At 46.5% G+C, this 72,089-nt stretch overlaps 2 protein-coding genes across 2 annotated transcripts; one reads left to right on the top strand and one right to left on the bottom strand.

Annotated features, from left to right (window-relative positions):
• Nucleotides 1–23,364: 23,364 nt before the first annotated feature.
• LOC130338371 (gastrula zinc finger protein XlCGF17.1-like) lies at nucleotides 23,365–43,440 on the bottom strand (the record flags this gene model as incomplete). Its single annotated transcript, XM_056553995.1, has 2 exons — nucleotides 43,401–43,440; nucleotides 23,365–24,353 (listed from the first exon to the last, which is right to left on the bottom strand). Coding segments are annotated over exons 1-2 (1,029 nt in total), but the record flags the coding sequence as incomplete, so codon positions are not given.
• Nucleotides 43,441–47,356: 3,916 nt separating this feature from the next.
• Nucleotides 47,357–63,814, top strand: LOC130338374 (oocyte zinc finger protein XlCOF7.1-like). The gene is made up of 4 exons (XM_056553997.1): nucleotides 47,357–47,507; nucleotides 48,925–49,051; nucleotides 49,135–49,320; nucleotides 62,414–63,814. The coding sequence occupies exons 1-4, from the start codon at nucleotides 47,448–47,450 to the stop codon at nucleotides 63,262–63,264; spliced, it is 1,224 nt and encodes a 407-aa protein (XP_056409972.1). The 5' UTR covers nucleotides 47,357–47,447; the 3' UTR covers nucleotides 63,265–63,814.
• Nucleotides 63,815–72,089: the final 8,275 nt, after the last annotated feature.

The raw sequence follows: 72,089 nt of genomic DNA, 5'->3' as shown, positions 1-72,089 counted from the left end.
AAACATGAAAAACCCTGAGTCGCCAAGGGGTTAAAGTTGTATTCAAGTAAAAACTATTTTTTCACATCAACTGGCTACAGAAAGTTAAACAGATTTGTAATTTACTTCTATTAAAAAAAAAATCTTAATCCTTCCAGTACTTATCAGCTGCTGAAGTTGAGTTGTTCTTTTCTGTCTGACCACAGTGCTCTCTGCTGACACCTCTGTCTGTCTCAGGAACTGTGCAGAGTAGAAGCAAATCCCCATAGCAAACCTCTCCTACTTTGGACAGTTCCTCACATGGACAGAGGTGTCAGCAGAGAGCACTGTGGTCCGACTGGAAAGGACAACTCAACTTTAGCAGCTGATAAGTACTGGAAGGATAAAGATTTTTTTTATAGAAGTAATTTACAAATCTGTTTAACTTTCTGGAGCCAGTTGATATGAAAAAAATAGTTTTTAACTGGAATGCCCCTTTAAGCTTGTAATAAGAGATCCTGCTGAAATCCTTCAGTGATAGAAACTTAGGCAATGACTCTTGTTGTCGGGTGAATATTATGTCATCTGCATAGAGGGAGATTGTCTGGTTCCTTCTCCTATTGAGACCCCAGAAATACCAGGATCTTGTGGAACTGCTTGAGCTATAGGATCTATGCAGAGGATAAAAGGGGACGGGGGGGGGGGGGGGAGGGGGACCTTGTCGGGTCCTGTTACTAATCATAAATTCTTGTGATAATTCTCTGTATGTAAAGACCCCAGCATATGGGGCTGTATATAGAGCTTTTACTGCATCCGAAAAGTCCCCCCCCATCCCCCTCTGCTGGATGGTGAGAAGGTAAACCACCGGTTTATACGGTCCAATCCCTTCTCAGCATCCAGCGACCGAAACAGAGTAGACTCCTCCTCCAGCGCCACATCATGGAATAGGTTCAAGATTCTCCCGGTGTTGTCACATGTTTGGCGACCTTTAATAAACCAACTGAGGCATCCACATGGAAAGACGGCCTGCTAGAATTTTAGTGTGTATTTTTAAATCCATATTTAACCCCTTAATGACCACGGACGTAAATGTACGTCCTGGAGCAGAGTACTTCACACACCAGGACGTACATTTACAACCATTTACATGACCGCAACAGCATCATACACTGCAGGACCCGCCTGCTATCAGCAGCCAGGGACCCTGCCAGTAATGGTGGACATCAGCGATCGCACTGATGCTGCCATTAACCCCTCAGATGTCATGATCAATACAGATCACGGCATCTGCAGCAATGCGCATGTTTAACTGGATGATTGGATTGCCCGCGGCGCTGCCATAATGGCGGACGGAGGTCCCCTAAACTTCTGCTTTGGTCTGAGATTGAGCAGACCAGAGCAGAAGATGACCGATAATACTGATTAGTGCTATGTCCTATGCATAGCACTGAACAGTAGTAGCAATCTAATCTATAAAATAGTCCCCTCTGGGTACATAAAAAGTGTATAAAAAAAAGTGAAAAATCTACTCCCCCCAATTAAATGTAAATCCCTTTTTCCCATTTTACACCCAAAAAAGCGTAAAAAAAATAAATCAACAAACATATTTGGTATTGTCGCATGCCTAAATGTCCGAACTATCAAATTATAACGTTAATGACCCCCTACAGTGAACGTCTTAAACATAAAAAAAAAAGTCAAAAATTGCAGCTTTTTTGTCAAAAGCAGTACAATAATAGAAAAGTATGTAATCATGGGGATCATTTTAATTGTATTGATCCACAGGATAAAGAAAACGTCATTTTACCGTAAAGTGTACAGTGTGAAAACCAAACCCTCCAAAATTTGCTAAATTGTTGTTTTCGTTTAAATTTTATCACAAATTATTATTTTTTTAGGTTAGACGTACATTTTATGGTAAAATGAGTGATGTCATTAAAATAAGACTGAGAGATCTTATTCTGGTTTTCTAATTCTTGTTGCTTATTTATTAAAGGGATACTCCGCTCCCCAGCATCCGGAACATTTAGTTCCAAACACTAGGTGCGGGCTTCCGTGGTCGCCCCGCCCCCTTGTGACATCATGCCCCCGTGATGTCACGCCCCACCCCCTCAATGCACGTCTATGGGAAGGGGCGCCTAATATACGCCAGTGATCCAGAGGAGCGCAGGACGTGTATCTGGGGACATATTTGTGTTGAAAAAGAAATCCAGGTCTTTCTCCAGTACTCCACTGTATGTAGTATGGTGCATAAAAAATATGTTGTTGCGCCATATTTATATTAGAACCTTTTCATTAAATAATTATTTATTTATTTTTCTATCTATTTCTTTCTTTCTTTTCTACAAAGAGTTTATGTTTGTAATTTCTGTATTATTGCGGCAATATGAAAATAATTGTGGTGGAACGATGATTTGTTACATTTTTTTTTAATCTTTTGATAACAATAAAGGAGACATTGGGGAAAAAATGTTTTTCTTTTATAACTTAGTCACCGATCCAGCGATGTCATCATCTTGGACCCCACGATCAGACATCTTATCCATCGGGACCCCGCGATCAGACATCTTATCCATCGGGACCCCGCGATCAGACATCTTATCCTCTATCCTTTCGATAGGGGATAAGATGCCTAGGGGCGGAGTGCCCCTTTAAAGCTCAAGGCACCTGAATAACATGGCTGAAATGTGAGAGAATATGTCTTATTCAGCCATGTTGTTCCAGGCGCCAGGAGCTTTAAATTAACAAATGACGTCTAACAAGTCCTTTCCTTGAACTGAGAGCGCACAGCTGGCTTCAGCCCCTCAGAGATCTGGGAACCAACCATAGAGCCACCTGGTTAATTCTTCTCCGCACTTCGGCTGAATACAACTTGTTCTTCCCTTGAAAACCTAAGGAAGGACCCTGTGTAGAGTAGGAGACCCAACTAATCTAACACCTATTAGATCAGAATGTCCTAGAAGAACCATTTCCAGAGTCTTTGTTGTAACCAAGAAAATACCGTATATACTTGAGTATAAGCCGAAGCGCCTAATTTGACCACATAAACCTGGGAATAACCTATTGACTCAAGAATTAGCCTATAATCAACTGCCACAAACACCCTTCCCCCGTCATCATCCCCCCTCCCCCCCCCCCTCCTGTCATCATCCATCCCCCCTGTCATCATCCACCCCCCCTCCTGTCATCATCCATCCCCCCGTCATAATCCATCCCCCCTCCCGTCATCATCCATCCTGGACGGTGGTGGGTATTTTCCTGTTGCCTGGTAGCCGGGAAAGGGAAGCGTCTGTGATGTCAGGGGCGTCCCTTCATGGTGGTGTCAATGTGCAGCAGCGACCCTACCCCATCGCCACTAGTTCGGGGCCAGCCCGGAGTGGAGAAGGTGGATGGACCACCAGACCGGGTCGCTTTCCCAACCTGCATGCGGACAGACCCTGCAGCGTCCCTACCCTGGAGGAGTCTGGGTCAATCCCGGTAAAAATGGACGCCTTTCTGCATGAAAAAATGTGCTTATATTCGAGTAATACGGTAATTGAAATATCTTCCCACCAGAAAGATTGAATTTTCAAGCAAGAACCCTGTATATGTAAAAGAGTCCACGACTCAATCCCACACCTCCAACATTGAGAAGATTCTGGAATACCATGTGACAAAAGGAGAGGAGGAGTCCCATACCCCCGACAATATAACTTATATGAACTCTCCTGTATACGAATACAGGGGGAGGAGCCACGTGAGCGCTAGAGATAAATCCGCACTGTTCTTCAGAGAGTTGGATATTCAGCTCCTCTTCTCATATAAGATGCATTTTGGTTACTATTAGTGTTGAGCGGCATAGGCCATATTCGAATTCGCGAATATTCGCGAATATATGGACGAATATTCGTCATATATTCGAGAATATTCGCATATTCGTTATATTCTCGTTTTATTTTCGCATATGCGAACATGCGCATATGTGAAAATTAACATATGTGAATATTAGCATATACAAAATTAGCACACGCGCAAATTCGCATATGCGAACATTAGCATATGCTAATTTTCGCATATGCGAATTTTCGCGCGCCAGTCTCACACAGTAGTATTAGAGCCTTCTTTACACCACACAAGCTGGAAGCAGAGAGGGGTGATCACTGTGATGTGTGCTGTGAAAAAAAAAACTATAAATAAACGAATATTCGTAATTACGAATATATAGCGCTATATTCGCGAAATTCGCGAATTCGCGAATATGCGATATTCGCAAATAATATTCGAATTGCGAATATTCGCGAGCAACACTAGTTACTATTAGGAGCAGAAGAAATCAGATAAGAATAAAGCTTAGATAGTACAGAAAATATACACTACAAGCGCTACCTAGGGTGGACACCATCAGGGTAAGTTGCCGATTAAAATAATATGGTTCCCTATATACCATATACAAAGGTTAAAAGTGTGAATAAATGTGCAATAATCAGCGCTAATAATTAAGGTGCAATAGTCTGCAGTGGTGATTAAAGTGCAATAATTTGCAGTTACCTGTCTATACTGGTAAATATAGAAGAATCGGTGAACTGCAAATGCTGGATGGTTGAAAAGGTGCACTATGCTGTAAATACAAAGGATGTGATTAAATAGGTGCAACATTCTGCTGAAAATTAGTATAAAATGATATATATATATATATATATATATATATATATATATATATATATATACACACCTTACTTCTCAGGATATAGTATTTTTCTCTTGAAGGTATGACTTGTTTAGTGGAGGTGAATTGCACTGTGCTGAGAAAGAGGAAATATTCTATAAGCCGGACATATAAGTGCAAGGTTGATTTGTACTTTTCTTGGGGGCAATGCTCTGCATCCGTAGCAAGAAAAGAATACCTGTGAATCCTTTATGTATTGTTCCGGTAGGCTTACTGTTGTGTCAGGTATCCACGATGTCAGCAGTAGATATGCAGCTGTGTAGGTTATGGGACACGGACGGGAGACAGCCCCAGCCGGTGGCGTCTCTACCGTTCCGTAATCCTCCAGTGTCCAGGTAGTTCGCGGTCTCTGCTAGTGACGTCACTACAGGTAGCAGAAGAGGACAAAAATCCGATGTGTTTCGGAAGTAATACGACTTCCTTCGTCTGGGATGGTGTATTCTGTCTCTTCTTGCTTTTACAGTGGTCCCTCAACATACGATGGTACTTCGTTCCAAACGAGCCATCGTTTGTCGAACCCATCGTATGTTGAGGGATTCCTGCAATGTAAAAAAGTAAAGTCATACTCACCTGTCCCCGCCGCTCCGGACCGCGTCCCGCCGCTCCTGATGGTGTCCCCGCCGCTCCCGATGGTGTCCCCGCTGCTCCCGATGGTGTCCCCGGGCCTCCGCTGGGCTCTCCTGGTCTTCTCCAGTCCTCCGCTGACTTCCGCAAGGCCTTACTGGGCCTACGTAGCGATGTCATTACGTCGCTGCGTATGCCGTTCCTATTGGATGACGGGACGGCGTGCGCAGCTTCGTATTGACGTCACCGGAGAGGGCCGAAAAGACACCGGAGGACCAGCGCTGGACCCGAAGGGCACCCCGGAGTATCGTGGAGGGGTAAGTAATACTTACCGCACCACACAGGGAACATTAAGCTGCTATCCGGCAGAAGCTTAAGCATTTTGTGCTGCAGGATAGCACTTAATGCGATTGCCCCAACATAAAAAAGCATTGTAGGGGGGGCGTGGCTCGACGCGCGGGCCATGAGCAGCGTTCTGTGAGAGCTCCGGCCGGGATCCCATCTATAAGGGCTTCTTTACCCTGCTATGGGAAGGAAACACAGGGGCAAAAAGAGTAAACCCTCCCTACAGCACTCGAAGGATCACCCGAAATCGATCGCGGCGTACTTCAGCCTGCAGCCAACCCAGGATCCAGCAGCGCGGCCTCCAACCTCATTGCCGCGGGCCTGCTCCGAGTTCTCCCCACCTCCGCTGCCTCGTGAACCAGCGCAGGACGTGGCATCAGATAAGGAGATGTCTGCGCCACAACCAACATGCTTACCGGCACCTCAGTCGTCATTACCCGCAAATCCCTCTTCGCAGCGCCTGGACCGAAGCGGATCGTCATCTAAGGAGGGCCGAAATGTCGCCGCACACGTGAGTGTTCCAGTAGAACAAAGGGGAGCGTCCTCCTCCCTGCCCCCGCCATCTATGGAGGGAAGTGTAGGCCTCTCTACTCCCAAGCCTCAACAAGCCCTGCAATCTCCACAGCTCCCACAACCAGCTCAGCCCCTGCACGGCCTGGAGCTAACCATAGTGTCCTCAGCTGCAGCTTTCCCTGCCATGAGGGAGATGCCGACATACGTGCCTGCTATAACAGAGGGATCCCCTCCTGCCATTCGGGGTTCAGCTCCTCTTCAAGGGGACATGTCTCCCCTAAACCACAGTACACAGACAGCAAGTACTTCTACTGTTACTGCTAGTCATACAGCAATCGATGCTTTACCCTCTCAGGAGAAAAGACACAGGGAGAACTCACAGCGTACCCGCGCAAACACCACTTCTCCTCTCTTGAAGGAAAAGGTTATTAGTACTTCAACTCCTGAACAGCACTTGAAAAAGGCCCCTGGACCGCCGCCGCAAGATGTCACGAACTGGGCGGATATTATGGACTCAGGATCTGATGAGGGTCCTAGGGACTCTGCTGCTGACAGTGACTCCCCCGACTATTGGGGTGCCAGTCCTCCTGCGAAAAAATCCTTGTTCAAGACACCCAAAAAGAGCACTAAGCGCTTTCCTCCACACTCGGGACACTCTTCCTCTGATGATACCCCTACTGAAGATAGACGACCAAGTAGACGCATGTCTACTCCAGATCATTCCCAAATACATCATGGACCATCACAAGTTACCAATCTGCCTTCACCTGAAGCAGCGGCTAACACCTTAAAACTATTTCCGGAATTACAAGCACTGCTCGCCTTATTGCCGACTAAAGCGGATATGCAAGCACTTGCTACCGACCTCAAGGTAGCCTGGAAACAGGACCTCAAACCTGTGAAAGCAGAGGTCTCTCAACTCCGCAACCGAGTAACTGAATTGGAAACGTTCCGCGCCTCCATGGACACTCAGATCCAATCTCTTAGAGGAATAACTGCTGCATTGACCATACAACAAGCTGCGGAAATAGAACACCTGGACGACTTAGATAACAGGAACAGAAGAAATAACATCAGAATCAAGGGTCTCCCTGAAACAATTCCTCCGCAAGAAATAGCTAGCACTCTTCATAGACTGTTCAATGAAGTATTACAGCGCCCACTTGACTCTCCCCTCGAACTCGACTGAGCCCATAGGGCGCTCAAAGCCAAAGATCCGGACCCTAAAAAACCAAGGGACGTCATATGCAGAGTACATCACTTCCTCATAAAAGACGAAATCATGAGAAGGGCAAGGGGCCTGAAGTCTCTCCGTTACAATGGTGTAACAATCCAGTTGTTCCCAGATCTCTCCTTGCGTACTCTTAAACTGAGGGCAACGCTCAAGCCTCTCTTGCAACTTCTGCAGAATGCCCATATTATCTACAGATGGGGATTCCCCTTCTCCCTGACAGCGAAATACGGGACTACCACTGCTACCCTTAAAAGGCCGGATGACCTCCCAGCTTTCTTGGCTACATTCAAGCTCCCGACACCCTCTCTACCAAAATGGGAACGCATGTTTCTGCCGGTCCCGGCATCAGCCCCGGTGAACTCTGATAGCTGTTTCAAATCCCCAGGGAGAAGAGCCACAACAGACCCATCATCGAGATTTGATCTTCAGAAACGCAAGGCCTGACTTGAACCAAGCAGACTCCGTTACTTACCTTCCGTACTTGACTGGGGATGACCTTATTGACATATGTCCCTCTGTTCTCCTCCTCCCCCCTTCCCTCCGCCCCCCCATGAATACTGGCTCTTGCGCCCTATATACTCACACTATTGTTTGAACAACCCACCTACTATGTCCCATTCAGGTCACCACAATTGCACATTATGTTACATAATGTTAAAGTACTTAGATCTCAGATACCTACTTATTGCCCCTGCCATTCGTTACCTGCTCATTTGTTTCTACCTTCCCATGTTACAGACTCAGTCTCATTATAATGCAAATGCCCTACATTCTTTGCTATTTAACTTCATAGATGGATCCACGCTCGACGAGCACTGCATACTTCACATATTCTCCAAATTTTCAGTGTATTTGACATCTGCTTAACGAGTAACATCATTGCCTCATGGTTAGCGCCTCTTCCATTTTGTCCCCCATTAGCGTACTGATCAGGCTGGTCCTGTTACTGATTTCGGCCCTTATCGCCTTTCTCCCTAGTCCCCTTGTGCCCATTCTCTTATGGCCGCTACATCATCCTTCTACTCTCTCTCCTCCCCTTGCTTGTCTCAGCCTCACTCTCTTCCCTCCCTTTTCTTACAGGTACAACTACATCTCACTCCCGAACTATCGGACATCGATGAGACCAATCACCGACGATGCCCGGGGTAAGTTGTTTACATACACAACACATCACCATGGCGGCTGACATTAAGATTGCCTCTCTAAACGTAAAGGGATTTAATACCCCTGAAAAACGGGCACAGATCCTCTACTCATTTCATAAACAAAGGGTACAAATTCTCTCCCTTCAAGAGACCCACTTTAAAGAGGGTCACATCCCTAAACTCTCCACCAAATATTACAACAATTGGCTACACAGTGTTAATGCGGAGAGCAGGATGAAAGGTGTATCTTTGGCCTTTCATAGGTCCCTTCCTATTGATATCACCTCTTCACTCATTGACTCAAACGCACGATATGTTTTCACTAATTGCATAATTGCAGGACAGCCCCTCACGATAGCAGCCTTATATGCTCCCAACCAGGGGCAAATCCCCTTTCTTCTCAAAACGCTAGATGTGCTCTCTGAATACGCTACGGGCCCCATACTCCTTAGCGGAGATTTCAACACCCCCCTCTTCCCACAAATAGACACATCTGCGGGTCACTCCAGTTTATCCCACGCTAAGCTTAGAGCATTGAGAAGGAGACTTCACGCCTTACAACTTAGCGACACATGGAGATCACTCAGGCCACAAGATAGGGACTATACGTTCTACTCCTTCCCTAGACAGGTTTATAGTAGAATCGACTAGATTTTCTGTCCACACCATTTATTATCCTCCATCACCTACACGCACATTGGCACAAGGACGCATTCAGATCACGCCCCAGTTTTTTGCTCCCTGTCACTCCCCTCAGTGTCTAAGCCACACTCGATATGGAAGTTGAACGACACTCTCCTGGCTGATCCTCTCTGTCTTCAGGAACTCAAAGAATCCATCACTCACTTTCATAGTGACCACACTTCTGACACCTCGGCCCCCCTCACGAAATGGGAAGCATTGAAATGTGTCCTTAGAGGTGTTCTGATTAAACACGGCTCGAGACTGAAGAGGGAGAGGATGGCCAAACAGACAGCTCTCCACCTTGAACTTGAAGGACTGGAGACGGCCCATAAACAGTCTCAACTGGATAGCGTTTTTAGGGAGATTGTCAGAGTAAGGAGTGAGCTTCTAGCGTTACTTGCCTCCCAACATAGGTACTACACCCAACTGACTGGCCGACGATTTTATGAATGGGGGAATAAACCGGGTAGACTTCTCGCTAGAGCACTTAAGGAAAAGAGGTCTAACTTGTTTATTTCCTCCATTAAACCTAACTCAGGAACCCCTTGTTCGTTGACATCTGATATTCTGGAAGCCTTTCGTCAGTACTATTCTGATTTATATAATCTACCCGAACCCACCGGCCTAGCTTCCGATAACACTCCAACTCCTTCCTTGATACATTACATATCATCAACGGCCTTGCCCCTGTTGCCCTCCACGACGAGGAGTGGGAGAGACCGTTCACGGCTGAAGAGCTGGAGGTGGCAATTGTTTCCATGCCCTCGGGGAAAAACCCGGGACCCGATGGGTATTCGGCGGCATTCTATAAAACACTTCGACCTGAGCTGTCTACTCCCCTTCTTGAAGTGTTCAACAAAATTTCCTCTTCTGAACCCCCGTCAACATCTTTCCTAAGGGCGTTTATAACAGTACTTCCCAAAGAAGGAAAAGACCCCATGTTATGTCCCAGCTACCGCCCTATCTCCCTCATAAATACTGATGCAAAACTATTTGCCAAGCTAATTGCCACCAGACTGGCGGCTCACATGGGGTCCCTAGTGCACCCAGATCAGGTGGGCTTTGTACTGGGGAGAGAGGCGAGGGACAATACACTTCGTACTTTTTCCGCAGTGCATTATGCCCGAAAGTATAACACTCCATTGCTGCTTCTCTCCCTAGACGCAGAGAAAGCATTTCATAGGGTGGACTGGGACTTTCTGTCAGCCACATTATCTCAAATAGGCTTAGGTCCAACAATGCTGTCCCGCATCATGGCCCTATACTCTAGACCGCAAGCGCAGATTAGGATAAATGGGCAACTATCAGCCCCGCTCAGCATTGGTAATGGCACAAGGCAAGGGTGCCCCCTGTCACCTCTACTGTATGTGTTATGTATGGAGCACCTCCTAGTCGCAATCAGATCGAACCCTGACATCAGGGGATTACTAGTGCCGCCGTGCCATTACAAATGTTCAGCATTTGCGGACGACCTCTTACTGTACATCTCCTCACCCCTTATTTCTCTCCCCTCACTCATGTCTACGATACAACAATTTGATTCTTATAGTAATTATAAACTTAATATGTCCAAGTGTGAGGCCCTCAATATTACGATCCCAGAACACGTAATCACCGCTCTCCGCTCGTCATACCCTTTCAGATGGCAAACCCAGTCACTCAAATACCTAGGAGTCCAGGTACCTGCCAACCTGAGTGACACATATAAACTGAACTTTCCTCCTCTTTTCCACATGCTCAAGCTTGGCTTGTCCAGATGGGAGCGCAGGGACTTTTCCTGGATAGGCAGAGTCAATAATCTGAAAATGAACGTATTACCCCGCCTTCTCTACCTCTTTTCAAGCATACCTCTACATATGCCTCGTGCCTTTTTTAGGGAACTCTCTGCGCTCCAGTGTGGATTCGTCTGGGCCAACAAACACCCTAGAGTAGCGAGACACGCATTGATTAGACGGAAGTGCGATGGCGGCCTGGCCTTACCTGATTATACATCCTATTACCTGGCTGCGGTTGTGACTCGTGTCCTGGATTGCTTCCACCACCGCAAAGATAAACAGTGGGTAGGATTGGAGGGACACATGATAGGTTCGGACCTGGCGGCATTTTTATGGCGTCCCAAACTGGCTCCCCCGTTGATGCCTGGAATATCCTTACCCCCTGTTCTAAGATCCATAACCCAGGCTCGTAGATCATACACGGCATGTGCGTCTCTTCTGCCTCGTGACGGCTCCTTGGTCCCCCTATTTGACAATCCCACCTTTGTGCCATCTGCTTCCACTCACTCTTTCCTCTCCTATACTAGAGACAACGGCATCACCATGAGATTGCTAACAAACGCGATGACACTAAAACCCCTATCCGACATTATATCTTGCACAAGCCCTACTCAATCATTTCAATACCAACAACTCTACCATTACTATCATGCGATGAAGCACCACTTTAACTTCCATCGCCCTTTGACTGACTTTGAACGTCTCTGTTCCGCTAACCATCCTGTTACCCACACTATCAGTGTTCTCTACTCCATGTTCCTCTCCACAGCCACAACTCTCCCATTGCCCTTTAGAGCGGGTTGGGAGAGAGAACTTGGCCACACAATCCCGAATGACGATTGGCATAAGGCCCTAATTACCTGCCATAAAACGTCAATCTCTTGCAGAGCACAGGAGACCAATTACAAGGTCTTGACACGATGGTACCGAGTCCCTTCTCTCCTAGCCTCCATCTATCCGGGCACAACTGACAAGTGTTGGAGGTGTTCGTGAGATAGGGGGACGATGATACACATCTGGTTACAATGTCCATCCCTAGCTGACTATTGGAATGGAGTCATAGACACCATATTTCACATCACCTCAGTCAGACTACCGCTCTCCCCAGAAGTTGCACTCCTCTCAATATTACCCCCAAATGTACCAAAATCCTCGTCTAGGTTAATCTCCTTTCTGCTTCTGACAGCTAGGACGATCATTCCCAGACTTTGGAAGTCCACATCTCCCCCTACCCTTTCGTCCTGGTTTCAAGAATTGACACACATACACAGGCTGGAGGAGCTAAGAGCAGACTCACCTGCTCGCTTGGCCATATACTCTCAGATCTGGCTCCCATGGAGTTCATTTGTTAACTCTAGGGAGTTCGCATCTATACACCCTGCGTCATGTTCCGCGCCCTGACTACCCTGGCCCCCTCTAGCACTTGATATCCCCATTTGCCACATGGTTAAGACATTACCTCGCACAGTCTCACGGATAGCCTCGGGCGACGCGGTGGTTTGGACCCTCATCGATGGACTTGGTAAGTCCTCAGACATAACTAGTACCTCTTTGCTTCCTTATCTTTTTCCCTACCCTCCTCCCTCTTCACTTATTCCTCCCTATTCTACTATCACTTCTCTCCCTATACCTCCCACTCATTTCTCATCTCATAGCCTCGTACGATCCCTTTTGCCACCAACCTTGACAGGTCTAGGAAATAGCATACCCTAGAGTTCTTCTCCGCATGCATGTAGTAATTGATAGGCTTTGTTACCACGTTTCTTTACTCCCACAGATATGTACCGCTCCCTATGTTGGATTATTGCAATTGGCCGTTAATGGGATGCGTACACATATCCGGTTAATACACAAGACGAAGTAAAGAGATGTGATAGTTTTTATGTACTTCTTAAGTTCTAGTTTATTGTACTCCAGACCCTGTCTCACTTTGATTAGTCATGCCATATACCTACCAATATGCATGCTATTCTGACACACCATTAGGGCCATATTTTCATGTGTTGTTTAAATAGCAGTTCCATTTTTCTGGCCTGTGTTCAGACTATGCGATACCATTTACCACTGTTATGGAAATGTCGGTGATGACCTGTTTGACATCTGCTGTTGCCTATTGTTGGAAACTTAATAAAACTTTACTTTGAAAAAAAAAAAAAGCATTGTATGTCGATGCTGACATCGACATGCGATGGCCTCTGAGAGGCCATCGTATGTCGATTTGATCATATGTCGGGGCCATCGTATGTCGATTTGATCATATGTCGGGGCCATCGTATGTCGGGGGGTTACTGTATATAGGTTCGGATCTGGATGTTTTCAAAATCTACCTGTGGTGCCCTAGCTGATTCTCCAACGAGTAAAGGTACAGTAACTTTATCTGAATAATTATAAATCCATAGTGAATTATTCTGATATATCAATGTTTAATAAAAACCAAATATTTCCATGTCCATATTTAAACCATGCGGAACAAGTGTTTTCATTTAAAAAATCCATCGGCTTTCCGCTCGCAACATTTGCGCTATGTAATCCCCCCTCTCCAGTGAGGGAAGATTTGTTCCAGTCCAAAAAATGTGGATCCTGTTTTTCTTTATAATGCTTAGATAGGGGATGCCCCTCAAAACCCCTATTAACCTCTTCAGGACACAGGGCGTATGGATACGCCCTGCATTCCGAGTCCTTAAGGAACGAGGGCGTATCTATACGCCCATGGGAAATCCGGTCCCCACCGCTAGCCGGTTGGGGACCGGAGCCGGATGCCTGCTGAAATCATTCGCCCCAGTCCTGAGACCCCCCCATGTCGGCGATCGGAGAAAATCGCATGTCAATTCAGACATGCGATTTTCTCCAATTCCGGGCTGATCGGGTCTCTGGTGACCCGATCACCCGGAAAATAGGGCTGATCGGAGTTGTCAGCAAGAGCCCCGATCAGCCTAAGGGATAGGAGTGAGGTCGCAGAGCTGCGATCTCCTCCTATCCCCTGCCATTAGTCGGAGTTCTGACCAATGGCAGCGCAGGACAGGGGGTTGCCATGGCAACCCCTTGTTCTGCCCGCCCCTGGATGTCGAGGGGATCTGGGAAGAAGATGGAGGCCGTACCTGCAGGAGAAGATGCCTGGGGACCCGGGATCTTCGCTGGAGCCTGCTGGATACTTGCTCAGGTAGGGAATCGACGGTGGGGGGGGGGGGGATTGATAGTGAAAGTAAAACGATCTTTACTGTGGCAACCACTAGGAAGGCCAAACTGCAACTCCCAGCATGCCCAGACAGCAAAAGGCTGTCTGGGCATGCTGGGAGTTATAGTTTTGCAACATCTGGAGGGTCACAGTTTGGAGACCACTGTTACAGTGGTGCCCAAACGGTAGCCCTCCAGATGTTGCCAAACTACAACTCTCAGCATGCCTCGACTGCCCAGGCATGCTGGGAGATGTAGTTCTGTAACATCTGTCCCTTCAGATTTAGCAATTTTCATGAAATGTTTGAAAATTGCTGCTCTACTTTGAAGCCCTCTAATTTTTTCAAAAAGCAAAAATATGTCCATTTTATGATGCCAACATAAAGTAGACATATTGTTTTTGTGAATAAAAATAAAATTTATTGTGAATATCCATTTTCCTTACAAGTAGAGAGCTTCAAAGTTAGAAAAATGCAAAATTTTCAAAATTTTCATGAAATTTGGGGATTTTTCACCAAAAAAGGATGCAAGTAACGCCGAAAATTTACCACCAAAATAAAGTAGAATATGTCACGAAAAAACAATCTCAGAATAAGAATAATCGGTAAAAGCGTTTTTGCGTTATTAGTTCGTAAAATGACGGTGGTGTTACGCCGAGCGCTCCGGGTCCCCGCTCCTCCCCGGAGCGCTCGCTACACTCTCGCTCCCGCAGCGCCCCGGTCAGATCCACTGACCGGGTGCGCTGCGATACCGCCTCCAGCCGGGATGCGATTCGCGATGCGGGTGGCGCCCGCTCGCGATGCGCACCCCGGCTCCAGTACCTGACTCGCTCTCCGTCGGTCCTGTCCCGGCGCGCGCGGCCCCGCTCCCTAGGGCGCGCGCGCGCCGGGTCTCTGCGATTTAAAGGGCCACTGCGCCGCTGATTGGCGCAGTGGTTCTAATCAGTGTGTTCACCTGTGCACTCCCTATGTATACCTCACTTCCCCTGCACTCCCTCGCCGGATCTTGTTGCCATTGTGCCAGTGAAAGCGTTCCCTTGTGTGTTCCTAGCCTGTGTTCCAGACCTCCTGCCGTTGCCCCTGACTACGATCCTTGCTGCCTGCCCCGACCTTCTGCTACGTCCGACCTTGCTTCTGTCTACTCCCTTGTACCGCGCCTATCTTCAGCAGTCAGAGAGGTTGAGCCGTTGCTAGTGGATACGACCTGGTCACTACCGCCGCAGCAAGACCATCCCGCTTTGCGGCGGGCTCTGGTGAATACCAGTAGTGACTTAGAACCGGTCCACTAGCACGGTCCACGCCAATCCCTCTCTGGCACAGAGGATCCACCTCCTGCCAGCCGGCATCGTGACAGTAGATCCGGCCATGGATCCCGCTGAAGTTCCTCTGCCAGTTGTCGCCGACCTCACCACGGTGGTCGCCCAGCAGTCACAACAGATAGCGCAACAAGGCCACCAGCTGTCTCAACTGACCGTGATGCTACAGCAGCTACTACCACAGCTTCAGCAATCATCTCCTCCGCCAGCTCCTGCACCTCCTCCGCAGCGAGTGGCCGCCTCAGGCCTACGACTATCCTTGCCGGATAAATTTGATGGGGACTCTAAGTTTTGCCGTGGCTTTCTTTCACAATGTTCCCTGCACTTGGAGATGATGTCGGACCAGTTTCCTACTGAAAGGTCTAAGGTGGCTTTCGTAGTCAGCCTTCTGTCTGGAAAAGCTCTGTCATGGGCCACACCGCTCTGGGACCGCAATGACCCCGTCACTGCCTCTGTACACTCCTTCTTCTCGGAAATTCAAAGTATCTTTGAGGAACCTGCCCGAGCCTCTTCTGCTGAGACTGCCCTGCTGAACCTGGTCCAGGGTAATTCTTCCGTTGGCGAGTACGCCGTGCAATTCCGTACTCTTGCTTCAGAACTTTCCTGGAATAATGAGGCCCTCTGCGCGACCTTTAAAAAAGGCCTATCCAGCAACATTAAAGATGTTCTGGCCGCACGAGAAATTCCTGCTAACCTACATGAACTCATTCATCTAGCCACTCGCATTGACATGCGTTTTTCCGAAAGGCGTCAGGAGCTCCGCCAGGATATGGACTTTGTTCGCACGAGGCGTTTTTTCTCCCCGGCTCCTCTCTCCTCTGGTCCTCTGCAATCCGTTCCTGTGCCTCCCGCCGTGGAGGCTATGCAAGTTGACCGGTCTCGCCTGACACCTCAAGAGAGGACACGACGCCGCATGGAGAATCTCTGCCTGTACTGTGCCGGTACCGAACACTTCCTGAAGGATTGTCCTATCCGTCCTCCCCGCCTGGAAAGACGTTCGCTGACTCCGCACAAAGGTGAAACAGTCCTTGATGTCAACTCTGCTTCTCCACGTCTTACTGTGCCTGTGCGGATATCTGCCTCTACCTTCTCCTTCTCCACTAAGGCCTTCTTGGACTCCGGATCTGCAGGAAACTTTATTCTGGCCTCTCTCATCAACAGGTTCAACATCCCAGTGACCAGTCTCGCCAGACCTCTCTACATCAATTGCGTTAACAATGAAAGATTGGACTGTGCCGTGCGTTATCGCACGGAACCCCTCCTAATGTGCATCGGACCTCACCACGAAAAAATTGAGTTTTTGGTCCTCTCCAATTGCACTTCCGAAATTCTCCTTGGACTACCCTGGCTTCAACACCATTCCCCAACCCTGGATTGGTCCACAGGGGAGATCAAGAGTTGGGGTCCCTCTTGTTTCAAGGACTGCCTTAAACCGGTTACCAGTACTCCTTGCCGTGACCCTGTGGTTCCCCCTGTAACCGGTCTCCCTAAGGCCTATATGGACTTTGCGGATGTTTTTTGCAAAAAACAAGCTGAGACTCTACCTCCTCACAGGCCTTATGACTGTCCTATTGACCTCCTCCCGGGCACTACTCCACCCCGGGGCAGAATTTATCCTCTCTCTGCCCCAGAGACTCTTGCTATGTCTGAGTACATCCAGGAAAATTTAAAAAAGGGCTTTATACGCAAATCCTCCTCTCCTGCCGGAGCCGGATTTTTCTTTGTGTCCAAAAAAGATGGCTCCCTACGTCCTTGCATTGACTACCGCGGTCTTAATAAAATCACGGTAAAGAACCGCTACCCTCTACCTCTCATCTCTGAACTCTTTGATCGCCTCCAAGGTGCCCACATCTTTACCAAACTGGACTTAAGAGGTGCTTATAATCTCATCCGCATCAGAGAGGGGGATGAATGGAAAACGGCATTTAACACTAGAGATGGACACTTTGAGTATCTGGTCATGCCCTTTGGCCTGTGCAACGCCCCTGCCGTCTTCCAAGACTTTGTTAATGAAATTTTTCATGATCTCTTATATTCCTGTGTTGTTGTGTATCTGGACGATATCCTGATTTTTTCTGCCAACCTAGAAGAACACCGCCAGCATGTCCGCATGGTTCTTCAGAGACTTCGTGACAATCAACTTTATGCCAAAATGGAGAAATTTCTGTTTGAATGTCAATCTCTTCCTTTCCTAGGATACTTGGTCTCTGGCCAGGGACTACAAATGGATCCAGACAAACTCTCTGCCGTCTTAGATTGGCCACGCCCCTCCGGACTCCGTGCTATCCAACGTTTTTTGGGGTTCGCCAATTATTACAGACAATTTATTCCACATTTTTCCACCATTGTGGCTCCTATCGTGGCTTTAACCAAAAAGAATGCCAATCCTAAGTCAAGCGGAAGACGCCTTTAAACAGCTCAAGTCTGCCTTTTCTTCAGCTCCCGTGCTCTCCAGACCTGACCCATCTAAACCCTTCCTATTGGAGGTTGATGCCTCCTCAGTAGGAGCTGGAGCGGTCCTTCTACAAAAAAATTCTTCCGGGCATGCTGTTACTTGTGGTTTTTTTTCTAAGACCTTCTCTCCGGCGGAGAGGAACTACTCCATCGGGGATCGAGAGCTACTAGCCATTAAATTAGCACTTGAGGAATGGAGGCATCTGCTGGAGGGATCAAGATTTCCAGTTATTATTTACACCGATCACAAGAACCTCTCCTATCTCCAGTCTGCCCAACGGCTGAATCCTCGCCAGGCCAGGTGGTCTCTGTTCTTTGCCCGATTTAATTTTGAAATTCACTTTCGGCCTGCCGATAAGAACATCAGGGCCGATGCTCTCTCTCGTTCCTCGGATGCCTCGGAAGTAGAGCTCTCTCCGCAACACATCATTCCTCCTGACTGCCTGATCTCCACTTCTCCAGCCTCCATCAGGCAAACTCCTCCAGGGAAGACCTTCGTCTCTCCACGCCAACGCCTCGGAATCCTCAAATGGGGTCACTCCTCCCATCTCGCAGGTCATGCGGGCATCAAGAAATCCGTGCAACTCATCTCTCGTTTCTATTGGTGGCCGACTCTGGAGACGGATGTTGTGGATTTTGTGCGAGCCTGCACTGTCTGTGCCCGGGATAAGACTCCTCGCCAGAAGCCCGCTGGTCTTCTTCATCCTCTGCCTGTTCCCGAACAGCCTTGGTCTCTGATTGGTATGGACTTTATTACAGACTTACCCTCATCACGTGGCAACACTGTTGTTTGGGTGGTCGTTGATCGATTCTCCAAGATGGCACATTTCATCCCTCTTCCTGGTCTTCCTTCTGCGCCTCAGTTGGCAAAACAATTTTTTGTACACATTTTTCGTCTTCACGGGTTGCCCACGCAGATCGTCTCGGATAGAGGCGTCCAATTCGTGTCTAAATTCTGGAGGGCTCTCTGTAAACAACTCAAGATTAAATTAAACTTTTCTTCTGCTTATCATCCTCAATCCAATGGGCAAGTAGAAAGAATTAACCAGGTCCTGGGTGATTATTTACGGCATTTTGTTTCCTCCCGCCAGGATGACTGGGCAGATCTTCTACCATGGGCCGAATTCTCGTATAACTTCAGAGTTTCTGAATCTTCTTCCAAATCCCCATTTTTCGTGGTGTACGGCCGTCACCCTCTTCCCCCCCTCCCTACTCCCTTGCCCTCTGGTGTACCCGCTGTGGATGAAATAACTCGTGATCTTTCCACCATATGGAAAGAGACCCAAAATTCTCTCTTACAGGCTTCATCACGCATGAAGAAGTTTGCTGATAAGAAAAGAAGAGCTCCCCCCATTTTTTCTCCCGGAGACAAGGTATGGCTCTCCGCTAAATATGTCCGCTTCTGTGTTCCCAGCTACAAATTGGGACCACGCTATCTTGGTCCTTTCAAAATTTTGTGCCAGATTAATCCTGTCTCTTATAAACTTCTTCTCCCTCCTTCTCTTCGTATTCCTAATGCCTTTCACGTTTCTCTTCTTAAACCACTCATCATCAACCGTTTCTCTCCTAAACTTATCTCTCCCACTCCTGTCTCCGGTTCTTCAGACATCTTTCCTGTAAAGGAGATACTGGCCTCCAAAAAGGTCAGAGGAAAAACCTTCTTTTTGGTTGACTGGGAGGGCTGTGGTCCTGAAGAGAGATCCTGGGAACCTGAGGACAATATCCTAGATAAAAATCTGGTCCTCAGGTTCTCAGGCTCCAAGAAGAGGGGGAGACCCAAGGGGGGGGGTACTGTTACGCCGAGCGCTCCGGGTCCCCGCTCCTCCCCGGAGCGCTCGCTACACTCTCGCTCCCGCAGCGCCCCGGTCAGATCCACTGACCGGGTGCGCTGCGATACCGCCTCCAGCCGGGATGCGATTCGCGATGCGGGTGGCGCCCGCTCGCGATGCGCACCCCGGCTCCAGTACCTGACTCGCTCTCCGTCGGTCCTGTCCCGGCGCGCGCGGCCCCGCTCCCTAGGGCGCGCGCGCGCCGGGTCTCTGCGATTTAAAGGGCCACTGCGCCGCTGATTGGCGCAGTGGTTCTAATCAGTGTGTTCACCTGTGCACTCCCTATGTATACCTCACTTCCCCTGCACTCCCTTGCCGGATCTTGTTGCCATTGTGCCAGTGAAAGCGTTCCCTTGTGTGTTCCTAGCCTGTGTTCCAGACCTCCTGCCGTTGCCCCTGACTACGATCCTTGCTGCCTGCCCCGACCTTCTGCTACGTCCGACCTTGCTTCTGTCTACTCCCTTGTACCGCGCCTATCTTCAGCAGTCAGAGAGGTTGAGCCGTTGCTAGTGGATACGACCTGGTCACTACCGCCGCAGCAAGACCATCCCGCTTTGCGGCGGGCTCTGGTGAATACCAGTAGTGACTTAGAACCGGTCCACTAGCACGGTCCACGCCAATCCCTCTCTGGCACAGAGGATCCACCTCCTGCCAGCCGGCATCGTGACAGGTGGTCAGAATTGCGAAAAAGGGCTCAGTCCTTAAGGTGAAAAAGGGCTGCGTCCTTAAGGGGTTAATATTATATACATGCCTTCTTATTCTTTTGGAGTGTTCTTTTCGTACGCCCGATGTATGTTTTATTACGTGGGCAGCGTAACCCATAGATTATTCCCTGGGTTTTGCAATCTATATGGCTTATAATTCTTTTTTCAACTGTGTTTTCTCTATCAAAAATGGAAAACACGGGGATTTTATTTTTCATTGCTAAACATGGTTGACAGCGACGGCATGGTAAAAACAAACATTTTTTAGGGTACAGATGGAACTAGTAGCGGTTTCTTTTTTGTTTGATTTCCGTGGGGATTTTTTATGGTTGGAGCTATATTGTTCCCTATATTTTTATTCTTCCGGAACACAAATGATGGTTCTTTGGGTAGCAGTTCCCCAATAACTTTGTCATTATGTAAAAGGTTCCAATATTTTTTAATAATCTTTTTTACCCGGAAACTTTGCGAGGAGAAGGTTGTGATGATTGGTATATTGAGTGTTTGTATTTCTCCATTTTCTGTTCCTTCTTCCATTGGCATAGGTGCGTTTTTCCCTACTAATAGTGTACTACATTCCATTTCTCTTATTTTATCCATTGCATTGGTTAATATTTCCTCCTTGTATCCTTTACTCAAAGATTTGGATTTCAGAGTATTTGCTTCATTTTCAAAGTCTTCCAGCATTGTGCAATTCCTTCTCAAACGTAAAAATTGACTCTTTGGAATATTATCCAACCACTGTGGTAAATGACAGCTAGTCCTTTCAATGTAGCTATTGCTATCTGTCGGTTTTATGTATGTAGTAGTAATCAATTCATTATTTTTTACTTGAATATTTAAATCTAAAAAGTGAATTCCAGTCTCACTATACGTAGCTGAAAAATCTAAATAAATATTATTTTTATTTTCAATTAAAAAACGTTGCAGACTGGATTCACTCCCCTCCCATATAAAAATCACGTCATCAATACATCTTTTACCATAGGACCAGACCCGCACCGTTTACCTCCCTTATAAATGTTATTTTCTTCCCAATGTCCTACATAGAGGTTAAAATAACTGGGTGCGAATCTGGTCCCCATCGCAGTCCCCCATCTTTGTAAAAAGTAAATGTCATATTTAAAATTATTATGATTTAAAATGAATAAAATACATTCCCCTATAAAATTAATCTGTTCCTGGGGGTGTCCGTGTATTGCTTTAAAAAGTGTTCTGATGCTGTCCTCCCCTTGTTATGTTCTATAATTGTATATAGGGAGGTAACATCTAGGGTGCCCACAATATATCCCTGTTTCCACTTAATATCATGTAGTAACTGTAAAGTATGTGTGGTGTCGTTCAAATATTCCGGTAACTGCACCACACATTTTTGTAACTGTAGATCTACATATCCGGACAAATTAGCTGTGAGGCAATCAATGCCCGACACTATGGGCCTGCCTGGGGGGTTATTAAGTGTCTTGTGCACCTTTGGAATATGATAAAATGCCGGTATCTTTGGATTCTTAACCATCAGAAACTCTTAAAATTCCAAGTTCTACACCTTTTTGAATTAGTGTGTAGAGTTCTTTTTTATATACCTCTATTGGGTTGCTCTTTAGTTTTTGGTATTTTATTATTATTTAGGAAATAAATACAATCTCTCTAACCAATTTCAGGGACGTATGTTAGTATAACGCTTAAAACATTGGAGAGTAAAGAGAAATTTACTTATAAAACCCCAGAAAGCCTGAGATTCCTCTATGGCCAAAGTCTTAGTAGAAGAATATAAATCTCGTAACGTAAAAGAATGTAAACGTTCCCACAAAGGGGAAGAGGGAAAATGTGTTTAGTAATAACCATAGGGAGTAAAGAAAGTGGGGTTAGGGGAGAAGGGAAATCAGAATCAGTCGTAGAGCAGTCTCGTAATACCGACAAAGTTATATATAAAAGAGGAAAGAACTAGAGAGGCCAAGGAGGAGTGCGGGGGCCACAAAATGGGCCCTATAGAAGGAGGGACTGAGGAGAATTCAATATCCACATGAGGAAGAATATAAAGGGGAGGATGAGAAAAAGAAGAGCGAACGAGCTCTAATAATCCAGACGAAGGAAAAGCTTTATAATAAGTGTGTAAATCCGGAAACACAAAACCGCCGTCTAATGTCTTCAGGGTGAGCGTCTATACGGGACACGTGGTCTCTTCTGAATCATAACAAAATTACTAAATAACCATCGGATAGAAGAAAAATAACAATTCCGTACTATGATAGGGACGGACTGTAAAAATATAAAATATTATTGGTAAATATAAGATTTAAGAACCTTTTTCCTTCCAATCCACGACATATATGGGAATTTACGAGCGTGTAACTGGGTCTTCAATCCGTGTAATAATGGCGCAAAGTGTGAAGTAAAGAGATCTTGTACCAGATGTGATCAGATCTCTAGGGATTTTATACCCCGGGGAGGACAAAGAAAAGGAAAAGAATTACACCGATGTTTACCGAACCCGGGGGACGCTGAGATATTGACGACTTCTCATATAGAAAAATGGATTTTATGATCTGAGACCGAAAATAGACGTCAAGACGGGAAACGCTGGTCTAGGGTTTGTGATAAATAAAAGTATCTGCAGCGTCTTATGTTCAGAAGAGACGATCTTCAAGGGAGACGCGCGGATCCTGTCTGATGCCTTGAATTAAAGTCTCTATAATCATAATGAGAAGGGGGCGGGGACAACACTGACGCGTTACATTCCCTATATACAACCTCAGGGACAATATTACATTTATTATAAGTCCAGTGTGCGGAGATGAATATAAGAATAATAAATCATATAAGAAAGAAAACTTTTATTAACAATTGGTAACAAGTTTGGAGATGCAGTATATGATATATGTATAAATGTCAGATATCCTATGTACATGGATAATATATAGATGTGTTATCTGCATCATATACTGCTCTGAATTGGCTTCTCTCCTGTGTGAGTTCTTTGATGTTGAATAAGATGTGATTGCTGAGTAAAGCATTTTCTACATTCTGAACATGAAAATGGCTTCTCCCCTGTGTGAGTTCTTTGATGTACAACAAGGTCTGATTTCTGAGTAAAACATTTCCAACATTCTGAACATGGAAATGGCTTCTCTCCTGTGTGAGTTCTTTGATGTTTAACAAGATCTGATTTCTGAGCAAAACATTTCCCACATTCTGAGCATGTAAATTGCTTCTCTCCTGTGTGAGTTCGTTGATGTTTAACAAGACCTGATTTAAATGTAAAACATTTCCCACATATTGAACATGAAAATGGCATTTCCCCTGTGTGAGTTCTTTGATGTACAAAAAGATAGGATTTCTGAGCAAAACATTTCCCACATTCTGAACATGAAAATGGCTGCTTCCCTGTGTGAGTTCTTTGATGCAAATCAAGGTCTAATTTCTGAGTAAAACATTTCCCACATTCTGAACATGGAAATGACTTCTCTCCTGTGTGAGTTCTTTGATGTACAACAAGACCTGATTTAAAAGTAAAACATTTCCCACATTCTGAGCATGAAAATGGCTTCTCCTCTGTGTGAGTTCTTTGATGTCTAATAAGACTTGGCTGATGAGTATAACATTTCCCACATTCTGAACATGAATATGGCTTCTCTCCTGTGTGAGTTTGTTGATGTACAACAAGACCTGATTTAAAAGTAAAACATTTCCCACATTCTGAACATGAAAATGGCTTTTCCCCTGTGTGAGTTCTTTGATGTCTAATAAGACTTGGCTGATGAGTATAACATTTCCCACATTCTGAACACGAATATGGCTTCGCTCCTGTGTGAGTTATGTTATGTTGAATAAGTTGTGATTTGCTATTAAAACATTTCCCACATACTGAACATGAATATTGCTTCTCCCCTGCACAATCTCTTTGATGTCCATCATTCCTTCTGTGGCTTTTATTTTTCTTAACATCCTGTGATGACTGAGAAGACAGGACCTGTATATAAGGATGAGATGACAGATCTTGGCTGTGAAGGGCTGAGGGTGTATCTGGGATAATGGAATGTTCTTCATATGTATCTTGTGTGATATCATCATCTGCTTTATAATCTGAAGATATAAGATTCTCCTCTGATCTCCTGCTACAAGAATCTGCAGAGAATAACACAGATTTTATTATCAGTATTAACCCCTTAACAACCCAGGACATTTTTGTATTTCTAAGCAATAGTACTTTGTAAATTCACCCTTCATTTTTAAATAAGTTTTACTGCAAAACTGAAGAAAGATAGTTACTATGATAGCGGAGCAGCCATACAACAGTGGTGTCAAACTGTGGCCCTCCAGATGTTGCAAAACTTCAACTCCCATTATCCCTGGACACCAAAGGTCGGTCTGCCTCCTCCGAAAGGTAAATCCCCGAAAGGTAAATCAAGGCTTCCCTCTCATGGTATCCCTTAGTGTAGTGGTCTTCAAACTGCGGCTCTTCAGATGTTGCAAAACTTCAACTCCCAGCATGCCCGGGATTTGAAGTTTTGGAATATCTGGAGGGCCACAGTTTGACACCACTGGCTTATAAGGAGCAGGGACACCTGTCTTTGACAATCATGTGGACACAGCCTCAGGGAAAATCACTGCTATGGGGCTAAGTCAGGGACCAAATGACCGTGCCCCCCAATCCACCTGACCCCACAGGTTATAATGGGGCAGTCATCCAAACCGCCCCCTTTATAATCCTCATGCCAGCCAGAGAATTCAGACAAAGGATAGGGGATATGTTATAGATCACGGGGGTCCGACCCTTGGGACTCCCAGCGATATCCTGAACGGGGCCCTGGCAGTCTGCTTGAAGGGGGCGGACAGACCCCTGCATGGAGCGGCGGCCGACACTCCCCCTCAATGTATCCCATAGAGATACATGGAGGGGGTGTGTCGGCCGCGGCATCCTGTAGGGGTCGGAATGACCGCTTCCTGCAGACTGCCGGGGCCCCGTTCAGGAGATCACGGGGAGTCCCAAGGGTCGGACCCCTGTGATCTATAACCTATCCCCTATCCTGTCTAGGCAGAGAGTATAACATTTTTGTCTTTTGTCTATTAATGTGTATAGAAAGACTTATGTCCTAATAAAGTTAGTGACATTTTCCTGGATCCAAGTTAAAAGGGGAACCTTTATTTTTAATGATTTTGGCTCATGGCTCGCCAGCCGCACCTATACCTCAATTTGGACCCACACAGGTGACCCGAACCGGAACATTACCGTATCAGAGGGAAAGAATGAAGGGATTTAAAGGGGTACGCCACTGCTAGACATCTTATTCCTTATCCTAAGGATAAGGGGATAAGATATCTGATCGCGGGGTCCGGCTGCTGGGGCCCCGAGGATCTCCTGCAACACCCCCCCCCCCCCCCCCCCCCGTTCTAAACAAAAGCCAGATTCCAGTGGTCTTGATGTTACGGCTACGCCCCCTTGTGATGTCGCACCCCCTCCATTCATGTGAGAGGGGGCGTGGCCACAACTTCATGATCACTGCCTCTGAGCGTTCCGAACAAAAAGTTCAGAATGCTGGAGCACCGGAGTACCCCTTTAACCCCTTAAGGACTCATGACGTACCGCTACATCATGAGTCCGCTCCCGATCTATAACGCGGGGTCACGGCCTCTTAACAACAGCCGGGACCCGTGGCTAATAGCGCGCGGCACTGATCGCAGTGTGGTGCGCTATTAACCCTTAGACGCGGCGATCAAAGTTGATCGCTGCGTCTGAAAACGAAAGTAAACCGTTCCCAGCAGCTCAGTCGGGCTGATCGGGACATCGTGATAAAATAGCGATATTCCGATCAGCTGGGACGCAGGCGAAGGTCTCCTTACCTCTCTCCGCAGCGTCTGATTGTCGATTGATTGCTCCAAGCCTGAGCTACAGGCTTGAGCAATCGACCGCCTCTCTGACTGATCCCTGCAATGATCAGCATAGGAGATCAGTGTGTGCAGTGTTATAGCTCCCTATGGGATAACAATGATCAGTATAAGAGATCAGTGTGTGCAGTGTTATAGGTCCCTATGGGATAACAATGATCAGTATAAGAGATCAGTGTGTGCAGTGTTATAGGTCCCTATGGGATAACAATGATCAGTATAAGAGATCAGTGTGTGCAGTGTTATAGATCCCTATGGGATAACAATGATCAGTGTAAGAGATCAGTGTGTGCAGTGTTATAGATCCCTATGGGACCTATAACACTGCAAAAAAAAGTGGAAAAAAAAAGATAACAAAGGTCATTTAACCCCTTCCCTAATAAAAGTTTGAATCGCCCCCCTTTTCCCATAAAAAAAAAACAGTGTAAATAAAAATAAAAATAAACATATGTGGTATCGCCGCGTGCGAAAATGTCCGAATTATTATATATTATATATTATTATATATTGTTAACTAAATTGCACGGTCAATGGCGTGCGCGCAAAAAAAATCAAAAGTCCAAAATAGTGTATTTTTGGTCACTTTTTATATCATGAAAAAATTAATAAAAAGCGATCAAAAAGTCCGATCAATACAAAAATGGTACCGATAAGAACTTCAGAAGACGGCGCAAAAAATTAGTCCTCATACCGCCCTGTACGTGGAAAAAAAAAAAGTTATAGGGGTCAGAAGATGAGAATTTTTAACATATTTATTTTCCTGCATGTATTTATGATTTTTTCCAAAGTACGATAAAATCCAACCTATATAATTAGGGGATCATTTTAATCGTATGGACCTACGTAATAAAGATAAAGGTGTAATTTTTACCGAAAAATGCACTGCGTAGAAACGGAAGCCCCCAAAAGTTACAAAATGAAATTTTTTCTTCAATTTTGTCGCACAATGATTTTTTTTTCCGTTTCGCCGAGGATATTTTGGTAAAATGACTGATGGTTCATGCACTATTTCTCCCGTTACTATCTTCCGTCACAAAATAACGTCCGTTATCAATAACGGACTATAATGGATTAAAACGGATATAAGAAAAATCCCATAGACTATAATGGGATTTTCTAACGGCCGTATAAGATATTGTTACTGACGTTTTCAGCTGGTTTTCAGACAGAACTTCATACGGATGTTTAAAAACGGAGAATTTTGTAGTGTGAGAGAAGCCTGACTCACCGAACCCCTGGGGATCGATCGAACCCAGGTAAAGAACCACTGATCTACACTATCTCCTCCCCGAGCACAGCGCCCCCTACCTATTGAGGTGCAGCCCGTCCCCACCATAGAGCCTGGATCCACAGTTATAAACCTCCTTCTACAAGATGGCGGCGGCCGGGGAGACATGTGGACACTCGGGAGAGAACCAGAAGGAGAAGAAGAACCTGACATATTAGAGGTAAAGACATAACAGGAATAGGGCCACAAGGACAGGAGGACGGGGCTTCTAGCTGGGGCCAACTGGGCGGAGATATAGGAAATGAGTAAAGATGGTGGAATCTTTGCAGATGATACTAAACTCTGTACAGCAGTAAACACAATAGAGGACAGTGCACTGTTACAAATGGATCTGGATAGTTTGGGGGTTTGGGCTGAGAAGTGGCAGATGAGGTTCAACACTGATAAATGTAAGGTAATGCACATGGGGAGGAAAAATCCGGGCTGGGGTTATATATTAAATGGGAGCACACTTGGGACGACTGACGTGGAAAAGGACTTAGGAGTCTTAGTTAACAGTAAATTTAGCTGTAGTGACCAGTGTCGGGCAGCGGCTGCCATGGCAAATAAAATCATGGGGTGTATCAATGGGGGCATAGATGCCCACGACAAAGAAATAATTCTACCGCTGTACAAATCACTAGTCAGACCACACATAGAATACTGTGTACAGTACTAGTCAGACCACACATAGAATACTGTGTACAGTACTGGTCAGATCACACATAGAATACTGTGTACAGTACTGGTCAGACCACACATAGAATACTGTGTACTGTACTGGTCAGACCACACATAGAATACTGTGTACAGTACTGGTCAGATCACACATAGAATACTGTGTACAGTACTGGCCAGACCACACATAGAATACTGTGTACAGTACTGGCCAGACCACACATAGAATACTGTGTACAGTACTGGTCAGACCACACATAGAATACTGTGTACAGTACTGGTCAGACCACACATAGAATACTGTGTACAGCACTGGCCAGACCACACATAGAATACTGTGTACAGTACTGGTCAGACCACACATAGAATACTGTGTACAGTACTGGTCAGATCACACATAGAATACTGTGTACAGTACTGGTCAGACCACACATAGAATACTGTGTACAGTACTGGCCAGACCACACATAGAATACTGTGTACAGTACTGGTCAGACCACACATAGAATACTGTGTACAGTACTGGTCAGACCACACATAGAATACTGTGTACAGTACTGGTCAGATAACACATAGAATACTGTGTACAGTACTGGTCAGATCACACATAGAATACTGTGTACAGTACTGGTCAGACCACACATAGAATACTGTGTACAGTACTGGTCAGACCATACATAGAATACTGTGTACAGTACTGGTCAGACCACACATAGAATACTGTGTACAGTACTGGTCAGACCACACATAGAATACTGTGTACAGTACTAGTCAGACCACACATAGAATACTGTGTACAGTACTGGTAAGACCACACATAGAATACTGTGTACAGTACTAGTCAGACCACACATAGAATACTGTGTACAGTACTGGTCAGACCACACATAGAATACTGTGTACAGTACTGGTCAGGCCACACATAGAATACTGTGTACAGTACTGGTCAGACCACACATAGAATACTGTGTACAGTACTGGTCAGGCCACACATAGAATACTGTGTACAGTACTGGTCAGACCACACATAGAATACTTTGTACAGTACTGGTCAGACCACACATAGAATACTGTGTACAGTACTGGTCAGACCACACATAGAATACTGTGTACAGTACTGGTCAGACCACACATAGAATACTGTGTACAGTACTGGTCAGACCACACATAGAATACTGTGTACAGTACTGGCCAGACCACACATAGAATACTGTGTGCAGTACTGGTCAGACCACACATAGAATACTGTGTACAGTACTGGTCAGATCACACATAGAATACTGTGTACAGTACTGGTCAGACCACACATAGAATACTGTGTACAGTACTGGTCAGACCACACATAGAATACTGTGTACAGTACTGGTCAGACCACACATAGAATACTGTGTACAGTACTGGCCAGACCACACATAGAATACTGTGTACAGTACTAGTCAGGCCACACATAGAATACTGTGTACAGTACTGGTCAGACCACACATAGAATACTGTGTACAGTACTGGTCAGGCCACACATAGAATACTGTGTACAGTACTGGTCAGACCACACATAGAATACTGTGTACAGTACTGGTCAGACCACACATAGAATACTGTGTACAGTACTGGTCAGACCACACATAGAATACTGTGTACAGTACTGGTAAGACCACACATAGAATACTGTGTACAGTACTGGTCAGACCACACATAGAATACTGTGTACAGTACTGGCCAGACCACACATAGAATACTGTGTACAGTACTAGTCAGGCCACACATAGAATACTGTGTACAGTACTGGTCAGACCACACATAGAATACTGTGTACAGTACTGGTCAGGCCACACATAGAATACTGTGTACAGTACTGGTCAGACCACACATAGAATACTGTGTACAGTACTGGTCAGACCACACATAGAATACTGTGTACAGTACTGGTCAGACCACACATAGAATACTGTGTACAGTACTGGTCAGACCACACATAGAATACTGTGTACAGTACTGGTCAGACCACACATAGAATACTGTGTACAGTACTGGTCAGACCACACATAGAATACTGTGTACAGTACTAGTCAGACCACACATAGAATACTGTGAACAGTACTGGTCAGACCACGCATAGAATACTGTGTACAGTACTGGTCAGACCACACATAGAATACTGTGTACAGTACTGGTCAGACCACACATAGAATACTGTGTACAGTACTGGTCAGACCACGCATAGAATACTGTGTACAGTACTGGTCAGATCACGCATAGAATACTGTGTACAGTACTGGTCAGACCACACATAGAATACTGTGTACAGTACTGGTCAGACCACACATAGAATACTGTGTACAGTACTGGTCAGACCACACATAGAATACTGTGTACAGTACTGGTCAGACCACACATAGAATACTGTGTACAGTACTGGTCAGATCACACATAGAATACTGTGTACAGTACTGGCCAGACCACACATAGAATACTGTGTATAGTACTGGTCAGATCACACATAGAATACTGTGTACAGTACTGGCCAGACCACACATAGAATACTGTGTACAGTACTGGTCAGACCACACATAGAATACTGTGTATAGTACTGGTCAGATCACACATAGAATACTGTGTACAGTACTGGCCAGACCACACATAGAATACTGTGCACAGTACTGGTCAGACCACACATAGAATACTGTGTACAGTACTGGTCAGACCACACATGGAATACTGTGTACAGTACTGGTCAGACCACACATAGAATACTGTGTACAGTACTGGTCAGACCACACATAGAATACTGTGTACAGTACTGGTCAGACCACACATAGAATACTGTGTACAGTACTGGTCAGATCACACATAGAATACTGTGTACAGTACTGGTCAGACCTCACATAGAATACTGTGTACAGTACTGGTCAGACCACACATAGAATACTGTGTACAGTACTGGTCAGACCACACATAGAATACTGTGTACAGTACTGGTCAGACCACACATAGAATACTGTGTACAGTACTGGGCACCAGTGTACAAGAAAGATATAGTGGAGCTGGAGAGGGTTCAAAGACGGGCAACCAGGGTAATACGGGGAATGGGAGGACTACAGGACCCAGAAAGATTATCAGAATTAGGGTTATTTAGTTTAGAAAAAAGAAGGCTTAGGGGAGACCTAATAACTATGTATAAATATATCAGGGGACAGTACAGAGATCTCTCCATGATCTATTTATACCCAGGACTGTATCTATAACATGGGGGCATCCTCTACGTATACAGGAAAGAAGGTTTCTACACCAGCACAGATGGGGGTTCTTTACTGTAAGAGCAAAGAGACTGTGGAATTCTCTCCTGGAGGAGGTGTCATGGTGAACTCTGTAAAAGAATATAAAAGGGGTCTGGATGTATTTTTGGAGAATAATAACATCGCTGGTTCTGTATATTAGATTTATATGGACAGAACGTTGATCCAGGGATTTATTCTGATATTTGGAGTCGGGAAGGAATTTTTACCTCTAGTATGAGGGTTTTTTGCCTCCTCTGGATCAACGCAGAAGGGACTTATTAGGGTTATAGGTTGAACTAGATGGACTCTGCTCTTTTTTCAACCTTATGAACTATGTTACTATACCGCACCCCCAGAAGTTACATAGTTAGTACGGTCGAAAAAAGACATATGTCCATCAAGTTCAACCAGGGAATTAAGGGGTAGGGATGTGGCGCGATATTGGGAAGGGATGGGATTTTATATTTCTTCATAAGCATTAATGTTATTTTGTTCCATGAATGTATCTAATCCTGTTTTAAAGCTGTTAATTGTTCCTGCTGTGACCAGTTCCTGAGGTAGACCGTTCCATAAATTCACAGTCCTCACGGTAAAGAAGGCGTGTCGCCCCTTTAGACTAAACCTTTTCTTCTCCAGACGGAGGGAGTGCCCCCTCGTCCTTTGGGGGGGTTTAACCTGGAACAGTTTTTCTCCATATTTTTTGTATGGGCCATTTATATACTTATATACGTTTATCATATCCCCCCTTAAACGTCTCTTCTCAAGACTAAACAATTGTAACTCCTTTAATCGCTCCTCATAGCTAAGATGTTCCATGCCCCATATTAGTTTAGTCGCGCGTCTCTGCACCCTTTCCAACTCCGCAGTGTCCCTTTTATGGACAGGTGCCCAAAACTGAACAGCATATTCCAGGTGAGGCCGTACCAATGATTTATAAAGGGGGTGTTACGCCGAGCGCTCCGGGTCCCCGCTCCTCCCCGGAGCGCTCGCTACACTCTCCTCACTGCAGCGCTCCGGTCAGATCCACTGACCCGGGGCGCTGCGATACTGCCTCCAGCCGGGATGCGATTCGCGATGCGGGTAGCGCCCGCTCGCGATGCGCACCCCGGCTCCCGTACCTGACTCGCTCTCCGTCGGTCCTGTCCCGGCGCGCGCGGCCCCGCTCCTTAGGGCGCGCGCGCGCCGGGTCTTTGCGATTTAAAGGGCCACTGCGCCGCTGATTGGCGCAGTGGTTCCAATTAGTCTGATCACCTGTGCACTTCCCTATATCACCTCACTTCCCCTGCACTTCCTTGCCGGATCTTGTTGCCATCGTGCCAGTGAAAGCGTTTCCTTGTGTGTTCCTAGCCTGTGTTCCAGACCTCCTGCCGTTGCCCCTGACTACGATCCTTGCTGCCTGCCCCGACCTTCTGCTACGTCCGACCTTGCTTCTGCCTACTCCCTTGTACCGCGCCTATCTTCAGCAGTCAGAGAGGTTGAGCCGTTGCTAGTGGATACGACCTGGTCACTACCGCCGCAGCAAGTCCATCCCGCTTTGCGGCTGGCTCTGGTGAAAACCAGTAGTGACTTAGAACCGATCCACTAGCACGGTCCACGCCAATCCCTCTCTGGCACAGAGGATCCACTACCTGCCAGCCGGCATCGTGACAGTAGATCCGGCCATGGATCCCGCTGAAGTTCCTCTGCCAGTTGTCGCTGACCTCACCACGGTGGTCGCCCAGCAGTCACAACAGATAGCGCAACAAGGCCAACAGCTGTCTCAACTGACCGTTATGCTACAGCAGTTACTACCACAGCTTCAGCAATCATCTCCTGCACCTCCTCCGCAGCGAGTGGCCGCTTCTGGTCTACGCCTATCCTTGCCGGATAAATTTGATGGGGACTCTAAGTTTTGCTGTGGCTTTCTTTCCCAATGTTCCCTGCACCTGGAGATGATGTCGGACCAGTTTCCCACTGAAAGGTCTAAGGTGGCTTTCGTAGTCAGCCTTCTGTCTGGAAAAGCCCTGTCTTGGGCCACACCGCTCTGGGACCGCAATGACCCCGTCACTGCCTCTGTACACTCCTTCTTCTCGGAAATCCGAAGTGTCTTTGAGGAACCTGCCCGAGCCTCTTCTGCTGAGACTGCCCTGTTGAACCTGGTCCAGGGTAATTCTTCCGTTGGCGAGTATGCCGTACAATTCCGTACTCTTGCTTCAGAATTATCCTGAAATAATGAGGCCCTCTGCGCGACCTTTAAAAAAGGCCTATCCAGCAACATTAAAGATGTTCTGGCCGCACGAGAAATTCCTGCTAATCTACATGAACTCATTCACCTAGCCACTCGCATTGACATGCGTTTTTCCGAAAGGCGTCAGGAGCTCCGCCAAGATATGGACTCTGTTCGCACGAGGCGCTTCTTCTCCTCGGCTCCTCTCTCCTCTGGTCCCCTGCAATCCGTTCCTGTGCCTCCCGCCGTGGAGGCTATGCAGGTCGACCGGTCTCGCCTGACACCTCAAGAGAGGACACGACGCCGCATGGAGAATCTCTGCCTGTACTGTGCTAGTACCGAACACTTCCTGAGGGATTGTCCTATCCGTCCTCCCCGCCTGGAAAAACGTACGCTGACTCCGCACAAAGGTGAGACAGTCCTTGATGTCTACTCTGCTTCTCCACGTCTTACTGTGCCTGTGCGGATGTCTGCCTCTGCCTTCTCCTTCTCTACTATGGCCTTCTTGGACTCTGGATCTGCAGGAAATTTTATTTTGGCCTCTCTCGTCAACAGGTTCAACATCCCAGTGACCAGTCTCGCCAGACCCCTTTTCATCAATTGTGTAAACAATGAAAGATTGGACTGTACCATACGTTTCCGCACGGAGCCCCTTCTAATGTGCATCGGATCTCATCACGAGAGGATTGAACTTTTGGTCCTCCCCAATTGCACTTCTGAAATTCTCCTTGGACTTCCCTGGCTTCAACTTCATTCCCCAACCCTGGATTGGTCCACTGGGGAGATCAAGAGTTGGGGGCCCTCTTGTTCCAAGGACTGTCTAAAACCGGTTCCCAGTAACCCTTGCCGTGACTCTGTGGTTCCTCCAGTAACCGGTCTCCCTAAGGCCTATATGGACTTTGCGGATGTTTTCTGCAAAAAACAAGCTGAGACTCTACCTCCTCACAGGCCTTATGATTGTCCTATCGACCTCCTCCCGGGCACTACTCCACCCCGGGGCAGAATTTATCCTCTGTCCGCCCCAGAGACTCTTGCCATGTCTGAATACGTCCAGGAAAATTTAAAAAAGGGCTTTATCCGTAAATCCTCCTCTCCTGCCGGAGCCGGATTTTTCTTTGTGTCCAAAAAAGATGGCTCCCTACGTCCTTGCATTGACTACCGCGGTCTTAATAAAATCACGGTTAAGAACCGCTACCCCCTACCCCTCATCTCTGAACTCTTTGATCGCCTCCAAGGTGCCCACATCTTTACTAAACTGGACTTAAGAGGTGCTTATAATCTCATCCGCATCAGAGAGGGGGATGAATGGAAAACGGCATTTAACACCAGAGATGGACACTTTGAGTATCTGGTCATGCCCTTTGGCCTGTGCAACGCCCCTGCCGTCTTCCAAGACTTTGTTAATGAAATTTTTCGTGATCTTTTATACTCCTGTGTTGTTGTATATCTGGACGATATCCTGATTTTTTCTGCCAATCTAGAAGAACACCGCCAGCATGTCCGTATGGTTCTTCAAAGACTTCGTGACAATCAACTCTATGCCAAAATTGAGAAATGTCTGTTTGAATGCCAATCTCTTCCTTTTCTAGGATACTTGGTCTCTGGCCAGGGACTACAAATGGATCCAGACAAACTCTCTGCCGTCTTAGATTGGCCACGCCCCTCCGGACTCCGTGCTATCCAACGCTTTTTGGGGTTCGCCAATTATTACAGGCAATTTATTCCACATTTTTCTACCGTTGTGGCCCCTATCGTGGCTTTAACCAAAAAAAATGCCGATCCCAAGTCTTGGCCTCCTCAAGCGGAAGACGCCTTTAAACGACTCAAGTCTGCCTTTTCTTCGGCTCCCGTGCTCTCCAGACCTGACCCTTCCAAACCCTTCCTATTGGAGGTTGATGCCTCCTCAGTGGGAGCTGGAGCTGTTCTTCTACAAAAAAATTCTTCCGGGCATGCTGTCACTTGTGGTTTTTTTTCTAGGACCTTCTCTCCGGCGGAGAGGAACTACTCCATCGGGGATCGAGAGCTTCTAGCCATCAAATTAGCACTTGAGGAATGGAGGCATCTGCTGGAGGGATCAAGATTTCCAGTTATTATTTACACCGATCACAAGAACCTCTCCTACCTCCAGTCTGCCCAACGGCTGAATCCTCGCCAGGCCCGGTGGTCTCTGTTCTTTGCCCGATTTAATTTTGAAATTCACTTTCGGCCTGCCGATAAGAACATTAGGGCCGATGCTCTCTCTCGTTCCTCGGATGCCTCGGAAGTTGAACTCTCTCCGCAACACATCATTCCTCCTGACTGCCTGATTTCCACTTCTCCAGCCTCCATCAGGCAAACTCCTCCAGGAAAGACCTTTGTTTCTCCACGCCAACGCCTCGGAATCCTCAAATGGGGTCACTCCTCCCATCTCGCAGGTCATGTGGGCATCAAGAAATCTGTGCAACTCATCTCCCGCTTCTATTGGTGGCCGACTCTGGAGACGGATGTTGTGGACTTTGTGCGAGCCTGCACTATCTGTGCCCGGGATAAGACTCCTCGCCAGAAGCCCGCTGGTTTTCTTCATCCCCTGCCTGTCCCCGAACAGCCTTGGTCTCTGATTGGTATGGATTTTATTACTGATTTACCCCCTTCCCGTGGCAACACTGTTATTTGGGTGGTCGTTGATCGATTCTCCAAAATGGCACATTTCATCCCTCTTCCTGGTCTTCCTTCAGCGCCTCAGTTGGCTAAACAATTTTTTGTACACATTTTTCGTCTTCACGGGTTGCCTACGCAGATCGTCTCGGATAGAGGCGTCCAATTCGTGTCTAAATTCTGGAGGGCTCTCTGTAAACAACTCAAGATTAAATTAAATTTTTCTTCTGCATATCATCCCCAATCCAATGGACAAGTAGAAAGAATTAACCAGGTCTTGGGTGATTATTTACGACATTTTGTTTCCTCCCGCCAGGATGACTGGGCAGATCTCCTTCCATGGGCCGAATTCTCGTATAACTTCAGAGTCTCTGAATCTTCCTCCAAATCCCCATTTTTCGTGGTGTACGGCCGTCACCCTCTTCCCCCCCTCCCTACCCCCTTGCCCTCTGGTCTGCCCGCTGTGGATGAAATTTCTCGTGACCTTTCCATCATATGGAGAGAGACCCAAAATTCTCTCTTACAGGCTTCATCACGCATGAAGAAGTTCGCGGATAAGAAAAGAAGAGCTCCTCCCATTTTTTCCCCTGGAGACAAGGTATGGCTCTCCGCTAAATATGTCCGCTTCCGTGTCCCTAGCTACAAGTTGGGACCACGCTATCTTGGTCCTTTCAAAATTTTGTGTCAGATTAATCCTGTCTCTTACAAACTTCTTCTTCCTCCTTCTCTTCGTATTCCTAATGCCTTTCACGTTTCTCTTCTCAAACCACTCATCATCAACCGTTTCTCTCCCAAATCTGTTCCTCCCACTCCTGTTTCCGGCTCCTCGGACATCTTCTCAGTCAAAGAGATTCTGGCATCTAAGAAGGTCAGAGGGAAAACCTTTTTTTTGGTGGATTGGGAGGGTTGTGGTCCAGAAGAGAGATCCTGGGAACCTGAGGACAATATCCTAGACAAAAGTCTGCTCCTCAGGTTCTCAGGCTCTAAGAAGAGGGGGAGACCCAAGGGGGGGGGTACTGTTACGCCGAGCGCTCCGGGTCCCCGCTCCTCCCCGGAGCGCTCGCTACACTCTCCTCACTGCAGCGCTCCGGTCAGATCCACTGACCCGGGGCGCTGCGATACTGCCTCCAGCCGGGATGCGATTCGCGATGCGGGTAGCGCCCGCTCGCGATGCGCACCCCGGCTCCCGTACCTGACTCGCTCTCCGTCGGTCCTGTCCCGGCGCGCGCGGCCCCGCTCCTTAGGGCGCGCGCGCGCCGGGTCTTTGCGATTTAAAGGGCCACTGCGCCGCTGATTGGCGCAGTGGTTCCAATTAGTCTGATCACCTGTGCACTTCCCTATATCACCTCACTTCCCCTGCACTTCCTTGCCGGATCTTGTTGCCATCGTGCCAGTGAAAGCGTTTCCTTGTGTGTTCCTAGCCTGTGTTCCAGACCTCCTGCCGTTGCCCCTGACTACGATCCTTGCTGCCTGCCCCGACCTTCTGCTACGTCCGACCTTGCTTCTGCCTACTCCCTTGTACCGCGCCTATCTTCAGCAGTCAGAGAGGTTGAGCCGTTGCTAGTGGATACGACCTGGTCACTACCGCCGCAGCAAGTCCATCCCGCTTTGCGGCGGGCTCTGGTGAAAACCAGTAGTGACTTAGAACCGATCCACTAGCACGGTCCACGCCAATCCCTCTCTGGCACAGAGGATCCACTACCTGCCAGCCGGCATCGTGACAGGGGGAGTATTATGTCCCTGTCCCTTGAGTCCATGCCTCTTTTTATACATGACAATATCCTGCCGGCTTTGGAAGCAGCAGCCTGACATTGTGCTATTCTGTAGTCTGTGATCTACAAGTCACCCAGATCCTTCTCTACCAGTGACTCTGCCAGTTTAATCCCCCTAAGACATACGACGCATGCAGGTTATTAGTATACACAGAACCCCTCTATATACACAGCCCCCCCTCTATATACACAGCCCCCCTCTATATACACAGCCCCCCCTCTATATACACAGCCCCCCCTCTATATACACAGCCCCCCCTCTATATGCACAGCCCCCCCTCTATATACACAGCCCCCCCTCTATATACACAGCCCCCCTCTATATACACAGCCCCCCTCTATATACACAGCCCCCCCTTTATATGCACAGCCCCCCCTCTATATACACAGCCCCCCTCTATATACACAGCCCCCCTCCTATATACACAGCCCCCCTCTATATACACAGCCCCCCTCTATATACACAGCCCCCCCTCTATATACACATCCTCTATAGACTGTACCGTGCTACAAAGCTTGGTGTCATCTGCAAAATATATACCGCACCCCCAGAAGTGACCCCATTATATATACCGCACCCCCAGAAGTGACCCCATTATATATACTGCACCCCCAGAAGTGACCCCATTATATATACTGCACCCCCAGAAGTGACCCCATTATATATACCGCACCCCCAGAAGTGACCCCATTATATATACAGAACCCCCAGAAAATACCCCATTATATATACTGCACCCCCAGAAGTGACCCCATTATATATACCGCACCCCCAGAAGTGACCCCATTATATATACTGCACCCCCAGAAGTGACCCCATTATATATACTGCACCCCCAGAAGTGACCCCATTATATATACCGCACCCCCAGAAGTGACCCCATTATATATACCGCACCCCCAGAAGTGACCCCATTATATATACCGCACCCCAAGAAGTGACCCCATTATATATACCGCACCCCCAGAAGTGACCCCATTATATATACTGCACCCCCAGAAGTGACCCCATTATATATACCGCACCCCCAGAAGTGACCCCATTATATATACCGCACCCCAAGAAGTGACCCCATTATATATACCGCACCCCAAGAAGTGACCCCATTATATATACTGCACCCCCAGAAGTGATCCCATTATATATACCGCACCCCCAGAAGTGACCCCATTATATATACCGCACCCCCAGAAGTGACCCCATTATATATACCGCACCCCCAGAAGTGACCCCATTATATATACTGCACCCCCAGAAGTGACCCCATTATATATACCGCACCCCCAGAAGTGACCCCATTATATATACCGCACCCCCAGAAGTGACCCCATTATATATACAGAACCCCCAGATGTGACCCCATTATATATACTGCACCCCCAGAAGTGACCACATTATATATACCGCACCCCCAGAAATGACTGGAGATGCTACAGTATATGTCAGAATCACTGTTATTGACGTGATGCTGACGGATACCTGTAACATAACGCTGAAACGCAGTATGAACGGGACGCAGTGTAGGGTCACATAGAGCGCAGAGTATTTCACACCGCGGATGCCTCCGGTAGTCACAAGAGCGAGATCACTGCTGCGGCTGGGTAGGTCAGTGTGTCTGCTCATGACTGCCGGCGGGAAATCCACCGCTATGAGTGGACGCACAAAGATACCCAGCCGCAGCAGGGAGCTCACTATTGTGACTGCCGGGGCATCCGCAGCATGTAATATGGGATGTGCGCTGTGTAATCCTACACATTATGCATTTTTATTTTTCATTATATTTATTTAATAATTTTTTTTTTCTTTTTATACTTTTTTTTAACTATTTTTACACTTTTTTTGTTTTATATATTTTTTTTTACACTTTTGAAAATGCTTTGGAATACTTAGCATTGGTTATATGCTGCCTGTCAGTTTTACACTAGCAGGCAGCATATCAGGACGTGCCTCTGGCAATAAACGGGGCAGACCTGGGGGTCCTTGTAAGTCCAGGTAACAAGCAGCACCCTGCGATCGTTGGACGGTGCAAAAGAGAGACAGAGGGAGCCTCCTCCCTCTGTCCAACTCCTTACAGTTTGTCGTCGCTTCCGACCGTGGCTGTAAGGGTTAAACTGCCTGGACAGAAGATTACTTTGGTCCCGGCAGTGCGGCAGGCCCCTGCCTGCCAGGGGTTACACACAGCCCCCCATGATCGTTGTACGGTGCTGCAGGGAAGACAGAGGGAGCTCCCTCTGTCAAAACACTTATAGCCCACAGTCACTTCCGACAGCGGCTGTAAGGGTTAAACTGCTGGGACTGAAGTTTACTTTGGTCCCGGCAGTGCGGCAGGGTCCCGGCTGTGTGTTACAGCCGAGTCCCTGCCGCGATCTTGTGGGTACACTGGACAGTACCCACGAGAACCATAGACATGTATACTCGTCCATGGTCGTTATCGTGTTAAAGGAAAACTCTAGTACATGAGTACTTATCCCCTAGTCACAGAATCCTGGGAGGATAAATGTCTGATCGTGAGGGGTCCGACCACTGAGACCCCCGCGATCTCCTGCCTGGCATCCCGTTTGTATATCTCCGGCTCTCCCATAGAGATTTATAGAGAGACATGTCGGGCACCTCTTCATGCAGTGGTTGACAGTAATCCCTATACGGAGCGGAGGTCACTTGTGCCCAGAGGAGCTGGGAGGCCCCCAGTCTGAGATATGTTTTGGGGGAGGGGGAGGTATTCCAAAATTTGCCCTGTAGTCCCAGAGATTCTAGTTACACCACTACTTCCCCCAAAATATTATTGTAGCCGGTGACTGAATAGAATCTGTAACCCTTCTCTGTATTTAGTGGTCACTACTTACCTGGGTGGTTACCTGTAGAAATGTCCTCCTTAAACTGCTCATCACCGCTCACATCTGTCTCTTCTGCTTTTACTATTATGTCTGGAGCATTAATATATATCAGATCTTTCCCTGTAGGAACGTCCTCCTTATACTGCTCATTACTGACCACATCTGTTTCTTCTTCTTTCTTTGTGTCAGTATTAATATAGATCAGATCTTTCCCTGTAGGAATGTACTCCTTATACTGCTCATCACTGCTCCCATCTGTCTCTTCTTCTTTCTTTATGTCTGTAGTTTTATTATAGATCAGATTTTTAACTGTAGGAATGTGCTCCTCATACTGCTCATCACTGCTCACATCTGTGCCTTGTTCTTCCTTTATGTCTGTAGTATTAATATAGATCAGATCTTTTTCTGTAGAAATGTCCTCCTTATACTGCTCATCACTGCTCACATCTGTCTCTTCTTCTTTTATGTCTGTAGCATTAATAGAGATGAGATCTTTCTCTGTAGGAATGTCCTCCTTATACTGCTCATCACTGCTCACATCTGTCTCTTCTTCTTCTTTTACGTCTGTAGCATTAATATAGATCAGATCTTTCCTTGTAGTAATGTCCTCCATATTCTGTTCATCAAGAGGACGGGGACACCTCTCTGGTGCTGTTCTTTTACTGGATGTGACTGTAGGGAACACATACAGAGACTGAATTCATTCTTTACATACAAATAATGAGAGGACGTGTTTATATAGTCATGTCTATTACCTGGTGATGTGAGGGGCTGCTGATCCTCCATCATGACCTGATCCTTGTACTGATCCTTGTGTCCTTCTACATACTCCCACTCCTCCATGGAGAAATAGACCGCCACGTCCTGACCCCTTATAGGAACCTGTATTGTGAATAAACATTTAATTCTATACAATTCCAGGATGTTATATGGAGACATTTGAGGGGATATTCCTGCACATGATTTATCTTCTTGCTCTCGGATGATGAGGTGAATACTTGTCGGGGCAGATCCTCTATATTATGGTCACATGTCCTGAACTGACCGCAAGTCTGATGACCCAGCTGTCAGTTCAGGTCATTATACCCAAAGCGCCCGTCCCATGGAGTGTAAGGAGTTAAGTGATATTTCATAGTATCACTGCTCCCCTCCCCCGGGACTATATAGATGGCTGCTTACTGTCTGGCCCCTAAGGATAGAATTGGCAGTGCTGTGCGCCACTTAACCCTAGCTAGACTGGTTGATCTTATCCCAGCGAGTAGAAGGGACAATAAGCAGCTATCTGTATAGTGTGTGGCCCCAAAAAAGGTAAGTAGCAATGCATCACCACCATTTAACTCCTTCATGGCTGACTGGGCAGGAGGTATATAATGTATAGCCATGGGCCCAGCTCCGGAGCAGGAGACGCATCAAATCTGGCATATCTTCTGCTCTTGTGCAGGAAACTAGGGATCGACCGATATCGGTTTTTTAGGGCCGATACCGATACCGATAATCGGTGCAGGTTAGGGCCGATAGCCGATAACTTATACTGATATTCCGGTATAAGTTATCGGCTATTTAACCCCCTGCGACACCGCTGCAGATCATTGATTTAAAGCGGGCGCTTTAAATCAATGATCTGCAGTGGCTTTTGCGGGGCCATAGGCCGCCGCCGCCGCCACCACCCGCTTCTCTCCCCTACCTGTCAGGATGGTCCGGGCCATCCATTCATCGTTCCTGTAGTGTCCGGGGGCGTTCCGGGTGAAGAGTGAACCGGTCCGGGCTGTCCTTCTTCTCCGGGGGCCATCTTCTCCACTCCGGGCAGGCTCCGGCCTAGTACGCTGCATAGACGCCGCTGCACAGTGACGCACCTGACGTCACGGCGTAGCGGCGTCTATGCAGCGTACTAGGCCGGAGCCTGCCCGGAGTGGAGAAGATGACCGCCGGAGAAGAAGGACAGCCCGGACCGGTTCACTCTTCACCCGGAACGCCCCCGGACACTACAGGAACGATGGATGGCCCGGACCACCCCCATTATGGGTAAGTTACATTTTTTTATTGACTCGGAGGGTGGGGGAGGGGCCCGACCGATATAGCTGTATGGGCAAAAATCCATACCGGTATACCGCCCAGCATCACGGTGGGGGGTGCGACGCGATGCGGTGGGTCGGGGGTGCGGTGCGGCGGTTCGGGGGGGTGGCGGTCGCGGTGCGGTGGGGGCGGTGCGGGGGGCGGGGCATTATTGGCTTATTGGCAAGATAATTGCCGATACCGATAATGCCCAAAATCGTGATTATCGGCCAATAATATCGTCCATACTGATAATCGGTCGATCCCTACAGGAAACCCCTTTCAGAGCAGGGACTCCTGTCATTAAAGTGATAAGATTTGGAGGGGAGGGAGGCCGCTGCCAGTCTATGAAGCACAGTCAGGAGTTCAGCACAATTCATAGCCCCTAGGACCTACCTGCTATCAGCATCTGGGACTCATTGCTAATGCCGGACATCACCAATGCCAAAAATCTATTTCCGGTAGCTCAGTGGAGCTGATAAGGACACCCACAGTGAAATAGCGGGGTCCCGGTCAGCTGAGAGAACGGGTGGAGGTCCCTAACCTTGCTCCATGCTGTCTGAACGACGCTCCAATCCTGCAGGCAGCCTCAGCATCACAGCATTGATCAGTGTATGTAAGCTGATGCAAAATCATTTTTGTACAAAAAGTTTGAACTTTTTTATATTTTAAAAGTGTTAAAATAAAACCTATATAAATCATTTATCATTGTAATCGTTTGGACCTACAGAATAAAGAGAATTATTACCGTAATGTGCACTGCGTCCAAACAGAAGACACCAGATTTTAAAAATTACTTTCACCCAACAATTAATATTTTTTTGGCCCTTGTTTTGAGGTAAAATGAGTGATGTCATTACAAAGTACAAATCTGTGGTGCAAAGAAACAACAAGTACAAGAAGCCTCATATGGATTTGTAAAGAGGAATTTGCAATCATTATGGCTATTAGAAGGAAAAAAAAATTTAAAAAGAGAAATCACTGTGTCCTTAAGGGGTTAAAACTCAAAACTACCGAGTCATGAAGGGGTTAATAGTTAAAAAAACCCCATCTGACAGCCTCCACATGTAACCACACACATACCTCCACCTGCAGACTGTACAGGAGCCACTTATAGGACCTGCATGATGTCACAGTCATGTGATCAGTCACATGGAGGAGTCACATGATCAGGGGCTGCTGCTCTAGGCTCATCTGCTCAGCGTATACAGGACTCTGCTGTCACATGACCATTATCCCAGGTCCTTCAATCACAATGTCTTCTATCCTGCACTGTTGAGCTCCGCCCACTCCTGTCACATGATCCTTCCCGCAGGTCCTTCAGCCGCAGTCACATCTAAACTGCTAAACTTCGCCCCCAAATGTACTGGTCACATGATTGTGACATCATCACAGGTCCTACACCCCCAGCATGTAGCAGATACAGAGCAGGTCCTGGTGGGGCAGTCACTGCTGTTGTGTTGTTTGTGGAGATCTCTCAGAGCAGCAGCCCCTGATCATGTGACTCCTCCTCCATGTGACTGATCACATGACGGTGACTTCATCGCAGGTCCTGTAAGCACACGGCTCCTCTACAGATACAGGTATGTGTGTGCGGTCACCATCAGATCAGGATTATTGGGGATGCTTATTATTAACCCTTAAGGACACGATGTATATTTACATTATGTGCCCCATATGGGACTTTGAGGTGAGCTCAGGAGCTATAAGCAGCCAGGACTCACCACTAATGACGCTCATCGCCGTTAACCCTTTAGATTCCATGATCAAAGTCGATTGCAGGATCTAAAATGAGTAAAATGCAGTTGTTGGGGGGCGGAGTCTAGATCAGCTGAGATGACGGCCGGAGGGTCCCTTACCATGCTCTGTGCTCAGATCGGGGCTCTAAGTATACAGACACCTCCACAGCCTGTATAAGCCGAGCACCGATAACACTGATCACTATGGCAGAGCGTTATTCAGGGTTTGTAATAGAAGCCCCTCCCCTAATAAGTTTATATCCCATTTTTGTAATAAAAGAATGTAGGTGGGCGTGGCTTAGACATGGCATTTAACCCCTTGAAATCACCAGTTACTTATTCAAAATGTAGAAAATGTATATACATGGCAAGGTTGGCACCTGTTTTCATGCCAATCCACAATTTGGGCCAGGCTGGATATGGTTGAAAAATATAGAGGGGCCCTTACTCTTTATTTAGTATCCCTTAGGTAAGTGGCCCAACAGTGTTTAACCCCTTGAAATCATCAGTTACTTATTCAAAATGCAGAAAATGTATATAGTTGGCAAGGTTGGCACCTGTATTAATGCCAATCCACTTTTTGGGCCAGGCTGGATACAGTTGGGTATTATGGAGGGGCCCTTACTCTTTATATTTCCATACTTAATTCAGTGGCCCAATCGCGTTTAACCCTTTGAAATCATCAGTTACTTATTAAAAATACAAATTTTTTCATCCATTTTTTACTATTGTTTTTTTCAGGAAAAATACAAACAATCTAGATTTTTTCTTTTGAACCTGATTGTTCCCAAATAATATTCAACATTTATGTATAAAAAACAGATTTACTGCAGAGAAATAAGAGGAGAAAAGGTTTATTAGTCACAGTCATCTATAAGACAATGAGAATAAGAAACCAACTTCAGTGAATAAGAAACTGGACGAATAAGAAACCAACTTCAGCCTCGTGTCGATTGCAGGATCTAAAATGAGTAAAATGCAGTTGTTGGGGGCGGAGTCTAGATCAGCTGAGATGACGGCCGGAGGGCCCCTTACCATGCTCTGTGCTCAGATCGGTGCTCTAAGTATACAGACACCTCCACAGCCTGTATAAGCCGAGCACCGATAACACTGATCACTATGGCAGAGCGTTATTCAGGGTTTGTAATAGAAGGCCCTCCCCTAATAAGTTTATATCCCATTTTTGTAATAAAATAATGTAGGTGGGCGTGGCTTAGACATGGCACTCTGCGGTTGTTTTTCTAGGGAGCGCCGTGCCGACCAGCGGTTGTTTCCTGATTTCCTGCCTATACTGCCTCCCAGGGGATGTCTGGATGGTGAAGGTATCAGGTCACTTACCCGCCCATCCTGTCACCTGGTCAGTCTCTTTTCTCCGAGTATCAGCCACTTCTTCCATACAGGACTATGTAAGTATCAGGTTTTTTAAGTTTCTCCCGCGCCCCTATTATTACTTAAGACAGTGTTTCCAAACCAGCGTGCCTCCAGCTGTTGTAAAACTACAACTCCCAGCATGCTCTGACAGCCAAATGCTGTAACAGCTGGAGGCACCCTGCTTGGGAAACACTGACTCCGGTGGTGGCCCAGACCCTGCGTGTGTAACGGTATATGATGCTTGGCCTCTGCTGCAGGTAACAGCAGGTTCTTCCGGGGGGACATATCACAATTCACATAAAATCCTGATGTAATTGTGATGTATATTGTGCCCCCTAGTGGACACATTTCACTATTCTTCATTGGACAATGTCATATTGAATCCCTCTATTCTTCTCCCTGCTCTGATGAAGACGTTCTGAATACACCGCAGCCTCAGAGATTAGGAGAAATGGATTCACAACGTCTTCAGCAGAGCAGGGAGAGCGACCTCAGAAGACCTGGAGGACCAGAGCGCCACCACTGGACGGGAGAGGGGAGTGCGCTCTAGTCTCTTATTTTACAGCCCTCGGACAATGGATTTTGTTTTATAGAGAAATCTGAAAACTCCTATAATGTCTCCTCAGATGTTTCCCCAGATTATCTCCAGGAAATGGATTTTATTTCTCCATAGAATCTGGTGCGGTTTATCATCATCTCCTCTTCTTCCCTTCAGGTTTCTCCAATCCAGGATCCTCTGCTGATATCTTCTATATAAGAGAATTCTCCTGGATGACCCATCAACCATGGAGAGAGACAGGAACAAGATGGCCGACAGGATCATAAACCTCACCCTACAGATACTCTTCCGGCTTACTGGAGAGGTGAGGGATTCTGGGAGTGATGTCACATGACCTCATTCTTATCTATGTAATAACAGATGGATATGACTGGAGAGGTGAGGGATTCTGGGAGTGATGTCACATGACCTCATTCTTATCTATGTAATAACAGATGGATATGACTGGAGAGGTGAGGGATTCTGGGAGTGATGTCACATGACCTCATTCTTATCTATGTAATAACAGATGGATATGACTGGAGAGGTGAGGGATTCTGGGAGTGATGTCACATGACCTCATTCTTATCTATGTAAAAACAGATGGATATGACTGGAGAGGTGAGGGATTCTGGGAATGTATGTAGTGATATTAATGTGTCTCTCCATACACAGGATTATACAGTAGTGAAGAAGTCCTCTAGTGGGCGCTGTCGGGCCCCTGTGTGTGAAGGATGGGGAAGAACCCTGAGCCCAATCCCGGGGCCCCCATCTCACTCCCTGATACATGAGGAAATGGATGAACAGAAGATCCGAGAACTCATCAACAAGATGATGGAGCTGCTGACTGGAGAGGTGACCCTGCTGGGACATTATACAGTAATGGAGGGGTCTGGTGATGACTGGAGAGGTGACCCTGCTGGGACATTATACAATAATGGAGGGGTCTGGTGATGACTGGAGAGGTGACACTGCTGGGAATGCTGGGACATTATACAGTAATGGAGGGGTCTGGTGATGACTGGAGAGGTTACACTGCTGGGACATTATACAGTAATGGAGGGGTCTGGTGATGACTGGAGAGGTGACACTGCTGGGAATGCTGGGACATTATACAGTAATGGAGGGGTCTGGTGATGACTGGAGAGGTTACACTGCTGGGACATTATACAGTAATGGAGGGGTCTGGTGATGACTGGAGAGGTGACACTGCTGGGACATTATACAGTAATGGAGGAGTCTGGTGATGGCTGGAGAGGTGACACTGCTGGGAATGCTGGGACATTATATAGTAATGGAGGGGTCTGGTGATGACTGGAGAGGTGACACTGCTGGGAATGCTGGGACATTATACAGTAATGGAGGGGTCTGGTGATGACTGGAGAGGTGACACTGCTGGGACATTATACAGTAATGGAGGGGTCTGGTGATGACTGGAGAGGTGACACTGCTGGGAATGCTGGGACATTATACAGTAATGGAGGGTCTGGTGATGACTGGAGAGGTGACACTGCTGGGACATTATACAGTAATGGAGGGGTCTGGTGATGACTGGAGAGGTGACACTGCTGGGACATTATACAGTAATGGAGGGGTCTGGTGATGACTGGAGAGGTGACACTGCTGGGACATTATACAGTAATGGGGGGTCTGGTGATGACTGGAGAGGTGACACTGCTGGGACATTATACAGTAATGGAGGGGTCTGATGATGACTGGAGAGGTGACACTCCTGGGACATTATACAGTAATGGAGGGGTCTGGTGATGACTGGAGAGGTGACACTGCTGGGAATGCTGGGACATTATACAGTAATGGAGGGGTCTGGTGATGACTGGAGAGGTGACACTGCTGGGACATTATACAGTAATGGAGGGGTCTGGTGATGACTGGAGAGGTGACACTGCTGGGACATTATACAGTAATGGAGGGGTCTGGTGATGACTGGAGAGGTGACACTGCTGGGACATTATACAGTAATGGAGGGGTCTGGTGATGACTGGAGAGGTGACACTGCTGGGACATTATACAGTAATGGAGGGGTCTGGTGATGACTGGAGAGGTGACACTGCTGGGAATGCTGGGACATTATACAGTAATGGAGGGGTCTGGTGATGACTGGAGAGGTGACACTGCTGGGAATGCTGGGACATTATACAGTAATGGAGGGGTCTGGTGGTGACTGGAGAGGTGACACTGCTGGGAATGCTGGGACATTATACAGTAACACCACTGGAGGGGTCGGGGTGATGACTGTATCATTATGTGTCAGGTTCCTATAAGGTGTCAGGACGTGGCGGTCTATTTCTCCATGGAGGAGTGGGAGTATGTAGAAGGACACAAGGATCAGTACAAGGATCAGGTCATGATGGAGGATCAGCAGCCCCTCACATCACCAGGTAATAGACATGACTATATACACACGTCCTCTCATTATTTCTATGTAAAGAATGAATTCAGTCTCTGTATGTGTTCCCTACAGTCAGATCCAGTAAGAGAACAGCACCAGAGAGGTGTCCCCATCCTCTTGATCAGCAGTATAAGGAGGACATTCCGACAGGGAAAGATCTGAACAATATTAATGCTACAGACATAAAGGAAGAAGAAGAGACAGATATGAGCGGTGATGAGCAGTATAAGGAGGATGTTCCTACAGGTAACCGCCCAGGTGAGTAGTAACAACTTAATATAGAGAAAAGTCACAGATTCTTCTGCTGTAATAATTGTGTAGAATTCTTTAATCTCTCTGTCCTGTCTCTTGCTGTATATTCTTCTATTCACCCAAAATCCAAACTAATGTGATACTACAGCTGGAATATGGACAAGAAATATCCCTATGTGTACGAGGCCATCACGCTCGTTTCCATAGACTTGCACTGAGGGGGCACAGTGTGACATCATGATTCCCGCAGCCCACACCCAGCGCTTGGAACTAAATGTTCTGACCACTGGGGCAGTGGAGTTCCCCTTTAATCTCCCTGTCCGTTCTCCCTCTGCGGCAGAGCAGCTCATGTCCATGTAACAGAGGACGAGAACTGTGGCCAAGAATTCAATAGAGTTCTGTATTCTAGCAGCAGAAGTGTGCTGGGATAAGGAAGCGCTGGTGGACACGTTCTCTCGTGGACTCTCCCATATTATACAAGATGAGATTGTGGTCAGAGATCTCGAGGAGCTTTTGTCTTTAATTATCCTAATTGACACTGGCCGACGTTTATCATTGTCTTTAGACTGTTTTTTCGTGTCTAGAAAAGGCGCAAAAAAGGAGCAAGCAGGGTTTATTTGCACCTTAAACCTACAATGATAAATGCCGACCACTAGGTTCTGAGAGAAATCACCATTTTGGGACCCTTCGAGGAGGCCTTCTATCAGATTGTCGCCTTTCCTTTCATGCCCTCCCATGTCTCCCTCGCCTCCCATGCCTCCCCCGTCTCCCATGCCCCCTCGCCCCCATGCCACCCTTGCCCCTATGCCCCCCTCACCCCCCCATGACTCTTTATTGTGGCAAGTCGGGCCCTTTGCCCAGATAATGTCAAACTTGGTCAGGAAACATTTGCACCTGAGGTCCTGAGTGGGCTTTCTTTATCTTAGTCAGGGCCGATGCAATGTTTTTTGTCTACACAGATAAAGGTGCATTTGGTGTGTGTGTCGTCCCCCCCCCATCACTGGTGCAGCGCGGGTTGGAAGCACCATGCTAGGCAGAATATTGTGCATCCACCTGCAGCCTATGAATGTAAGAGAATGGTGATGCATATATAGTGTATGTATCGCCGCTCACCAGGGGCACATGCAGGATTTTCTCACAGGTTGTGGTTTAGAAACATAAACTAATAACCCCAAACCAGCAGGACAACATATTACTACTGCAGTGACTTATACCATCATACTGTTATTTTCTCTAGTCGTCTCCACGACAGCACCCTGAGATTGCCTCTGCCTGATTGGACAGGGAAAAACACTGAGAGGTTAAAAGACCCTCCCCTTCCTCTCCCCTCCAGTGTTTTTTCCTGTCCCGATCCGGGCAGGTAACCTGAGAGGTGCGGGAGACGGATCCCGCTTGATAGAATATTTATTTTTCCCCACCTACTTCTGCGGCATCCAGGTCGGGCTTATGCAGAGTGGGTGCGGATCAGAGAGCCGGCTTCTCTTCCGCTCCCGTGCTGACTTTTTTTCCAGCGTCGCACGGAGCCTTCATTCCGGTTCCGTGGAAGTAATGCCAGTGCCGGCCGGCGTCTGACCTCATTTCCGCTATCGTGGGGTCAGTTCCGGGCAGATCCCCAGTCCCGTGGTTGGTGTCTTATGTCACTTGCAGAGGGGGCAGTGTCACATGCTCCGGCCTGCCCTAGAGGATTAAGAGGTGGGCAAATTCAAACGGGATCGCTTCCAGACCCCAGACAGTGTCCTCTATTAAAGGATCCTTAGTCTAGCGTCCTCTGCTTCATTCAGCTCGCTGTATGGAGCTTCCAGAGCCCACGATGTCTACTCCACCAAAAGTCTCTGAGGGTGAGACGCTGCAGAATCCGGGATCCGGGAGTACTGAGGGCTATGTGGTCTATACCCAAGCCTATCTACAGTTGTTTTTCTGATCCTTTCCTCCCTTGTTTTTATTTCAGAGAGAAAAGGATGTTACTGTCCCTAAACCTAAACATACTAAAAGGAAATGTTTATTGTGTAATAAGGACTGTGTTAAGAAGCCGATATGTAAAAGATGTTTGGATAATTTAGTTAGGGAGGAAACCCCTGACCTTATGAGAGAGATTAAGGAGATTATCCACACAGAGATTCAAGCTGCTAAATCATCTCAGCCCGTCGCTTCTACCTCAGCTGTGGTTAAGGTGCCACAGCCTAAGATAATTACTTTTTTGGACTCAGTGGAAAGTACCGCTACTTAGGATATTGAAGAACAAGAAGTGGTTGAATGTCCTGAGGTAGAGGAGGACCTTGGCTTCAGAATATTCCTGTTTAGTCCTGAGGATACTGAGGAACTAATCTGAGCCATTAGATCCTCCTTTGGTATAGAAGAAGTTCAGGAGCCTAGAACAATTCAACATTCATAAAATCATTAAAGATGAATGGTCCAAACCTGAAAAAGGATCCTTCATTACAAAGGGATTAAAGGATGCTATCCCTTTGATAATAAGGATTCGGAAGATTGGGACACTATACCTAAAGTAGACATCCCTATTGCGAAGGTGGCAAAACACACTTCCTTACCCTTTGAGAACGCTACCCAGCTCTTCATAAAAAGACTTGGGAAGCTGCTGCGACCCTTTTACGTCCTAGCATTGCTTCCACATGTGTTGCTAGAACCCTTGGTGTGTGGCTAGATCAACTGCCCCTGCATCTTCAAGGTGATACGCCTCGTGACCAGATTCTTGGATCTCTCCCTCTCCTCAAGATGGCCTAAAATTTTTATCGGATGCTTCTGCCGAGTCTGTCAGATTATCTGCACGTACAGCTGTGTTATCGAACTCCTCAAGACGTGTCTTATGGTTAAAGTCCTGGTCTGGGGATCTAGCATCAAAATCCAAGTTATGCTCCCTTCCCTTTCACAGTCAGTTTGTATTTGGTCCTGAGTTAGACTTCATCTCAGCTAAAGCAGCTGATAATAAAAAAGGATTTCCTCGGGAGAAAGCAGAACCTAAAAAGAAGACTCCTTTTCGTCTCCTATGCCAACCAAGTCAATCTTATAGAGGAGGGAAAGGAAAAACAGGACGCTGGTCTTATAGCAAGGGTGGCAGAGGTAGAGGATTCATTCTTAATCCCTCGCAGACTGAATCCGATATCAAGAAACAATGACGCCATTCCTGTGGGGGGCTCGGTTAACCTCTTTTGCCCACAATCGGGAAGCTTTAATTCCCAATCCCTGGATTGTGAAAATTATACAGGAAGGCTACATAGTGGAATTTACCTCCCCTCCTCCTCAAAAGTTTGTAATGACTCTAACTTCAAATCATTCCTCGCAGATTCTTCAGGGGGTTCAAGATTTATTAAAATTGGGCGCGGTTGTCTAAGTTCTCTTACATCAACTAAAACAGGGACGTTACGCTCACCTGTTTTTGGTAAAAAACAAACAGTGGGAAGTTCAGAACCATAATAAATTTTAAACCCCTGAACAAATTTGTAAAGTACAGAAAATTCAAAATGGAAACAATAAAATCAGCAGTAGCTCTAATAAAGAAAAATTCAGTAATGGCAACTATTGATTTGAAGGACGCCTATTAGCATCTTCCAATTCATAGGGAATCTCAGCAGTTCCTGAGGTTTGCCGTTTCCTGGGAGGGCAGAATCCGTCACTACTAGTTTGTCTGCTCTTCGGGCTTTCTTCTGCCCCCCCATATTTACAAAACTCATGTCGGAGGTGGTGTCCCTTCTGAGGAGGGAGTTTAATATTATTATTCCCTATCTGGACGATTCTGTTCCTCGATTACAGGTCCACATTCACAGGAACATTTAGATTCTTCAGAGCCTGGGCTGGATACTCAACTTAGAAAAGTCCGATCTTTCTCCCAGTCCAGTAAAACAATTTTTAGGAGTCCTCCTAGACTCGACTGTCCAACAATCTTTCTTCCCACCAGCAAAGAAGTTGAAGATTCAGCAGTTAATAACAGAATTTTGTGCTAGAAGGTATTTCTTAATCCATTATGCAATGTCCATATTGGGTCACCTAACGTCTTGCATCCCGTCAGTGAGGTGGGCCCAATTTCCCTCAAGACCACTACAAAGATGGCTCCTAGCAGTATGAGACAAATCCCTATTTTCCTTGGAGAATGTACTGATTCCCATAAAAAAAAAAAAAAAATGTTAGTTTGGTGGCTCTCCCAGGAAAACCTGAGTCAGGGGGTTCATTGGTTTCAGGAGGATCCCCTGATTATTACCACAGATGCCAGCACGTGGGGGTGAGGAGCCCACACAGTGGATCATGCAGTTCAGGGCAGATGGGGACCTGTACTAGCTCAGAAATCCTCAAACTTAAGGGCGCTTCTAGCCATGTGGATGTCTCTCCAACACCTAGAACCATTCTGCAGAGGCAGACACATTCTTCTTCACTCCAACAATACCACGGCAGTGTCCTTTATCCGCCATTATGGAGGCCCCAGACACAGTCATCTCCAATCAATAGCAAAGAACATTTTTTCTTGGGCAGAAGACAGAATCTTATCCATAACAGCCGTACACCTAACAGGAGTCTGGAATCTACAGGCAGATGTTCTCAGCAGGCAGACCCTAGATCCCGGGGAATGGTGTCTAGCAGACTGGGCTTTCAGATTGATAACAGAGAAATGGGGTGTCCCCCAGATCGACTTGTTCGCCACCAGAAAAAAACTGAATTTTTTTCCCCCTCAATCCAAGGGACCATCCAGTGGTGACAGATGCCTTAGCTCAGACATGGAACTTCAGTCTAGTCTATGCCTTCCCTCCTATTCCGGTAATTCCTAGGGTCCTTCAAAAACTAAGTTGAGAGAAGTGCACCCTGATCTTAGTTTCTCTATTCTGGCCCAAGAGGGGATGATGATTTGCTCTGCTACAGTCCATGAGGCTGCACAAGCCAATTATGTTCCCTGCTCACCAGGACCTGCTCTCTCAGGGACCAATTCTACACAGACAGGTTCAGAACCTCAATCTATCAGCATGGATTCTGAAAAGTTCCTGCTAGAGAAGAAGGGATTCTCAGATAGAGTGATCAATACCCTCTTGGCAAGTCATAAACTTTCTACCTCTAAAATGTACACTAAGGTGTGGAAGAAATATTCCTCTTGGTGTGGGTCATCTTTTTCTTTTCTTTTTTTTTATTCAATAAGTTTTTATTGTTTTCGAATTTGTCATAAAGCAGAAGTAACAGTTGTATACATAGAAATAAAGCATGTCAACTAGTTGAACATATAACAGCCTTATAAGGTCTAGTGCTCAGGGAGACAATGCCCCCGGTTCAGTCTAGACAAATAGGTAAGTGTAAAAAAAATAAACAAGGAATTGAATTAAGAGAAGCAAAGGAAGAGATAACAAAACAAAAATAAGTTGATAGGATTTTAGGAAGCCGTTGTGCAATGCGACTTATTTGTATGCTAGCCAGCTGTTGTATTGATCAGGGACAACCGGCAACAGCCGGTTACCATCGGTAGTAGTGCCAGTACATCATTTAGAGTAGTGTTCCCCAACCCCCGGGCCGCGGACCAGTACCGGTCCGTGGATCAAACGGTACCGGGCCGCCCGAGGAACTTTAAATAATTTCACTGTGGCAGCCGAGCCCGCCCATTGTTTGACAATAGCGAATTAAAATTCGCTATTGTTACACTGATCCTCCTCCAATACCTGCAGTGCTGCTGTCCTGTTCTCCCGATCGCATCATTGCATCCTATGGAGGAGCATGTGACACACAAGTCATTCCTCCTCCCCTGGGAGTTGTAGTTTTGCAACAGCTGGTGGTCCACACTTTGGAGACCACTGATCTAGCAGCAGAGTGAGTGCTGTCTATAAGGGGGGCCCTGCTGTCTATATAAGTGTGTGTGTGTGGGGGGGCTGCTGTCCATATAAGTGTGGGGCTGCTGTCTATATAAGGGGGGGCCTGCTGTCTATATAAATGTGGGGTGTGGGGGTGTGGGGGGGATTCTGTCTGCCAGTCAAGGTTGAAATGTCGTTTAAGAGAGTCAATTACAAGCATGTGGAGGTTAACAGGCAATATTTGGGATTTTGAAGAATTGAGCTTATAGAAAGAGATATCGCTAAATCACGCCAAGAGGGAGAATAAAGCTGATAGAGATGACGGGACATCGGTTAGGGTGAGGATGATATCGTCAGCAAATAAAGCCAATTCATGAGAATAACCTCCAACGTCAATTCCGTGTATTCCATGATGGGCACTTATGGCACACGCTAAAGGCTCAATGGAGAGGACAAAAAGTAGGGGTGAGAATTGGCACCCCTGTCTCATGCCGTTCGACAGGTTGAACCGATCAGAGAGAGAACCCTCCGAGAAAACCATCGCAGTCGGATTGGAGTAAAGTGCTTCCAAAATCTGGCCCGAAAACCCAAAATGCTCTCAGTGCTGAGAATGCATATTGCCAGTTCACCCTGTCGAATGCCTTTTCAGCGTAAAGAGTAAGGAAATCTGCAGGGGTACGGTGATGCTCACAATGTTGTAGGAGGGACAGCATGCGCCTAGTATTATCGGGTGCTTGACGACCTGGAGTGAAGCCAACCTGGTCGGCACCAAACAAGTAGGGTAGAATGGGCAGTAATCTAGACGATAACATTTTTGCGTAAAGTTTAACATCCCCGTTCAGGAGCTAGATGGGTCGATAGCTAGGAGTTTGATCCAGGGGTTTTCCGGATTTTTGTATAGTGGTGAGAAGAGCTGCAAGCATTTCTTGAGGGAAAGAACCAGAGGACATAGTGACATTAAAGACTGCATGTAAATGGGGGCGTAAAATGTCCTTGTATCTCTTGTAATACTCATTCGGTAGGCCGTCAGGACCAGGCGTTTTGTGTGAGGGCAAAGATGCTATAGCGGTCTCAATCTCTGGAAGATAGGTGAGTTAAGCGACAGGAGAGCAGAGTCAGATAGAGAATGAAGGAAAGAGTCGATAGCTTCCTCAGTTGGCTGGACCATCTGGGAGTCAGTCTGTAGGTTGTATAAACCACAATAGTAAGATTTGAATGCGTTAGCAATGTCCCTAGGGGAGAGGAGGACAGTGTTAGAGGAAGGGTGTTTTAAAGTGCCAATTTTACATTTTGTCCTGGGCGGCTTAAGATGCTTGGCTAATAGGGATGTTGGTTTGTTATCCCAGGTATAAAAATTGAATTTTGACCTACGAATATCTGCTTCATATTGGTAGAGTAAAAGTTGTCGTAAGAGGGTGCGAAAGTGTATGAGTTGGGAATATAAGTCTGTCGAGGGAGTAGTCTTATGTAAAGCTTCCAACACAGCGACCTTGTTGATAGCCTCTTGTATGTCTTCTGTTCGTAAGGAACCCAGACGAATGAAATTGCCTCTAATGACCGCCTTGTGGGCCAGCCACAGGGAGGTGCATGTTACACCAGGAGTAGAATTTAAGCGAAAGTATTCCTCCACAGAGGTTTCAATAGTTTTGCTATGTTCAGAGTGGGATTAGAAACCACTTAATTAGGCACCAATAAGGCTAGGTTAAAACATAACTTTTACTTCATCTTCATAACTTTTATTCAATACAATACATGTATTTTCTATCGGATAAAGTAAAAGTTATGTTTTAACCTAGCCTTATTGGTGCCTAATTAAGTGGTTTCTAATTTCAATTTCTATCACCAAGGGCTGAATATCAGGAGTGGGCTTTGGTACCCGTATCTTATACCAAAAGTTGGGTTTCTATGTTCAGAGTGGGCAATAACATGCATGTTGGCCCTCCAGACAAAGTCGCTGTGTGTGGGAGCAGAAAATGTGACTGACAGCAGGGTTAGCCGGACTCCCTTGATTAAGTCAGCGTGGGCTGACAAAACGTTGGGGGGCGGATGGCTAGCATCTAATTTTAAATAGCGACCATCAATACCAGCATATATATAAGTGCATATCCAGAAGCTAATTGCTATATACAAAAAGAGTGAATGCCCGTCATATTGTTGGAAGCACATACTCAATCTGCTGAGCGCAGGTCGTTTTTTTAACAAGCACCAAACACTTATTTTGTTTTCTTGTTTTAAATGAACTAATAAAACATTGACCTTTTAATATAGGGGGGATTTCTAGTTTTAGGGCTAACCCCTTTGGGGGAATACCCCTAAAAGTTGTTGCTGACAGCAGGGTTGGGGCATGGTCCCATCAGGTAATCTCCCCAATCTCCGAACTAGTGACCCGCTCTAACAAACCCCTTGAGACCAGGATGAGGTCTATCCTAGAGTAGGTGTGAAATCTGGGGGAAAAGTAGGTAAAGTCGCGTTCCGAAGTATGATATATTCTCCACACGTCAAATAGGTCGTAAGTGGAGAGGAGAGTGCCGTGGGCAGATGAGCGTCTCTACGATGCTCCAGAGCGGAGTCAATGACTGTGTTGAAATCACCGCACACTATTACCTCACCCACACGGACCCAGAGTAGCAATTTGAAGAGTCTTCTCAGAAAGCGACTTTGTCCACTGTTTGGGGCATATAGATTAACTAAAGTAAAAGGTGTATTATCAAGGGTACGCATGATAACGATAAACTGACTATGAGGGTCTACAATTTGGCGGCATATGGTAACAGCAAGGTCATCTCGGAATGCAACTAGTACGCCCCTTTTCTTTTTGGCAAAGGAGAAATGGATCATCACTGGAAATCTCCGATGGCGGAGAGGGGGAGGATTTTCAGAAGAGACATGCGTTTCTTGCAGACATACAATCGATGCATTGCGTTTCTCCACCTTCCGCCATAGAAAATGTCATTTTTGGGGACTATTAAGGCCGTTGACGTTCAGGGACAAAACATCAATACCCATGACTATCAATTCAGAGTGTGCCCCACAGGAGTGTAAAGATAGATTAAAAACTCGACTTACCACCAAGTGGCTCAGACAAGGATGTCACAACTCAAAAACACAGGTGCAGCAGTGCGTGAGGGGGGACAATTAAAATCCAGACTGAACCCGAAAGGGGCCAGATGGGGATGTCATAAATACAGACCTTAATCATCCTCTGGTGCACCTAGGAGATGGACTTGCGCTGCAGGTTGGAGATCCCATGGAGTTTGAAGGCACTAGGCTGGGAGTCACGAGAGATATATATCTTAGCACAAAGGTCAGTATGCAATGCAGGCTAAGCAAAAACATTAACCATAAATACAATGAGGTCAGTAAAAGAAATGGCAGTATAGGCAGCACTAAAAAAAAAAAGTAAGAAAGAAGAGAAAGGAGGATAAAACACAACGGAATACAACAGTTGCACAGGTTCTCCGGTGAATAAATCGAGGTGTAGCACCGATTTAGTTGGGGTGGGACAGATATAATAACTGAGCTCGTTAGAGGAAAGGGCTCCAGCACCGGGAAATACTGAGTCATCGTAATACCACAAACTCAAACAAAGCAGGGAGTCAAACCGGGTCTCGGTGCGGTGGGGAGAGGGGCCGTGGACCAGGGATCTCGACATCATCAGAAATCATACCCCACTCCTGTAAGATTGAAAGTCCTTGGGATGCCGTAAGAAGAGCATGGACCCTTCCCTGCCGATTGATCAGCACTTTAGCTGCGAAACCCCACCGGTACGGGACCCCCAGGTTGCAGAGCGTTTCTGTGAGGGGAGCAAAGCTTCGCCTGGCCTGCAGTGTAGCAGCGGAAAGGTCCGCATACATCTTCACCTCTTCATATGGCGCTGGTAGGATAGGATGACTCCGAGAGTATTGAAGGAGCAAGTCTTTTGCATGGAAAAAAGTGAATCGCGCTAGGACATCGCGCGGCACCTCTTCTGGTAGGGAACGAGGGTTCGGTACTCTGTGGGCCCGATCAACGCTGTACTCGTATTCCTCCATGTCCGGGAGAATCTGTTTAGTGAGGTGGTGAACATAGCGGGCCAGTTGGGAGCCCGGTATATTCTCTGGGATACCCCGAAACTTGACGTTGTTACGTCTATTGCGGTCCTCAAAGTCCACCATCTTGGCATGTAAGGAGTCCACTTTTCCATCGAGCCCATTATGCGCACTTTGTAGCTCATTGTGGGCTTTAGCGAAATAAACTAGCCGTCTCAGCTCTGGACATCTTGTGTTCCAGGAGAGTAGTGGAAGATTGCAGGGGTCGGAGAAGCTTAGAAAAGTCAGCTTGTAGAGAGCTTCTCAGTAAAAGCAGCATGTCGTTTAATAAGGTGTCTGAAACCGCTGCATCCTTAGTCTGGTACACTGTGAACAAGTCAGTGTCAGGACAAGCAGCAGTATCTTCAGGCTCAGTAGTAGCCTCACCTGGTGCAGCCATGCAAGGTTTCTTTTTAAGAGGACTGACCTGCGGGGAATCACCCGGGGCGCCATCTGCATCTTCGTCAGAGGTCTTGTTGTCAACCGCTTCAGCACTCAGAGTTTGAGGAGTGCCGGTGATTAGAAGCGGAGGTTCGGGGCCATCCCACAGGGCCGAGTCTTCAAACGACAGTGTCTGGTGCACCCAAGTGGAAGGTAGGGTCTGGTATGGACTCACAGTTGTGACAGCATCTTCCCCGTTGTCCGCTCTTTTTTTATCTATTGCGGCCTGCAGGAGTTTGTTGTGCACGCTCCGAGGCGCCATCTTGGGAGAGCTTGCAGGTCAAGTCCCCGGAGCGGGAAAAGTATGTTAGCTTTTGTGCACTGCTCGGTTTGTGGTTCCTCTTTCTGCCTGAGGTCGCCATAGCGGTGGATAGAGCTTTTGGGAAAAGCTGGAAGTCGCTGGCAGAGTTGCAACAGCTAGTTTCCCGGCACTAGAGCAGGAGCACCTCTTCTATGCGGCCATTCAGCACGGCGGCCAGATCACACCCCAGTCATCTTTTTCTTTTGATTCTCTTGATATCACTAAAATTCTTGACTTCATCCAAGACGTGTTTGATCTGGACCTCTCTCCTAACACTCGTAGAGTACAGGTCTCAGCCCTAGGTGCCCTCTATCAGACCAAACTGGGAGAGGATATCTATATATCTAGGTTAATTAAAGCTACAGACAAATTAAGACCCAGAATTTAAAAAAAATGTCCTTCTTGGAATATTAATACGGTCCTCTTAGCTCTAACTAAAGCTCCTTTTGAACCTTTAGACTCTATTTCCTTAACATTTCTTACCATCAAAACCGTGTTCCTAGTAACCATCACTTCGGCCCGAAGGGTTGGTGAAATTCAGGCTCTCTCCTTTCAACAACCTTATTTCAGAGTATTAGACTATAAGATTATTTTTCAACTAGACACAAATTTGATTCCAAAAGTTTCTTCTTCCTTCCACAGATCCCAGGATATTGTTATCCCATCTTTTTGTGCTCATCCTAACAATGAGCAGGAGCGATCTTTCAGTTTTTTGGATGTTAGGAGAGCTGTCCTTAACTACATAGACGTCACCAGTACCTGAAGGAAGGATAAGAACCTGTTTGTACAATTTGCAGGTCTTAATAGAGGTAGGAAGGCCTCTAAAAGCTCTATCTCTAGGTGGATTAGTTTAGCCATCTCAGAATCCTAAACATCTAGTGGTCAGGATCCCCCTCAGAGATAAGGGCTCATTCCACTCGTGCTGTATCCTCCTCTTGGGCAGAAAAAGCTTCAGCCTTGGTGGAACAGATCTGTAAAGCTGCTACCTGGAAAAGATGACATACCTTTTCCAAATACTATAGACTTCATGTAATGGCAGGACATGGCATTTGGATGCAAAGTCCTAGGTGCTGTGGTCCCTCCCTAATAATTCTTTGGTATTTCTCGGGGTGCTGTTGCCGAGACGACTAGAGAAAGGGTTAATTATACTCACCGATAATTTGTTTTCTGGGAAGTCTCCACAACAGCACCCATACATTCCACCCTTTGGTGATAATTTTGGTGTTGGTTTTTAGTTACCACTTTTTCCTTTTCTACTCGGTGGGAGGGTCTTTTCCCTGTCCAATCAGGCGGAGGCAATCATCTCCGGGTTCTGTCGTGGAGACTTCCCAGAAAACACTATAAACAGACCAAAATCACCACTATACAAGGGATGAATAATTACACTGCACCATGACCACTACCGTTACCACCATATAATGACAGGATAATACTACGGTACTGATACTGAATAAAACCCCTGCACACAGACCACTATCACCTTAACCTCTTAAGGACGCAGGGTGCGCCCGCTCCCATGCTATACTGTGGGGTCATGTGGGTCGGGCCTGGCACCTAGCAACGACCGGGACCGGTGGCTAATACTGGACATCACTGATTGCGATGATGCCCAGTATTAACCCCTTAGACGCGGCGATTAAAGTTGATTGCCGCATCTAAAATTTTAGAAACTGCTTCCCACAGCTCAGTCAGGCTGATCGGGGACACCCTGGTGAAACCGTGGTGTCCTGATCAGCTGTGAGGACATGGAGGGTCCCCACCTGCCTCCTCGGCGTCCGATTGTCGCTCTATTGCTCCATGCCTGAGATGCAGGCATGTGTAAAAAATATAGTTGATAAATTAGATTTAACCCCTTTCATAACAAAAGTTTGAATCACCCCCCTTTTCCCATTTAAAAAAAAATTAAAAATGTAAAGAAATATAAATATAAACATGTGGTATCGCCGCATGCGTAAATGTCCTTACTATAAAAATATATCTTCAATGGCGTACACGTAAAAAAAATTCCACAGTCCAAAATCGCGTATTTTTGGTCACTTTTTATACTGTAAAAAGCGATCAAAAAGTGGGATCAAAACAAAAAAAATACCAGTAAAAACTTCAGATCACGGCACCAAAAATTAGCCCTCATACTGCCCCGTACGCAGAGAAATAAAAAAGTTAAAGGGGTCAGAAGATGACAATTATATAAATTTTCGTAGTTATGATTTTTATCAGAAGTACAACAAAATCAAACCTATATAAGTAGGGGATCATTTTAACTGCATGGACCTTTAAAAAATGGAAACGGGGGGATTCAAAGTATGCAAAAATGGGGGGGTAACACAAACTATGCAAATTGAGTATACTTGTGATCGTATTCACCTGAGAAATAATTTTACTGCACAGTGAATGAAGGATCGGCGCCGCAAAAAATTAGAGTTATGGCAAAATAAGAGTTTTGCCTCTTAGAGGAAAGCTTACATTTTCTGAGTTGTTATAGGGTTAAAATAAACTCGTTTTGTTCTTGGCAGATTCTTGTACCAGGAGATCAGAGGAGAATCTTATATCTTCAGATTATAAAGCAGATGATGATATCACACAAGATACATATGAAGAACATTCCATTATCCCAGATACACCCTCAGCCCTTCACAGCCAAGATCTGTCATCTCATCCTTATATACAGGTCCTGTCTTCTCAGTCATCACAGGATGTTCAGCAAAATAAAAGCCACAGAAGGGGTGTTGGACATCAACGAGCTCATACAGGAAAGAAACCATTTTCATGCTCAGAATGTGGGAAATGTTTTACTAAGAAATCAGTTCTTGTTGTACATCAAAGAACTCACACAGGGGAGAAGCTGTTTTCATGTTCACAATGTGGAAAATGTTTTACTAAGAAATCAAGCTTTGTTGATCATCAAAAAACTCACACAGGAGAGAAGCCGTTTTCATGTTCACAATGTGGGAAATGTTTTATTAAGAAATCACATCTTGTTACACATCAAAGAACTCACACAGGGGAAAAGCCATTTTCATGCTCAGAATGTAGAAAATGTTTTACTCAGCAATCACATCTTGTTATACATCAAAGAACTCACACAGGGGAGAAGCCATTTACGTGTGCAGAGTGTGGAAAAAGTTTTGCTGACAAATCAAATCTTGTTTATCATCAAAAAACTCACACAGGAGAGAAGCCATTGTCCTGTTCAGAATGTGGAAAATGTTGTACTAAGAAATCAGATCTTGTTAAACATGAAAGAATTCACACAGGGGAGAAACCATTTTCATGTTCAGAATGTGAAAAATGTTTTACTAAGAAAGCAACACTTAAAAGACATATAAGAACTCACAGGAGAGAAGCCAATTCAGAGCAATATTAACCATGTACATAGAATATCTGACATTTATACATATATCATATACTGCAGGGGTCTCAAACTGGCGGCCCTCTAGATGTTGCAAAACTTTAACTCCCAGCATGCCTGTGAGGGGAGTCAGCTTGTTATAGGTTTTTATATAACCTTTTATAATAATCCTTTATATGATTATACACCATTTTGTATATCATCAGCCATGTTGTCTATAGTCCACCATCTTGTCTATGTTCCTTCATTATGAACTGAGTGTGAACTTTACCAGAATTATAACCAGGAAACTTGTAAACAAGAACCACAACTGCTGAGCGTACAGAAAACTCCAAGGCTACTGAGTCTGAAGACGTTCACACTTCCCGTCCTTCCTACTTAGAGATAAGACGCCTGTTTGTAACCAGGTATCATTGGGGAGTTTGCCGTCCTTTCATCTTTGCCTATAAGAATTCTGCTGTATGTAGTAAACGTCAGAAGACGCTGTATACAGATCCAAGTCTGTGTCATTTCTTCCAATCTATCAGGCCTGATTGATAAAACATTTCCAATTTGGCCTCAAACAGCAAATGTACCTGAAGGAATTGGTTAAATTCCTTAACATGGCCGACAACGGTTATCTTCAGCCAACGGCTGTCCGGGCATGTCCTGGCATGCTGGGAGTTAAAGTTATACAACATCTGGAGGGCCACCAGTTTGAGACCCCTGATATACTGCATCTCCAAACTTGTTACCAATTGTTAATAAAAGTTTTCTTTCTTATATTATTTATTATTCTTATATTCATCTCCGCACACTGGACTTATAATGAATGTAATATTGTCCCTGACGTTGTATATAGGGAATGTAACGCGTCAGTGTTGTCCCCGCCCCCTTCTCATTATGATTATAGAGACTTTAATTCAAGGCATCAGACAGGATCCGCGCGTCTCCCTTGAAGATCGTCTCTTCTGAACATAAGACGCTGCAGATACTTTTATTTATCACAAACCCTAGACCAGCGTTTCCGGTCTTGACGTCTATTTTCGGTCTCCGATCCTAAAATCCATTTTTCTATATGAGAAGTCGTCAATATGTCAGCGTCCCCCGGGTTCAGTAAACATCGGTGTAATTCTTTTCCTTTTCTTTGTCCTCCCCGGGGTATAAAATCCCTAGAGATCTGATCACATCTGGTACAAGATCTCTTTACTTCACACTTTGCGCCATTATTACACGGATTGAAGACCCAGTTACACGCTCGTAAATTTCCATACATGTCATGGATTGGAATGAAAAAGGTTCTTAAATCTTAATATTTAACCCCTTCAGGACACAGGGCGTACCTGTACGCCTGTGGGAATTTCGGTCCCCGCCGGACCGGGATGCCTTCTGAAATTATTCAGCAAGCATCCCATGGAAATGACCCAAACCGCGATCGCCCGTGAATTCACACCAGTGATCTGCGGCAAATCCGGTCATACTGGTCACGTATGACCCAGAATTAGAAGGTGATCGGCGGTGTACTATACACCGCCAATCACCTCCTGTAGCTCGGGGGAGGTGGCAATCCAGTCACCTCCCCAGGAGCGCTACTATTGGTCAGACGATCAATAGCAGCCGGCAGAGGAGGGGTTAATGTCCCCTTCTCTCATCTCTGCTCGCCCACCGAGCTCAGTGAGCGGGCAGAGCTGAGAGAATAAGCCAAGGACCCCCGCCCCCCGTGAAGATCTGTGCCCCTCAGGGCTGAAGAATTGATTTTAGTGCAGGGTGAGTTTCAGTGCAGGGACATGTAGAAGGGTAAAAAAAAAAAAAAAAATTTCCCCCCTGACCGCCTAATAGGTCCTCAAGGGTCTGCCCTGCCGAAGATTTTGCAGCGCGACGTGGGCCCCATTAGGGTTTCAGGGTGCTGCACTTGGCCCCCTTTATTTTTTTGGCTGCTTTCTTATAACTGTGTGATTTATAATCAGACCGTTCTATATAAGTTACACCAAATACATACACTTCACACTTCCCGGCATCCCCCCCACACACACACCCTTCCCCCCCCCCCCCCCGCCACTGCATATGGCCTGCCGGGCATATTCGGCAGAGGAGGCTTATGCTTTCCTTGCCTCTGACACTGAATCTGCCAGTGAGGATGAGGAAGATCCTACTTTTCTGTGTTCTTCCTCGTCATCTAGTACTGATGATGAGTCCTCTGTGCGGCACGGAGACGCTGCAAGGCGAGGCCACACATCCCCCATGATAGTGACCAAGTGCCGACACTAGTACGAGCGTCCATGCTGCTTGTAATAGAATTCCGTCCCCCCGGAGGCGTACCGGAGCCCCCTTCGGGTGAACCTGTCTGGAGACCCCCAGAGGGATTTCAGCCACGGATTCCTGAGCTTGTTGGCCGGATACACTAAAATAAAAATTTTAGTTATTATTTCAGTAACGACTTTGTCAATCATATGGTGGAGCAGACGAATCTGTAACAGTTCATTACCCACCACCCTGATTCGCTTTTGGCTAGGCCAAATGAATGCAGCCGAAATGAGGACATTTTGGGGCCTCGTGCTGCATATGGCCTAGTCTAAAAACCCAGTGTCAGGCAGTACTGGAGCGGGGACATCCTATACCAGACCCCGCTTTACAGTATGGCCATGACACGGAGGCGGTTCAAAGCCATACGGAAATGCAAGCCTTACGCTGAAAATGTGGCATGTACCCCCCCTCCCCCCCCCGGGGTGATCCCGCCTATGACCAGCTTTACAAAGTGAGGCCGGTCATAGATCACTTTGGGGCCAAATATTGGGAGGCCTATGTACCCCTCAGGGAGCTCTCGGTAGATGAGTCTCTTATCAGTTTTAAGGGGAGACTCATCTTCTGCCAGTATATTCCCTCAAAGTGAGCGCGGTATGGTGTGAAACTCTACCAACTTTGCGAGAATACCTCAGGGTACACTTACAAGTGTATGAGAGAAGAGATTCCCGTATTGAACCCCCAGAATGTCCCCCCACTCTGGGTGTTATCGGGAAAATCGTTTGGGACCTTTTGCACCCATAATTTTGCTAAATAAGGGTTACCACCTCTACGTGGACAACTTTATACCAGCATCCCTCTGTTCACATCCCTTGCCACCTGATCCACGTCCGCTTGTGGGACCGTGCGGAAGAATCAGAGAGGCCTCTCTCAAAATTTACTCCAGACACCTATTCCCAAGGGTGAGTCCCGTGCCCTTACCCATGAAAACCTGCTGCTGGTCAGGTATAAGGATAAGAGGGATGTCCTTATACTCACCACAATTCATGGTAACGGCAGCACCCCTGTCCCTGTGCGAGGTACCACAACAACGGTCCTCAAGCCCGATTGTATTTTGGACTACAATCAGTATATGGGGGGAGTTGATCTCTATGATCAAGTCCTCAAGCTATAGAACGCCATGTGGAAAACAGTACAAAAACGGTACATGGTACAAAAAAGTTGCAGTCTACTTGGTACAACTCTTTTGTACTGTACCGGTACGCTGGCAACACAGGGACATTCCTCCAGTTCCAAGAAGAAGTCCTAAAGGTCCTGATCTTTGGCGACCGGGAAAGAGCAGGCCGGAGTTCCCAAGAAACTGGAAATATAGGTGCCAGGATCCCCCACAATGGAAAGAAGGGACGGTCCCAGAAAAATGCAGAGTGTGTTACAAGAGGGCGATACGGAAGGACAAGAGGGGCATATGGAAGGACAAGGGGGGGATATGGAAGGACAAGAGGGGGGAAGGACAAGAGGGGGGATAAGGAAGGACAAGAGGGGGGATACAGAAGGATAAGAGGGGGGATACGGAAGGATGGGAGGGGGATACAGAAGGACACCACCACTCATGTGACACTTGCCACGATCATCTGGGCCTCTGTATTAAAAACTGCTTCAGGGAGTATCACACTTCCATGGAGTACTAAATATTCCCTTTTCATTTTAATTTCCCATAATTTGACCCCAATGTACCAAGTTCAGAGTACATTCCAAAATTTAACCCCATAAACCACTAAATTGCCCCAAAAAATTTAATCACTATCATTGGGGACTTTTTTTTATGTTGCCTCAAATGCGCAGCACTCTCTCCCCACCTGCTCGGGGTGCGGCATTTGAGGCAACACGTTAGGGACGTCCACACACATCACATTCCCAGAATGATGATTCAGAGCATAGGGTTTGGGGTGGGCATATTTGTTAGTTTAGTTTTTTAGTGGGTCATCATTCTGGGAACATAACCTATTTTGTCATTTTACATCCCACTGTACCCCACTTTAGTAACTTAGTGTACCCCATGTAACGCTCCTTGAGGGGGGTCCCGCTGTTCTGGCTCCATAGCCATTTATAAAACACCTGTGAGGTGTTAAGGCTCACTGTACTGCTTGTTACATTCCTTGAGGGGTGTCGTTTCCAAAATAGTATGCCATGTGGTTTTATTTTTCTGTTCTGGCACCATAGGGGCTTCCTAAATGTGACATATGTGACATGCCCCCGCCCCCCCCCCCCCCCCCCCCCAAACCATTTCAGCGGAAGTTTGCTTTCCAAAAGCCAAATGTGACTCCTTCTCTTCTGAGCATTGTAGTTCACCAGCAGAGCACTTGACGTCCACACATGGGGTATTTACATACTCAGAAGAGATGGGGTTACACATTTTGGGGGGCATTTTCTCCTATTACCCTTGTAAAAATGTAAGATTTGGAGAAAAAACTGCATTTTAGTGGGGAAAAAATTAATTTACACATCCAACTTTAACGAAAAGTGTTAAGGCTCACTGTACCCCTTGTTACGTTCCTTGAGGGGTGTAGTTTACAAAATAGTATGCCATGTGGGGATTGTATTGCTGTTCTTGCACCATAGGGGCTTCCTAAATGCGACATGCCCCGCAAAAACCATTTCAGCAAAATTCACTCTCTAAAATCCCATTGTCGCTACTACCATTCTGAGCCCTCTAGAGCACCCACAGAGCACTTGACATACACATATGAGGTATTTCCTTACTCGAGAGAAATTGGGTTACAAATTTTGGGGGGATTTCTCTCCTTTTACCCCTTGTAAAAGTTCAAAAACTGGGCGTGGCCTGGCCGTGCACGGAGATGGCAGCTTAAGCAAACAGCTCCGCAGCAGTCACTTGATTCCAGCTGCTATCCTCCTGCCAGCGACTCCAAACCGACCTGAAAAGGGCTCTCGACCCACTATGGCTACCTTCGAGCAGGAAAAGAACCAACAAGCCAGACGATTCCAGGTCCCTCCGACAGTATTTTGTGGCGGGGAAGCCTGGGACACAGAGAGGCGAAGATGGCGCCGGCTTCCCTGTGACCGCGCGAGATCCCCCGAACGGCCACAGATCATATCTTTCGCAGCCCCAGAGACGGACCGGACCTACAGTGGCAGAGGTAGGCGAGTCCCAATGACCCTCCAGGGCTCCCGATTCCTGTCACCTCCTGGCTAACTGGACTTCCCCAGACTCACTCTAGCATGGCGGCTGTGGGAGAAGGAGATGACACGCTGCCATTGCCTGCGCTGGAGCAAGGCAGTGATCAGGGGCTCCTTCATCCAACTTGGAGCTTCACTGAAGAAACAAAGGTCTCTAGCTTTGCTGGAATCTATTGATAAAATTGCTGCATTGGAGGCCATACAGAACACCCACCCTTCTCATGACACTGATTCACACTTGCGTACTGAACGCTTACATTTGCGCACGCTGTTGTTACATGACTATGGTAAAACGCTTAACAGATCAAAGTTGGCCTACTACCTACATGACAACAAGCCAGGTTCGCTGCTGGCTAAAAAACTGAAGCCCCCTTTTTATAAACAGCGCATCCCACTGCTCAAGCACCCTAAGACACATGCTCCATTGATGTCCCCACGCCACATTACCAATGCATTCCGTGATTACTACGAGTCCTTATACAATATTAAGACGGACGTATGGTGCCCTCAACCCTCCCAATCCTCTATAGACTCCTTTCTCTCGTCTCTTGCCCTTCCCAAGCTCTCTCCCGAAGTGCTGTCCCACCTCAACACTCCCATTCACGAACAGGAAATAAAAGCTGCTATTCGCTCCCTTCCTTCACATAAAGCACCAGGCCCTGATGGCCTACCAAATGAATACTACAAACGCTTTCTTCCCATTCTTTTACCTTACCTTCTGACAGTGTTCAATGGTGCTATGACGACCGGTTCTCTCCCCCCAGACATGTTAGACACCCTGATCACGACTATCCCTAAACCTGGCAAACCGACGGACTTGACGTCTAATTATAGACCCATCTCCCTACTGAATAGTGATGCTAAAATCTATGCAAAAATTTTGGCAACGCGCTTAAGCTCCTGTCTACCGACCTTGGTGAGTAGGGATCAGGTGGGCTTTGTCTTGGGCAGGCAAGCTCCTGACAACACTAGAAGAATGATTTCTGTTCTCCAACATTGTGAAATTACTTGCACCCTGACAATATTCCTTACCCTCGACGCTGAGAAAGCCTTCGACAGGGTGAACTGGCAGTATACATTTGCGGCATTAAGTGCCTTTGGCTTTCAGGGCCCTATCCTGACGGCTATTCAAGCATTGTATTCTAATCCTGTCGCCAGTGTATTTACTAATGGCGCTAGATCTGACCGTCGAACGGTACCCGAAAAGGCTGCCCCCTATCACCACTGCTCTTCCTCCTGACTATAGAACCACTCGCCCATGCTATACGCTCCAGTGGTGACATAATAGGAGTCCACATAGGCAACAGGGAACATAGGTTGGCATTATTTGCTGATGATGTAATTCTGATGCTGACGGACCCGACTTCCTCCCTGACGGCCCTGTTCCAGACTAAAGATCTCTTTAGCTCTATCTCCTATTACAAGTTAAATGTGTCCAAATCTCAGGCTTTACCGATTTGTGTTCCCCCAGGGACGCTTGAAACCACTTTTCCCCCTGGATTGGCAGCACCAAAGTATCTCGTATCTGGGCATCCAACTCACCTCCCCTTCCACGTTTCTCTTTCAGGCTAACTTTCCTCTGTTGCTATCCACCCTTACTTCCTCCCTTTCACAATACATTAAACACATGCATTCCTGGTTTGGCAGACTGGCATCGTTTAAAATGCTTTTGCTCCCTAAAATGCTGTACTTATTTCGTACTATACCTATATTGCTTCCCAGGTCCTTCTATACTTCTGTGAACAAGGTTTTAGACGACTTTATTTGGGCTACTCGCCGTCCTCGGGTGTCGAGGAGAGTGATGACACACCATAGACAGGTGGGTGGCTTGGGCAGACCGGATTTCGAGGGTTACTATCGCGCAGCTATTCTAGACCAGATGAGACATTGGTGGTCTGATAATCAGACTAAATTATGGGTTGACATAGAACAAACGTATAGTCGAGAATGCCCCCTAAAGTCTAGAATGTTGGCGCCGCTTTCTGCCGCATCATTGACACGCTCCCCCTTTTATAAGAGTCTGCAAGTCAGGAGCCTTTTAGCGGATGGACTGTTAGAAAATATACGACTACCAGCTAGACTGTTAAGTGTCTTAAACTCTACGGGACGGACGTGTTGGGGTATCTCCCTTTTCTATGACCTGCTAGATGACAAACTCTCTGTGACTGACTTTCCATACATGGCTAAGTGAGAGACGGACTTAAACAGTACTATCTCACCTGATCAATGGTGCTCAGCTTTTCAACATATATTCGTATATTTAAAAGTGCCTCACACCAGGAAGCAATTTTTAAAACCACTTATCGATTATTATACCCCTTATCGACTACATAAGATTGACCCAGCCTGCACAAAGAGTTGTTGGAGAGAGTGTGGAGGAGTGGGTACACTCTTACATGTGTTGTGGGACTGTCCCCACATCCAGCCGGTGTGGAGAGGGGTTGAATTAGTCATAACAAGAATGTTGGGTGTTACGGTTACAATACCCCCACAAACAGCACTCCTGTTGATTGATTTGGACATGTTCCCATATCATGCTAGCACCGTCCTGGCACACTTACGCATGCAAACTAAATTGTCTATAACTCGTAAATGGAAAACTTCCTCTGTACCCACTCTATCCGAAATTCTGCATTGTGTAAACCACACCTGTGAACTAGAACGAACTGCTGCCCTTTCACGTAATGGTGATTTGAGATTCTTGAAATGTTGGGAGCTTTGGCTGCAGAGCCCCCACTACGTCTCTCCTTTTTGAGACACTGTCATTCATACGCTATTTTCTTGTTCTTTTCTTTTTCTTTCACTTTTGTTCTTCTTTTCTTCCCCCCCCCCCTTTTTTCTTTCCCCAACCCATGAGGGAGCCTACCTGAGCAATATCCCACTATTTAGAGGTTATTAGTACCTTTTGTGAAGTTCACATATGGTTAGACATCATCTCAAATGAGAATTTGTCTTTATTTCCTTTCCCCACAAGTGCCTTAGACTGGCTTCCAACAGTTGTAATACCTATTTGATGGAGATCCTTATGGTCATGTCTGAGGGACTACCCCTCATTTTCTACGTGTTGACCGTGATATGATCTTGTTTTTGTATTACTGTTCTATGGTTTGTCTGGTATGGTTGTATTTTACCGACTGTATCGGACTTGTATGTTTTTCTTATTGTAAAATAATAAAACTTTTAAATAAAATAAAAAAAAGTTCAAAAACTGGGTCTACAACAACATGAAAGTGTAAAAAACATGAAGATTTTGAATTTTCTCTGTGAAACACCTAAAGGGTTACCACACTTTCTGAATGTCATTTTGAATACTTTGAGGGGTGCAATTTTTATAATGGGGTCATTTATGGGGTATTTCTAATATGAAGGTCCCTTAAATCCACTTCAGAACTTATGATAAAGACATAAAGTAGACATATATGTGA

This window comes from Hyla sarda, unplaced genomic scaffold, assembly GCF_029499605.1.
Source record: "Hyla sarda isolate aHylSar1 unplaced genomic scaffold, aHylSar1.hap1 scaffold_521, whole genome shotgun sequence".
NCBI classification, from domain to species: domain Eukaryota; kingdom Metazoa; phylum Chordata; class Amphibia; order Anura; family Hylidae; genus Hyla; species Hyla sarda.
Note: the sequence above shows the minus strand (reverse complement) of the source record. Positions and strands in the feature narration are given on the sequence as shown.

Coding starts and splice junctions, on each gene's coding strand:
- LOC130338374 (XM_056553997.1), top strand. CDS start 47,448: ATGGATGAACAGAAGATCCGAGAACTCATCAACAAGATGATGGAGCTG. Junction 47,508..48,924: donor TGGAGCTGCTGACTGGAGAG/GTGACCCTGCTG, acceptor ATTATGTGTCAG/GTTCCTATAAGGTGTCAGGA. Junction 49,321..62,413: donor TCCTACAGGTAACCGCCCAG/GTGAGTAGTAAC, acceptor TGTTCTTGGCAG/ATTCTTGTACCAGGAGATCA.